This window comes from Nerophis lumbriciformis, linkage group LG10 (genome assembly GCF_033978685.3).
Source record: "Nerophis lumbriciformis linkage group LG10, RoL_Nlum_v2.1, whole genome shotgun sequence".
NCBI lineage: Eukaryota > Metazoa > Chordata > Actinopteri > Syngnathiformes > Syngnathidae > Nerophis > Nerophis lumbriciformis.
Genome location: NC_084557.2, coordinates 24,922,327 through 24,990,937, shown reverse-complemented (window position 1 = coordinate 24,990,937; position 68,611 = coordinate 24,922,327). Strand labels below are relative to the sequence as shown.

At 38.4% G+C, this 68,611-nt stretch overlaps 1 protein-coding gene across 1 annotated transcript; it reads left to right on the top strand.

Moving 5' to 3' along the window:
• Positions 1-10,786: 10,786 nt before the first annotated feature.
• pdhx (pyruvate dehydrogenase complex component X) lies at positions 10,787-54,171 on the top strand. Its single transcript, XM_061969965.1, has 11 exons — positions 10,787-10,993; positions 17,247-17,330; positions 21,797-21,897; positions 29,825-30,009; positions 32,544-32,642; positions 39,321-39,486; positions 40,016-40,163; positions 43,653-43,711; positions 43,788-43,946; positions 52,081-52,145; positions 53,855-54,171. The coding sequence occupies exons 1-11, from the start codon at positions 10,858-10,860 to the stop codon at positions 54,108-54,110; spliced, it is 1,458 nt and encodes a 485-aa protein (XP_061825949.1). The 5' UTR covers positions 10,787-10,857; the 3' UTR covers positions 54,111-54,171.
• The last annotated feature ends 14,440 nt before the right edge of the window (positions 54,172-68,611 follow it).

Below are 68,611 nucleotides of genomic sequence, written 5' to 3'. Positions count from 1 at the left end.
TGTCGGCATGTATTTGTAAAAAAAAAAAAAAAATTGTCCCCAAATTATTTAGGGGGGCTTAAGAATATTTTAAGGGGGCTTGAGCCCCCCTAAAACAGGCCTAACAACGCTAATGAGGCATAAGGAACCTTTTTTGAGCAAAAAAAAAAGGATATTTAATATGTTTATGTGAAATTGATTGAATATTCCAATTAATATATTTGTGTGCAGAGAAGTTCCATGAATCCAGAGGTTGTTTATTCTGTCCTTGTTGAAATGGTCACGCAGCTGTGTGGTGACTCTGAAATAAGAATGTAACAATCAGATCACATGAAAACAGCCAAGACAATATAAGTCATACAGGGAAATGCATTTTTAGACAATATGATTTGCCTGAGCGGCTAGGGGACACCAAAAAATGGATTAGAAAAGACAGATTGAAAATAATAATACAACTCTTTTTTTTTCCAGCAGACCAGATGTTGGACTTTGGTGGACCGTAACCGGCCCGCGGGCCGTAGTTTGGGGACCCCTTATCAAGTCGATAGAAAAACGCTAAATAATTGTAATCCATTATCATTAGTATTTGATTAGCTACTGACGTACCACGACGTGACTCACATTACGACATGTTACCATTGTAGCGCACTACAATGCCATGTCGCCTTACATTTCGAGGGATTCAACAATCATTTAGAAATAAATAATGTCTAATTACCTTTTCCTCCTCTTGCTTCGATGTCCATGAACTGAAACGTTGCACTTGATGATGCTGCAGTGTAAACTCGCAAGGTAACATTTGCTCCAGGCTGCTTGGCTGTCGGGAGGAGAAAGGCACCTGTGTGGCCGCTCAGGTGCCGCGTCCTGCAGGGGCGACAAACGGCGGCAGCCCGACCCTTGTTGCATTGAAAGTGTTCTTATATTCTCCGCTGAAGCCCTCAAATTGTGAAGTGGAGCTCCCGCCTCGGTTAAGCTACTTGTCGGCAGACATTTTTTCAACAACTTGGCTTTAAAAAAATAAAAAATAAAATAAAAAAACTTGTCTGAAAAGGGGCGGGGATTATTGGTGACCGGAACCGGAATGCAACATCGCTCACACACACTAGTAAGATGCTCTTACACACACTGGTAAAATGCTTGCATACACACTGGTAAGATGCGCTCATACACATAACTGAAATCTTTGCACACATACTACTGAAATTGTTGTCTCTCACACGGACGTGTAAAAAGCACACACACACACACAGGTGAAATCCGTTTATACATACTAGTGAAAAATAATTCCAGGTGTGTGTGCGTGTGTGTGTGTGCGTGAGACAAAAACATTTCAGTAGTGTTTATAAGAGTGTTTCAGTAGTGTATGTAAGAATGTTTCAGTAGTGTTTATAAGAGTGTTTCAGTAGTGTATGTAAGAATGTTTCAGTAGTGTTTATAAGAGTGTTTCAGTAGTGTTTATAAGAGTGTTTCAGTAGTGTATGTAAGAGCATTTCAGTAGTGTTTATAAGAGTGTTTCAGTAGTGTATGTAAGAGCATTTCAGTAGTGTTTATAAGAGTGTTTCAGTAGTGTATGTAAGAGCATTTCAGTAGTGTTTATAAGAGTGTTTCAGTAGTGTATGTAAGAGCATTTCAGTAGTGTTTATAAGAGTGTTTCAGTAGTGTATGTAAGAGCATTTCAGTAGTGTTTATAAGAGTGTTTCAGTAGTGTATGTAAGAGCATTTCAGTAGTGTTTATAAGAGTGTTTCAGTAGTGTATGTAAGAGTGTTTCAGTAGTGTTTATAAGAGTGTTTCAGTAGTATTTATAAGAGCATTTCAGTAGTGTATGTAAGAGCATTTCAGTAGTGTTTATAAGAGTGTTTCAGTAGTGTGTATAAAAGAAAAACATTTCAGTTGTTTATGTGAGAGCATTTCAGTAGTGTATGTAAGAGCATTTCAGTAGTGTTTATAAGAGTGTTTCAGTAGTGTGTATAAAAGAAAAACATTTCAGTTGTTTGTGTGAGAGCATTTCAGTAGTGTATGTAAGAGCATTTCAGTAGTGTTTATAAGAGTGTTTCAGTAGTGTGTATAAAAGAAAAACATTTCAGTTGTTTGTGTGAGAGCATTTCAGTAGTGTATGTAAGAGCATTTCAGTAGTGTTTATAAGAGTGTTTCAGTAGTGTGTTTAAAAGAAAAAGATTTCAGTTGTTTGTGTGAGAGCATTTCAGTAGTGTATGTAAGAGCATTTCAGTAGTGTTTATAAGAGTGTTTCAGTAGTGTGTATAAAAGAAAAAGATTTCAGTTGTTTGTGTGAGAGCATTTCAGTAGTGTATGTAAGAGCATTTCAGTAGTGTTTATAAGAGTGTTTCAGTAGTGTGTATAAAAGAAAAATATTTCAGTTGTTTGTGTGAGAGCATTTCAGTAGTGTATGTAAGAGGTAATTCTGAATAATGTCCTTAATGGCCCCTCATAACAAACCGCCAGTCTTGTTATTCACCCTCAGCTGTAAAGACCCACTGCCGGGTAAAGTGAAGGTTGTTAGCGCCGAAGACGTACATAGGCCCTGGAGGAACGTCTCCCCTGCGCTCCTCAACTACGGTATGGGAGTCCCCCCTGCCCCCACCCACACAAAGCACGCCTTTTCTTTTCCACCGCTGCAATAAAACACACTCAGATCTTCTGTTTCTAGCCGATACTACATGAAAAATAACGTAAAATAACGCAGTAACGCATCATGTAGTAACGGTAACTGAGTTACTGAATATAAAAAATAACGCGTTAGATTACTAGTTACCGCCGAAACTAACGGCGTTACAGTAACGCGTTACTTTGTAACGCGTTAGTTCCAACACTGAGAAAGAGTGACAATAACAAACAGCAGGTAGGCAGAATACAACACATTTCCTTTAACAGCACTATTTTTTTTTGACGCACAACAATTTGTTTTGTCATCAGTAATCTATGGATTAGTTTGTTCGATTAATCGAGTAATCTATTAAAGCACTTTGTAAAGCCTCAGTGCGTATTTTAGGGAACATTGTTTTTTTAGTAAGTAATATTGTACATGTTAATATAATAGATGCACATCAACAACCTTTTAACATGAATGCATTGAAATTAGGGCAGTAACAATTTGTTTTAACAACAGATCAAATTGATTCGATATTTGTGGTTGCCCATACTTTTCAGGAACAATCTAATTGTTTTTAGATTGATACGATCCTAAATGATTTAGTGAGTTAAAGTCAATACAGTAACTTTTTTAGAAAAAAAAATTGAAATAAACAGTGCATACCGGACACTGCAGGTGAAGTATCCTACATTCCTGTTATATCTTTTAAGGGAATTAGGTATAAATTAATTATTGATACAAACAAGTAAGTAAACAACAATAATGGCCAATGGATTCACATCTTATTTGAATAAAGTGCAACCAACACTTTAGGTTGAATTAACAAAAGGAAATCTTCTATTCAAGAAATTTTCTATCAAAGTACACTAACCAACATTTCAACAATAGAATTACCTGCTATATAAAGTTCTCCGACCTGGCCATTCAGTATCTGTTCTCCGACCTGGCGGACATAGCGTCCCAGGTGCACAGAAACATGTATGCACCCTCATCTCTGTTGATGGTGTTGGCCCCTCGCTTCCTAATTTCCATAGCCTCCTTCATCCATCTCTTGGATTTCTTTCTTTCTACTTGTGTTACGGAAGTAGGTGCGTCGACGTAACTTGCTCCGCTGTCACTTACGTTGTGTTGGTCGCGTCTTTTGTGGCTTAAAGTTGTGTTGCGGCTTTATATTTTTGTGTTGTTGTTTGTCTTTGTTTTAGATTTTTTTAGCTGTAGCTGCAAGAGTGTTGTAATTTATGATATTGTCTTGAGGCGTTTGTTATGACCATTCTCGACCAACGCAGGTGTCCACCATTTTTGTTGTGATGACGCCACAGTAGACTGACAATAGACTTAAGGTTTAAGGTTTTAAAAATGCTAAACTTCATATAAAGTCTGCCATTCTTAAATCCAATGATTTATTTTTTCTAGTTCTAGTTTTATAGTTAGATGTTGGATCGACACCTATTTTTCAGAAGACCAACTTGCCGAGCACAGATCGATATACTCTACTTGAAATTTTAGGAATATATATATCGATCTATCGATATATCGATCAATTGATTTACTCCTAATTGAAAACAATGTCCAAGTATTTAAAGTTCCGATCACCCCATACTGTCTGGATTCGATACATTTTTATTAGTTACACAAATGAAATGATTACCGTATTTTTCGGACTATAAGTCGCAGTTTTTTTCATAGTTTGGCCGGGCTCTAGTGTGATTTATATATGTTTTTTCCTTCTTTATTATGCATTTTCGGCAGGTGCGACTTATACTCCGGTGCGACTTATACTCCGAAAAATACGGTAATTGAAACAACAGAATATAAATCAAAGCTTTTTGTACTTTAATTAATCAATTAATCATTGCAGCCTTAGTACAAACCATAACACGAGAAAAGCAGCTGCATTTCAGCTGATGTTGAGCCATGAATAGCGAGCAAAAATGGACAAAGAAAAGTGAATATTTGACAGCAAGTTTAGCTTCAAACCCTCTGGAAAGTGACTTTCTCGACAAGACCAAAGTTATTTCCGTCTACTGTTGCAAATTAAGTTACTACTGAAACAACACAACTACACAACCAACATACTTTAAACAACAATTGCTAAATAGGTCTCAACAGCTTTGATTTTGTGACCTATGAATATTGTATTTGTCACCGATTCTGTTCATAACTTTTATGGACAGAATTTCTAGGCACAGTCAAGGCGTTGAGGGGATCCGGTTTGGTGGCTGCAGGATTAGTTCTCTGCTTTTTGCAGATGATGTGGTCCTGATGGCTTCATCTGGCCAGGATCTTCAGCTCTCACTGGATCGGTTCGCAGCCGAGTGTGAAGTGACTGGGATGAGAATCAGCACCTCCAAGTCCGAGTCCATGGTTCTCGCCCGGAAAAGGGTGGAGTGCCATCTCCAGGTTGGGGAGAAAACCCTGCCTCAAGTGGAGGAGTTCAAGTACCTAGGAGTCTTGTTCACGAGTGAGGGAAAAGTGGATCGTGGGATCGACAGGCGGATCGGTGCGGCATCTTCAGTAATGCGGACGCTGTATCGATCCATTGTGGTGAAGAAGGAGCTGAGCCGGAAGGCAAAGCTCTCAATTTACCGGTCGATCTACGTTCCCATCCTCACCTATGGTCATGAGCTTTGGGTTATGACCGAAAGGACAAGATCACGGGTACAGGCGGCCGAAATGAGTTTCCTCCGCCGGGTGGCGTGGCTCTCCCTTAGAGATAGGGTGAGAAGCTCTGCAATCCGGGGGGAGCTCAAAGTAAAGCCACTGCTCCTCCACATCGAGAGGAGCCAGATGAGCCAGATGAGGTGGTTCGGGCATCTGGTCAGGATGCCACCCGAACGCCTCCCTTGGGAGGTGTTTAGGACACGTCCAACCGGTAGGAGACCACGGGGAAGACCCAGGACACGTTGGGAAGACTATGTCTCCCGGCTGGCCTGGAAACGCCTCGGGATCCTCCGGGAGGAGCTGGACGAAGTGGCTGGGGAGAGGAAAGTCTGGGCTTCCCTGCTTAGGCTGCTGCCCCCGCGACCTGACCTTGGATGGAATATTGTAGAAGACTAAGGCCGAAGACACGCTTTGCTAAGGCGGTTACACTCTCAGCTGAACTGAAGACGATACAGGCGCACTGCAGATATTTTTTTTATTGTCATTATTAATAAATTAAAATCATAAACAATTATAATAGGTTTGTTTTTTAAAGTGAGTTTGTGTGTCGAGCTTACAGCATGTGTAAAATAGTACGTTTGTTTGTGTGAAAGTGTTTTTATGTGTATGTATGTATGGAAGTGTGTGTGTGTGTCTGTAAAATATTTATTGTGTCCATTTTTTGTTGAGCTGGTTAAAAAAGCATAATGTATAATTAACACAATTTTGTATAAGGCCAACACTTTGTCTAATCCCATGTTGCTAGCATTAAAAAAAACAATTTGTGACTAACAACAACAAACTACAGACACAAAGCAATTAAATATTTGAATCGTTTGAGAGCCCTACATAAAACATGACCGAGACAACTTAATATGTGTGGTTGACATCATTCCTGTTTACTCAAAAGTTTAAATCTGAAGACCAATCAAGAAATTAAACTGCAAACATTATTGTATTGCACTGTACAACGTTACAGTTTTCGAAAATGTCCGGTTATTGGTGATCTAATGTGAATTTAAAAAAAAAGTGCACACACTATTTAGATAATCATACTTAATCTGTCATATTTACACAGGGCATCCACAATCAAACATTGAAAGTTTTTTTCTTCATGTTAACAAAGTCACCGCGCTCCAACACTAAACTGGCAAAGCCAGATTCTAGGCGAGGGGAAAAACAAACATGTATGATGAAGTAATTGGGCATGATTAAGTTACCTTGAAATATGTTGAAATGCCAGTACAGTAACTCACATGCGTGGCACAGGTGAGGCAAGCATAAACTCAAACCGGTTGTAACGTTCCTGCTATCTTTCCAAGGAACATAGTCATGCACTAACTGGCTCTGTAGCATTGATGCCTAATGGTGAGAAGGATTGGTAGCAAATACATGAATGCAGTTTTGTAGTCGAAGTGATCCATGTACAAAACCAAAAACCAGTGAAGTTGGCACGTTGTGTAAATGGTAAATAAAAACAGAATACAATGATTTGCAAATCATTTTCAACCTATGTTCAATTGAATATACTGCAAAGACAAGATATTTAATGTTCGAACTGAGAAACTTATTTTGTTTTTGTAAATAATCATTAACTTAGAATTTAATGGCAGCAACATATTACAAAAACGTTGGCATTTTTACCACTGTGTTACATGGCCTTTCCTTTTAACAACACCCGTTTAACAATATTTGGGAACTGAGGAGACCAATTTTTAAAGCTTTTCAGGTGGAATTATTTCCCATTTTTGCTAAGTTGTTTAACAGTCCGGGGTCTCCGTTGTGGTATTTTAGGCTTCGTAATGCGCCACACATTTTCAATGGGAGACAGGTCTGGACTACAGTCAGGCCAGTCTAGTACCCGCACTCTTATACTATGAAGCCACGCTGTTGTAACACGTGGCTTGGCATTGTCTTGCTGAAATAAGCAGGGGCGTCCATGATAACGTTGCTTGGATGGCAACATATGTTGCTCCAAAACCTGTATGTACTTTTCAGAATTAATGGTACCTTCACAGATGTGTACGTTACTAATGCCTTGGGCACTAATACACCCCCATACCATCACAGATGCTGGCTTTTGAATTATGCGCCTAGAACAATCCGGATGGTTCTTTTCCTCTTTGGTCCGGAGGACACGACGCCCACAGTTTCCAAAACAATTTGAAATGTGGACTTATCAGACCACAGAACACCTTTCCACTTTACATCAGTCCATCTTAGATGAGCTCAGGCTCAGCAAAGCCGGCAGCGTTTCTGGGTGTTGTTGATACATGGCTTTTGCTTTGCATAGTAGAGTTTCAACAGATGTAGCGACGAACTGTAGTTACTGACAGTGGTTTTCTGAAGTGTTCCTGAGCCCTTGTGGTGATATCCTTTACACACTGATGTCGCTTTTTGATGCAGTACCGCCTGAGGTATCGAAGGTCCGTAATATAATTGCTTACGTGCAGTGATTTCTCCGAATTCTCTGAACCCTTTTGATGGTATTACCGACCCTAGATGGTGAAATCCCTAAATTCCTTGCAATAGCTCGTTGAGAAAAAATGTTCTTAAACTGTTCGACAATTTGCTCATGCATTTGTTCACAAAGTGGTGACCCTTGCCCCATCCTTAATTCTGAATGACTGAGCATTTAATTGAAGCTGCTTTTGTACCCAATCATGGCACCCACCTGTTCCCAATTAGCCGGTTCACCCGTGGGATGTTCCAAATAAGTGTTGATGAGCATTCCTCAACTTTCTCAGTCTTTTTTGCCACTTGTGTCAGCTTTTTTGAAACATGTTGCAGGCATCAAATTCCAAATGAGTCAATATTTTTTTTAAATAACAACATTTTCCAGTTCAAACGTTAAGTATCTTGTTTTTGCAGTCTATTCAATTGAATATAGGTTGAAAAGGATTTGCAAATCATTATATTCTGTTTTTATTTACGATTTACACAACGTGCCAACTTCACTGGTTTTGGGGTTTGTACAGTGGTAATCCGGTCTATTGTTTTGCTGTAGCTTGCGGGCAAAAATTTGGATTATCAATCTCGAATGTGGGGCAGCACGGTAAACTGCAGTCTTTATTTGGTCTTTTGGTCTAAAATGAATTCCTGAAATCAAATAACTTTTGCACCATGTTCTAATTTATTGAGATGCACGTGTACCGTTCTAAAACCGATTCGTAAGATAAAACTCAATTATGAAATACAGTAATTGATTGTATGCACTGGACTCTAAATTATTTTAAACAGGGCTAAATATCATTTTTATATTACGGATTTGGGACTGGAGGCGTGAACAGCAACAGAGCTTGTGGAAAATGGGGAAGTGAAGTCGGACACCCAAATGTAATACAACTTCTGTCTTTGCGTAATTATTCTTTTTTTTTAACTATATATTTATATTAAGATATAGACCAATACATTTTTATAAGTATCATTACAAATGACAGTACATCAGTTACACCTTAGAGATAGGGTGAGAAACTCAAAGTAAAGTTGCTGCTCCTCCATACCCAGATTAGGTGGTTCGGGCATCTGGTCAGGATGCGCCCTGGACGCCTCTCTGGGGAAGTGTTTAGGGCACGTCTGACCGATAGGAACCCACAGGGAAGATCCAGGACACAATGGGGTGACTATGTCTCCCAGCTGGCCTGGGATTGCCTCGAGATCCCCCAGGAGGAGCTGGACAAAGTGGCTGTTGTGAGGGAAGTCTAGGCTTCTCTGCATAGGCTGCTGCCCCCGCGACCCAACCTCGAATAAGCGAAAGAAGATGAATGGATGGATGGATGGATGGATAGACAGTTACATTAATACATCTACCGTATTTTTCGGACTATAAGTCGCAGTTTTTTTCATAGTTTGGCCGGGGGTGCGACTTATACTCAGGAGCGACTTTTGTGTGAAATTATTAACACATTACCATAAAATATCAAATAATATTATTTAGCTCATTCACATAAGAGACTAGACGTATAAGATTTCATGGGATTTAGCGATTAGGAGTGACAGATTGTTTGGTAAACGTATAGCATGTTCTATATGTTATAGTTATTTGAATGACTCTTACCATGATATGTTACGTTAACATACCAGGCACGTTCTCAGTTGGTTATTTATGCCTCATATAACGTACCAGCCTGTTGTTCACTATTCTTTATTTATTTTAAATTGCCTTTCAAATGTCTATTCTTGGTATTGGATTTTATCAAATAAATTTCCTCAAAAAATGCGACTTATACTCCAGTGCGACTTATATATGTTTTTTTCCCTTCTTTATTATGCATTTTTGGCTGGTGCGACTAATACTCCGGAGCGACTTATACTCCGAAAAATACGGTAATCCATACATGTTTTTCTTTTTCTGTTGTTGTTTTACTTTTGTAGCTGTATGTAGAAATGGCTGGTTGCTTCAGCTATGCTCTTTTAATGTCTTTAATGTCTGTTGTGTTCTTTGATGTTTCCCTCTTACACACATGCTTATGTGTACTATGGCTGTGAGGTTGTTTTTCCCCCCCCATGGCCTCAGTCTAGACCCCACCCCCGCCCATTGTTTACCTGTTTCTCACCTTTTTTTGTAAGGGGCGCCGGAAATTGGCAGACCCGTCAGCGAATCTGTTCTGTCTCCCTGTAATGTAAGTCTGCTCTTGAATGGGATTGTTAAAGTATTTCTGATTCTGATTCTGATTCTGATCAAAACCGAAATAAAAGTACACCTCCAGGCAACTTCAACCCTAAACTAACACCCTCCCCGGATTGTTGTTAATAATCAAATGTAAACAATCAAATGCATATATTTTTCTTATACCTTCTGATCTCTCTCTCTATATATATATATATATATGTCCACTACTTGCTGTACATATCCTACCAAGTCAGACCTACACTGTTTCAATATCCATGTGTCTGTTCTCAATTGTTGATGACTGATGATAACAACCAAACCTACCCCCCTCCCCACCCCGAATTGTAAATAATGTAAATAATTCAATGTATACACCCTGATGATTATCTTGTGTGATGACTGTGTTATGATGATAGTATATATGATAGTATATATCTGTATCATGAATCAATTTAAGTGGACCCCGACTTAAACAAGTTAAAAAACGTATTCGGGTGTTACCATTTAGTGGTCAATTGTACGGAATATGTACTTCACTGTGCAACCTACTAATAAAAGTCTCCATCAATCAATCAATCAAAACCATGTACTGCATTGCACACATTTGTTAATGATAATGACCTGTAATAAAGAAAACAAATTAAATCAGGAAAACTTCATGATAAAAAACATTATTTAAAGAATATTTCAAAATTGTTATCATTCAAAATATATCTATCCTATGTACATTTATGTCCAAGTTTGCCTAGTGACAACGCTATAGCACTTTGTCCAGCAGATGGCAGTAACCAAAACAGTTTACCCATTAAAAAACGTCGCAGGTTGAGTAGCCTCAGGTTACATGTCTTAAGCCTGTCCAATTGTATGAATGATGACAACGATGTAAATCCAAACAAAAGCAACAATAAATAAATTAAATACTATCGATATTAATTTCAGTCGACTCGACACTGAAAACGTTCAACATTTTTCGTCAGGCATCTCCACCGGCACTCCTCTCTGTGTGAGGTCGACAACATGGCGGCTTCCTTGCTTTTGGGTCGTCAAGGAATTCTATTTGGCCTTAAATTATCCAACATTAACAAGTCGTTGTGGGCCGCACAGTCGTTACAGGAGCATGCCAGGCAGTTCTTTCAGTCTCCAAGGATCTTCGGTGAGTGACAGGACACGCCAGGATCTTGTAAATGCACACGATGTTTCGGCAGCAAACTAGTCAGTATAGAGGACATTGTTGACATTAAATAGTTTTAGAATAGTGGTAACAAATTAATAGGGAAAGCCGGCTTCAATAAATTAATTCAAAATTGCCTTCACAGACACCTAAAATGTATCATGACGGGGGTGGTATATATTCGGGGTTGTTTATATGGCGACGATCACCATAAACATCACATTATTATTGTTTTTTGTTTTTTACGAAAGTGATTAAGGGACAAGCGGTAGAAAATAGATGGACTGATGGGTTCACCAAAACTGTAAAATTCAGCGATGAAGGAAACGATTTGTGTTGCCTTTTTTCCCTCTGATTATGCTTATTATGGATTGTAACAAGAACAATAGCAATGGCTGTTATTAATTGACCATTTACAAAAATGAGTCATGCACGGGAGAGGCAGCTATTTTATCGATTGGTTTATAAACAATATTGTGACCCGGGAAGATGGCTTTTGTTGCAATTGCAAACAAAATGACTGCTGTCTATAACCGGTGCAGTGTGGTGGTATATCCAGCAGAGGGCAGCAGCACATTACAATAATATTACCAAGGAACTTTGACGTGCCAAAACACAGTAAACCTTGAGCCGTCTGAGCATGTGAAGTACTTTACCCCAGTTTTTGTCTACCTTTTTTGAGTCAAGGGGCACACCACCAGCAGAAAATGTTAAAAATGAAACTCAATAAAATGCATTTCTTTCAATATGCTTAATAACAAAAAGGGTAATATTAAAAAAATGGATAGATGTTGATAGTCCAACTCATACTGACTGGAACACACAAGCTATGGAGATGATATCAGTAGAAAAAAACTGCATTTAGTTTAGATATTGGAATATGGGATCCATTATTTAAATTAGTTTTAACTATTAAATGAACCAAAATATGACTTATTATATCTTTGTGGAACATATTGGACACAATGTGTTGTCAAGTTTATGAGATGCGATGCAAGTGTAAGCCACTGTGATACTATTGTTCATTTTTTATTTTTTTTATTAATATTTGCAATGATAATATCAGTGAGGGATTTTTAATCACGACTTTGTTGAAATTATTACTAATATTGATACTGTTGTTGATAATATTCATTTTTGTCTCACTACTTTTAGATTGTTCCGTGTCATGTCTGTGTGTCCTCAATTGCTCTCAATTGCTCTGTTTATTGCTATTCTGAATGTTGCTGGGTCGGGTTTGGTTTTGGAATTGGATTGCATTATTATGGTATTGAGCCGGAAGGCAAAGCTCTCAATTTACCGGTCGATCTACGTTCCATCCTCACCTATGGTCATGAGCTTTGGGTTATGACCGAAAGGACAAGATCACGGGTACAAGCGGCCCAAATGAGTTTCCTCCGCCGGGTGGCGGGGCTCTCCCTTAAAGATAGGGTGAGAAGCTCTGCCATCCGGGGGGAGCTCAAAGTAAAGCCACTGCTCCTCCACATCGAGAGGAGCCAGAAGAGGTGGTTCGGGCATCTGGTCAGGATGCCACCCGAACTGTACAGTAACCTATTTATTTATTTATATATGTACCTTATTGCTTTTTTATCCTAAGCTTATGTAACAAAATTTCGTTCTTATCTGTGCTGTAAAGTTCAAATTTGAATGACAATAAAAAGGAAGTCTAAGTCTAAGTCTTATTTGCGGATTATAATTATTGGTTTGCAAAATATTAGGGGTGTAACGGTTCGTGTATTTGTATTGAACCGTTTCGGTACGGGGATTCCGGTTCGGTTCGGAGGTGTACCGAACGAGTTTCCACACGGACATATTAAGTAGCGTAACGCACGTTGTGTAAACAATGCACACCGAGGCACAACACACGGCATGCTAGCAGCTAACGGGCTACGATAGACTGACCATACGTCCTCTTTTCACCGGACATGTCCTCTTTTGCGGAGCTGTCAGGGCGGAGTTTCTTAAATGCCTCAAATGTCCGGCATTTTGAGTTAGGGTTGCGTGTATTTTCAATGTACGTTCAGGGTTAAGAAGGGGTTAAAAACAAAACAAATTGTGCGCGCAGTAGCATTCATGAGGGAGGGGCAGAGACAGAGAGAGAGAGAGAGAGTTATGATAAACGCACATGCGTCGCCAGGCTCTGCTTTTTATCCATAGATTTATCAGATTTAGTTTTTTATTATCTATAGCAGGGGTGTCAAAAGTGTGCCCCGGAGGCCATTTGCGGCCCACAGCTAATGTTTTAAAGGCCCACAGCACATTCTAAAAATACTATTAAAATAAACAAAAACATAACAAAAGTGAAATAAAAAAGCTTAAAAGTTAAATGTAATTTAGAAAATGTTGACTAATAAAACAAAGCTGTTTAATGTTATTATGAATTATTGACCTATCCAAGGTTCCGATTACTTCACATCAAATATTTCACTAAGAAAAATATTTTTGGTGGAAGATTTTGCAAATTTTGTAAATAAATAACGAAAAAATTTATATTTTGTTGTTTTCTTACTGTACCGAAAATGAACCAAACTGACCTCTAAACCGAAATTTTTGTGTACCGTTACACCACTACAAAATATATATTTTTTGACCAATTAGGTGGAATTGCATCATTTTGCATGGCACACCAAACAATATCTCGCGGCACAGTGATTGAAAAACACTGCTCTAACCAACACATTTTACACATAAAATAGGCTATTTTCAAGTAGAAGTACATCATGCCTGTGTACAATATCACAACAAATGGCAATCATACGGTTATTGTCAGTACTATCAGAAAATAAAGACTAAAACCGACTACAACCAACTCTAGCAATGGTTATACTGGTGAAAATAAGTAGAGCGTGCTTAGCAGCCTAATGTACGCCCAAAATTAAAGAGAAGACATTTTACCAAGTTATGCCTATAGGCTACTGTTTCAAACCTTTTATTGGTTTGCAAACAATATTTTTTTGACCAATTAGGTAGAATTGCATCATTTCCCACGGCACACCAAACAATATCTCAGGGTGCACTAGTGTGCCGCGGCACAGTGGTTGAAAAACACTGCTTTATCCTAATTGATATACAGTATAATGATGATGGTGATGTTGCAATGGAAAGTGCATGTGATGACATCATTGGTGCAAGTCTGAGTTGCAAATGTATTTGATAGGACTGTCATTTAAAAGGTTTAACCAGTTCACATTTTCCATTTCAACTTTCGTCGAGCATAGTGAAACTTATGTGTCCTTTTATTTGGACCACGCAAAAAGTGGTAAGTGCACCACTTTGCACCACCAACAGCTTTGTGGCTTGCACTTATCTGGATGCTGGAACTGTCATCACAAAGTGTCTGCAGATCTTGCTGTTGCATAATCATATGACAAAACATGATTTTTAGTTTGTTTGTTTTTTTTACCACATTTGAAAGCCCTCTTACTGGATTAAGATTTAGTGATTGCGGAGGCCACTGAAGAATATTGAGGTCAGGTTCATGAGAAAGGTTGAGTAACAAACCGCTTATTGGGCAATAACTTTCTTTCTTTCTTTCTTTAGTTTATTTCAAACATGAACACACTTACAGCATAATACATCACACACTTTCGTATCATTTCTCTTTACATCATGTCCGAAAAGGAGTAGGAAGAAGCAAAGCTTATTTAATCCTACCCCTTTCCCACTTCAGAGCATTTACAAATACATATGTTCATTTACTGTCTTTTTTGTAACACAACGACCTCAGCGAATGATTAATACAGCAGTTATTGTAATATGTAATTAAGTCAGTCACGATAAACATACTGAGATGAAGAATATCCCATTTTCAATAAGGTTGAAGGTGTTTCTCATAATTATTCTTCTTTGTACTTTGTAAGCGCTATTAATTAGAACAACCTCTTAAACTGGGTCATATCTGTACATTGTTTAACTTCTTTACTTATTTCCATTCCATGATTTAATTGCACATACTGATATGCTAAAGGTTTTTAATGTTGTACGGGCATGCACATGTTTTAAATTAGTTTTTCCTCTAAGGTTATATTTCTCCTCTTTAGTTGAGAAGAATTGTTGGACATTCTTTAAAGAGCCACGTGAAGATGGGTAATTTTTGGACATGTTCAGGGTCAGGGATGGTGTTTTGGCACTAGGTGTGTGGATGTTGTTTGAGGTTACAAGATTCGGATGCCTCTTTGTTATGCCAGAAAATGTAATAAGTCACAGCAGTTTGTGTTGCACTGTCCTCAACTGTTCACTATGGGCCAGCCAGTGCTCCGATTTTGTTGTTTTTGCACATAGCCCAGCTGCTTACAATTTCACAGTGATATTAGGTGCTTTTTCTCAGGACTCATTAGAGCTGCAGCTATCGAATACTTTATTCGATTAACTGAGTAATTAGACAAACCATTTTATAGCCTCATTGAATATTTGAGCAAAAATAGTTTTTTATATAAATGCACATCATCAATATTGACATTTCACTTTTAACATGGGAGCATGTATAAGTAAGTATTGTGTATTCAAAAAAACATCAGTTAAATGGCTGGAGAAACTGAGTGTAGCCTAAAACCAGATAATAAATACGTAAGGAATGAATAAAGAACCAAACTAAAAAAAAAGATTCTCTAATAAAATATGTTAATGCATTAGAGCGCATGCATCGGCATTCAACTATGCCATTGCAAAATAAAAATAATATACAACATGAAGTAAGACTAATGCCAAAAGCTGCCTTAGATGTATATTTTTTAGTGTGCTGTTCATATTTGGGCTTTAAAACAAAAACAGTGCTAAGAACATTACTGTTATCGTGCAAACACGGTAAAATTAGCTAATTATTTGTTGTCTTTTCTGTTTCAACACCTTTGTCTGTTTTCTTAGTTGCCAATAGGTGCTGAATTTCTTCACTAATCAGATACCTATTCATTCCTGCCTTGCGCCACACTCTGTCTGGCATTAATGCTCGCTTCATGCGACAGTTTGCGTTTGGTTACTCCTACTTGTTACAAGCCTCTTGCTCGTTCATGTGTTAAGCGTTGCCGCATTTTCCCGTGCCATCAGCACGCCTGCCTTTTTTGTGTTTTTGCATTCGCTTATTGTTAATAAATAGGCATCTTGCCTGCACGCTGCCTTCCTGCCGTCCTTTCTGCATCTTGGGTACACGACCACCGCAACCATGCGACCCAGACGTAACAGGACCTGGGCGTAAGACTCGTCGGCTGCTGATATTCTGGCGGCACTCACGTCCGCCCTCCTCGTCGGCCTCGAAAGTGGCCAGTCCATGGACGCACCCATAAGCAGCCATGCCCAGGACTTGGGAGTGGACCATTATGGCTGCTGAGATGACATGACTGAAGGAACTTCTCCAGTATGAGGCCTATCAACTTAGTTCAAAACGGGTGGACGACGATTAGAGTACAACGAGTGGCAAGGAGGGTGTAAGCAAACGTGGATTTGTTCTAATGTGTGGCAACATTGGACAATAATATGTTATGTTGATTGACAGTCTAGAAGCAACTTGACTTCCTTCACTCGAGCGGTTTTATGCATTTAAATGAATAGAATCTAAAAATCACAAATCAAATCACATTTTACTAGTTTTTTTCCTCAAAATCATGCAGCTCCAGTCTACAGTCTGTAGTGGTTGGGATCCTCCAAATTCTAACACAATCAGTTCAGAGACACTAATCTGTTATCTATTAAATGAAAAGGAGCTTCCACCATTTAAACGTATTTAGATCAAACAAAACAGGAGTATTCCTTTCCTAAACAACCATTAGACATATTTCTGCAGGCAAGGGAGTCCTCTTCGCCTCAGTTGCAAGACTTTTCTGTGTCAGCGTTCAGACTGGGTCTTGCTCAGTGCTGCAAGACAGTGGAACTATATGACCCTTCTGAGTGACTACTGACGTGGTACTGTGTCCCAAAGGCACGTAGAATATGAGTGTCTTCTGGTCTTGTGTCTTCCACGATCAGGATTTACATATCAGACATGGCTGCCCAGTATTCTACTTTTACTGTTATGCTTCATCCGCTTTGCTGTTGGGGTTGAATATGCCAAACCACACTGAAACCACCTTTTCTACTATCAACTGCGTTTATAGTACTATTTTTGTTCATAGGGCAATTTATATTCTAACTTTCTGACCAGATGTTTTCATGGAAATATATATATGGGTTAGCTGTCTTGTGACCTTTGTAATTCAAATGCGGTTATGTCTATGGCTAATATTATTCTGTTATTGTCCTGTAGGTGTCACGCCAGTCAAAGTGGAAATGCCAGCTTTGTCGCCAACCATGGAAGAGGGGAACATTGTCAAATGGCTAAAGAAAGAAGGTACAATAATACACTTACAGCTATTTTTTATTGTAACTATTCACTACCCTAAATTTGTATATTACTTCCAGTTCAGTCATAAGTGCCACAAAATCGCCAACTCGTAAATTTGTCTATATGCCCCAAATGTATTCAGTGAGAATGGACAGCAGTAAGCGCTGATAATTTTCTCTATGGCAACACATTACTCTGTAAGCCAAGATGAGCTTGCACAGTTACACCGATGGACCTCTGGTGGTTAATTGGCTCAAGCAAACGCAGCAGTCACTATTCATTACTGCTTAGTAGCACTGCTCATCCCAGCACTGCATTAGCACTCTCATCTGTCACGTGGCAACCGGCCGAGTTCCGATTGGTTGCTTTGCTATGTTCCCATGTGCTTAGGGTGAGTTGTACATGTGTGCTTGTGTGAGAAAGTGAAGGATGAATTCTCAGTGACAAGAAAGAAAAAAATCTGGCCCCTAGTGTACTTGGTATGACTGAAAAAGCATGGGGTTTTAAAATATGTTGTGTGTGATATCAATGCTAATAATAAATATTTAATAATAGGTGGTATGCATCCTAAACTTTGGCTCAAAGTTTATTTTTTTACTTATTATGTAATTTACCCTTATTATTTTGTCAATCATGAGATTATTTCTGATGTACGTATACATAGGTAACATACATACCTTCATTGCTTTGTAACCATTGCGTATTCTTAGAGAAGAGGTGAAAAATATGGGATACGCCGATCAGTATCAGTAGATTTTAGTGAAAAATGACATGATTGCTCATTGCATATTAATGCCATTTAGTGCCGATCACAAATTTGATCCCATCTGGCTGATACTTTATTTAATTTTGGTCCCTCGGCTGACAGGCAGCTAGGGGTACACAGTGTGGAGCGCTCCCCTAAGTTAATAATCATCACATCCATTGTGGTAAAAAAAATGCATTTGTAGGGATCATAAAAGGGTTATTGGCAACCTTTATGGAGCTGCCCTTTTCAGACTTTGAGCACATAACTAGGCCCCATGTAACACACATAGATTTATGTTTGTTGACAGCTAATAATAGCGATTTGGCAAAGTGTAGCTACTAACGTTGCGATCATTAAATGTAAAGCCAATTGTAACAACAACATGACTGCAAATTGTTAATGACTTCTCTGGAACCGCTTTTGTGTGTGTGAGTGTGCACGGGACAGCGGTGAGTGACAGCAATGAACAGCAGAATAATTCCTCCGGCCAACAATCAATTTCTATTCAATATAATTAGTAATTGTAAAATATGTGGACATTTTAAAACATATATAAATGTTCTGTTAAACTACTAATGGTAACGTCAGGGTTTCCGCAGGGCATTAAAAAGCATTAAAAATCCTTAAATGGATTATGTGAAAATTAAGGCCCTAAATGGTATTAAAAGCATTAAATACCATGTCCAGAGGCATTCAAATTTTTTAAAACAATTGTAGGATTGGGCCGATAGTAAGTCAAGAATCTAACGGTAAATGAAAATGCTATCATCGATACATTGCTACGTCTGTCTGTGTTTCTTTTCTTTGGCTGCGGCTTTCAAACCTTGATCAAAGAGGTCTTGTAAGGTCTGTTTCGAAACGGCTCTGGGGGCCCAAACTTTGCAATTCTTTGGTCACTGTAGGCATGTAGTCTTTAACTGTGACACCAATTCATGTTCATGAGGAAACTAAATTTGTTTCATACACGACTCATTTATTTCAGCCTTCTCCAGTTCAACACTCATTAACTACCGTACTTGGCTAACATTAGCAACTCTTGTGTCGCAGACACCTCACATGACCTACGGTGGCCTAGGATGGACAAACAAGACAATTCTCAACAGACCACAACTCTTCTTTTATGACATTCCCACTGTAAATTAATTACAGTTCTTTCAGCTGCCTAACACTTTATACATAACTTGTTATCTACTGTACCCATTTTAAACAACTGAGAGGGTGTAAAATACTATCTATTCAAAATGTTAAATTGAGTCTGCTTATTTTTAATGCATCTGAAGCAGGGCTATTCAAGTACATAATGAAGAGGGCCACAGTTTCAAATGCCCAGAGGCTCGGGGGCAGGCTCGGGGGCCCGGACATCAAAATGTTTCGTCAGAAAGTGTCTCCCCAGGTTATTATCCTTTGAGACTTAGTTTATTTAATTACCAAGTAAACACATTGGCCTTCGTACTGTCAATAAAATCCTTATTCTGCCCTCACTAATCGATTCCAGCGTGTGCAGCTAGTTAACGGTATGAAGAAACAGAAGCTCCCTAAGTTTTGTTGGGAATGATGTTACTTCTTTTGAATAATTTTTCTTCCTCAGTTTTATTTCTTTGTTTTCTTTTTCATTTAGGATTGTAGGACTGAAAATATAAACATAAAATAAACATTACACAATTATAGCGTTCATTGTGTATTTTACATAATGTCCATTGTGTATTTTACATTATTTATAACAGAAGGATTGGTGTTAATACATTCACACAACTAGATTTGTTTCCACATATGCAAATCAAACAACATCTACAGTGCATCAATCATTGCACACAATGTAATGGTATGTGTCTCATCACAATTAAACCTAAAGTATAGAATTATTGCCCCCTACAGGTCAAATTTAGCACTACATGTGTTAAAAGAGCTCTGATCACCCAGACTTAATCTCAGGCAAAAAACATCATGGCCACGAATACAAAACATATCACAATGTAAGCAATTTCAATACAAAACAAACTAAATATATTTATGCAGAATATCTACTTACAAAGATTTGACCAAGTTTTGTGATGAAGCTTACATGTGTGGATTTCCACCATTGTTGCTTCTTGTATCCTGATTAAAAATGTATCCTCCAGTTTGTGGCTATTATAAGACATATTTTCTGAGGATATACATTTTAACTAGCGGTGTCAAAAAAAAGATTTTTGAATTAATTGCGATTCTTATTTGTAACTTAATCGATTATAAAAAATCAAAAATCGCTTAATTTTTTTTGTTTTCATCTGTATTGTTGATGTAGCTGCCCATATTTGCTGTACAGATAAATAAGTAATACACAAATGTATCAAAGCTATTTGTCTATTTTATGGAGGAATGTAGTTAATCATAGAACTGGCACCCAATGTTATTAAAAAAATATTGGTTATGAATCAAGAATCGTTCTGAATCGAGAATCTATTCTGAATCAAATTGTTACCCCCAAGAATCAAATCGAATCAAATCAGCTGCTTTAAAACACGCCTCCATAAATGTGGCGATCAGTATTACAACCTTTGCTTCAAACTTAGGTAAAAACTTAAATAATAAGCATTCAGATCTGCACAAGGAGTTTAAATAGTGACAAGTGTAATGTAGTTGTTACACCTGTCCTGCTGCTTTCTCTTTACTCGCCTACTCACTCACTGACATCACTCAGCCAACACTTGCCATTCTCACAAACGCACATACGCTACTCTCATAAGTTAACCAGCTCCCCTGTATTAGCGCAGTTAAAACTTCACAATTAGCGGTCAACTAATGCAAGTGAAATGACTGAATTTTGTAACAAATTCCTACAATTTGTGTTTTGTCTTTAATAAATGTGTTTTACCTGCTACAGGCTTATCTGTGTACATTTATTCATAGATTTGTTTTTAATACATATTCATGTTAATTAAGTTTTATGTTAATTAATGTTAATGTTATTAATGTTATTAATTATTATGTTTCTTAAAGCACTGACCAGGAGTGGCAACCATAAATCATTAATAAGTTTATATAATGTCAGTAAAACGCTCTGTTCATTTCTCATCTAATCCTTGATTATGGCATACTATATGCAATATGGATAAATTAAAATTGTTCTTTAAATGCAGCAAGAAAACCCCAATGCCTTTTAATTTATATTTTAACCTTGTAAAATTGTTCTTTGACTGTTAGTGTTTAATGTAATGTAAGATTTTCTGTTAAAATAAAGCTAATATTGAAATTTTTCATAGTCCCATTTATTTGGAAAAGTATCAAAGTATCGATATACATTTCGGTACCGGGACAACCCTAGTATGTATATATGTATATATATATATATATATATATATATATATATATACACAGTATCTATTTTTAAATGACATAACTGATTGGTCAGTGGGTAGGGGTTCCATAGGGTCTGATCTTTTAGGACTGCTATTGGCTCAAATATTGTTTCCTCAAACCTAGCCTGCGCCCTCACAAGTCATCTGTGGCGCATGAGTTACCACAAAGTTAATGAACTTCGTAGAACTGCATATCCGGATTTAAACCTAAATTTTTTCCTGAATAATCCAGAAACCCTACTTTGTAGTACAGACCTCCGTTGGTATATCATCAAAACAAGTATTTTGTTTACAAATACTGACAATGTTGTTTTTAAATTGAGTTCTCAAAACGCCAAAATGTTTTTAATTGTAGTCTTTGTATGTGTACCCTTTCACTTTTGTAGGTGAGGAAGTGACAGTGGGTGATGCCCTTTGCGAAATTGAGACTGACAAAGCTGTTGTTACCATGGAATCTAATGATGACGGAATCTTGGCAAAGATCCTGGTGAGGCAGCAAATACCAATATGTTTAGGACCATCTGTATTGTTTAGATATCACATGTGCAAATATCAGGAATTATAATTTTGTTTTCCTGTGATGAGATGATTTGTGGTTGTTTTTCCACTCCCATATATGTTAAAACCTTTTACTTGAGACTAATTCTACATTGTTTGCAATGCTTTAGTAAGATTAATTCATGACATATTTTCCCTGCACAGTGACATTGTACTTCTTTTTTTTTTAATCATGTGTTATTGGGTTTTTCCAGACACACAATTGACAAAAGTAAACACAAATACATCGAATGCTGTTTTACCCCGCCACAAGTAAAATAAAATAATTTTAAAAAATACCAAAAAAAAAGAGAATATAACAGTTAGAACATTAATAATACATACCGGTACATAAAATAAAGGAACCACAGACAGATGTCAACATAAAACCACAGAGAGCTGCATTCCTGAATGACTTTAGAGAGATATAACAACCAACAAGCACACAAAAGACTAATCAACCATCCACATCCCAGTTGGGTTTCAATATGGCTTAATTTGGAGATTAGTTTCTCCTATATATCTCTGAAAGGCACACCGCAGTTACTGAAACTTTGCAGAACAACCATTCAATGTCAGCCTAATCTTCTCCAGTTTGAGTTAATCCAGAGAGTTTGGCAAGGAGGCACTGTTGCCTTCCAATTTAACACAATAATTCTTCTAGCCAACCAAGTAGTGAATGCTACAAGGTAGGGCTGGACGAAATATCGATATACGCGATATGTCGCGGGTTTGCGATATAGAAAATGACTATATCGTGATATTCGAGTATACGTTCTCACGCAGTTGCTTTTAGCTGCTGGCATTACACTACAGGCTCTCCTCGCTCTTTCCTGTGTCTCCTTCTCACAGACAGACAAGCGCACCTTCTTACACACGTCACATACTGTCACGTCATACGTCACATACGTATACGCCCTCGCGCAGCAAAGAGGTAGCAGCATGGGTAACGTTAGCTGTGATGCTAGCGCAGCCGTGTGAGTGGTAATACGAGAGAGAGAAGGTGCGAATCTGGTAACAAATGAAGGAATAATTAATTCCCCCAAAAAACAGCAGGGGGTCCATCGTCTGGCGGTGGTTTGGCTTCAAATGGGAATATGTCGAACAGACAACCGTAATTTGTCAAGTGTGGGGCAAAAGCGTTGCTATAAAATGTAGCATTACTGCTAATATGTAGCATCATTTGAAAAGTCACCCGCTAGAGAATGAAGAGTGCTTACTCCGCATGTCAACATCTCCGTTCGGTGCCACACGCCCACACCATCAAAATGCAGAGGCAAACATTTCCAGATCAACACCGTATGAAAAAAATAGTGATTTTTTTTAGTTGTGATTTCCTTCTCTGCATGAAAGTTTTAAAGTAGCATATAAAAATGCAGTATGAAGAAGAATGTTTTAATGTAGACACATAGAATTATCATACTGCTGTGATTATATGCATCAAGTGTTCATTCAAGGCTAAGGCAAAATATTGAGATATGTGTATCGCGATATGGCCTTAAAATATTGCGATATTAAAAAAAGGCCATATCGCCCAGCCCTACTACAAGGTTATTGTTGGATTTGCTAAGGGTAGATGACTGAGGTGCTACGCTGAATAGTCCACTTACAGTAGTCAGTTAGTGACATTGTATTCTAAGAAGTTTTCTACTACAGACATCTCTCATCCTTCTGTATATACCCAACTGTGGAGTTAGCTGTTTTGAATTGTTAACAGGCTTCCAAAGATTGAGCAATCAGTTGTCTTTGAAAGCCACCAGATTGCACCACATTTAACCATTATATTATTGATTGAATAGATCATTATTATTAAACACTACACACTAAAATACACCTTTCTCCATGTCAGACATGAGCTGAAGAGACAACATGTTCCAAGGCTAAATTGTACATAATATCAGTGTCGCCAACAAAAAGACTAATTGTCAAAATTACCCTGTGACTTTTTTTCTAAACATTATCCATTTTATTTCTTGATTATATAATTTTTTTCCCACATTCCCTTAGTCTCTTTGTCTAAGCTACTTTGCAGTTGGTAGTTTCCATAGCAACAACTGAAGAATTGGGGGTAGGGGCTTTTGAGCTGAGGCTGGAGAAGAAAGATGGCTTGCATGAAAAAACCCGAGCTTCTTGCACGCTGGGAATGCGTGTGTGTGTGTGTGTGTGTGTGTGTGTGTGTGTGTGTGTGTGTGTGTGTGTGTGTGTGTGTGTGTGTGTGTGTGTGTGTGTGTGTGGTTGATGATAAAACCACCAATGTGCTACCATATTTTGGAACCACAGAGTATACTGTAATAGCTATTATTGTGTTAACTGTGCTATTCTAAGCAGCTTTTTATGTGTTTGTGAGGTTACTGTAATATGTTTGGCCAAATGCCTAGAATGATAACTAAATATACGCCAAAGGAGACAGGATAGGCTTGGTTATCATATGGAAGTCGGGGGGTGGGTCACAAGTACTGTGACCACAGATTACTAAATCTCCTCCTGCTCTGACTGTTTGCTCTACCCTGACCCAAGGTTTTTTAATCATGAATCTGCCATGGGTACAATCAATCACAGACTGTAGAAACTGACAGGTTTGCAATGACAGCAAAACACAAAGCTTCTCAACATATACTGTATCTACGTAAAGATAGTTCTCACTAAAATGCAAATATTTTACTATATTATACTTAATATTACCTTGACTCTAAAAAAATACTTATGTTCAAGTAAAGGTGACCAAAATGTAAGCGCTTCAGCCCAAGCAACACAGTGTGTGAAAGTTGATCACTGGACAGAACTCAGCAGTGAGTTCTGTTACAGAACTTACAGATTGAATCTGATGCAGGTGTTTGGAAATAAAAAAATTCCATTCTTTTTTATTCTCAGTTTTAAGTGATCCAAATTTTCTACTCTGGTTAATCAAAAAATTAAGCAGTTACAGACTTCTTGATTTATTTTAGTGTTTCTCAAAGCCAGAAAGTTGCCATTTGAAATTACTATACCGGTAGTTTTGCGTCATGTCTGTTTTCTGCTTTAAAAAAAAATCACGATCACGAAAACATGGAAAAAAAAAAAAGTATTAATATGACATCAGTGACACCCCCACCTAGAGAGTGACCAAGACAGGCACACTTTTTTACCCGTGAACACGCCGCACGCCTCTGCCTCTCTCTCCTCAGCCTCACATCAGCTGCTCTCGAGACTGCAGCCACACCCTCAATCACGGCAGCACACTACACCCGCTCGTCTCGCAAACGCGCTTTGCATGACGTGCACAAAAATCATTGAGTTGCAACAATGCATAAAGGCTGACTCTTGCAACGCGTCAGACATTTTCTGGCGTCCAGCATCAAACAACTCTTCTCTCAATCACGGCCATTAGCGCTCGCCAGTGGCGGGAAGCTAACAAGCCAAATACTAGAGTCTAAGTTGTGTAAATGGTAAATAAAAACAGAATACAATGATTTGCAAATCCTTTTCAACTTATATTCAATTGAATAGACTGCAAAGACAAGATATTTAATGTTCGAACTGAGAAACTTATTTTGTTTTGCAAATAATCATTAACTTAGAATTTAATGGCAGTAACACATTGCAAAAAAGTTGGCACAGGGGTCTTTTTACCACTGTGTTACATGGCCTTTCCTTTTAACAACACTCAGTAAATGTTTGGGAACTGAGGAGACCGATTTTTTTAAGCTTTTCAGGTGGAATTATTTCCCATTTTTGCTTAAGTTGTTCAACTGTCCGGGGTCTCCATTCTCGTATGTAACGCTTCATAATGCACCACACATTTTCAACATTTTGAACTACAGGCAGGCCAGTCTAGTACCCACACTCTTTTACAAAGTCCACCGTTTTCAAAAACAATTTAAAATGTGAACTCATCAGACAGACACAGAACACTTATTCCACTTTGCATCAGTCTATCTTAGTTGAGCTCAGGCCCAGCGAAGTTGGCGGAATTTCTGGGTGTTGATAAATGGCTTTCACTTTGCATAGTAGAGTTTTAACTTGCACTTACAGATGTAGCGACGAACTGTAGTTACTGACAGTCGATTTCTGAAAAGTTTCTGAGCCGATGTGGTGATATCCTTTACACACTGATGTCGGTTTTTGATGTAGTACCGCCTGAGGAATCAAAGGTCACGGGCATTGCCGCTTACGTGCAGTGATTTCTCTAGATTTTCTCAACTTTTTGATGACATTACGGACTGTAGATGGTGAAATCTCTAAATTCCTTGCAATAGCTCGTTGAGAAATGTTGTTCTTAAACTGTTCGACAATTTGCTTATGCATTTGTTCACAAAGTGGTGACCCTCGCCTCATCCTTGTTTGTGAATGACTGAGCATTTCATGGAAGCTGCTTATATACCCAATCATGGCACCCACCTGTTCCCAATTAGCCTGTTCACCTGTGGGATGTTTCAAAAAAGTGTTTAATGCGCATTCCTCAACTTTCTCAGTCTTTTTTGCCACTAATATTTGCAAAAAATAACAAGAATTTACCAGTTCGAACGTTAAGTAAGTCTTTGCAGTGTATTCAATTGAGGGTTGGTTGAAAAGGATTTGGAAATCAATGTATTCTGTTTTTATTTACGATTTACACAACATGCCAACTTCACTGGTTTTGGGTTTTGTATACGTATAGCATGGTCTGCGGTGGAGGTGGTCTCTCTGCATCGGCGGGCAGGTGGAATTTGAAACTCAACTTGCCACGGTGATGACTCGCCTCACAGTGACAGTGGTTGGAAATAGCTTTGGTCTTGTCCGGAGATTGAACTGCCTGTGTTCTGTGGAATTTGGCGGTTTCCTCGAAAAGTATTAGTAGATTTCTCACGCTGTAATTGTCTACATGCATAACATTATGTCCATTAATATACAATGTGATCTTTCTCACGCTGTAATTATCTACATGCTTACTGGTCAGAAAATACAATTAAATAAACATAATTTAAAATCACTATTTACTTGCACACGAGACGAGGCACACGAGGTAGCTGGCAGGAACCAAAACTGAACATTAACTTGATGTGTGTGCAGAGCGCGCACACATTCTCCCCTACTAACCCCTTAGGTTGTGACTTCATAACACCATTAAGTTTAGATGTGTGTTACAGTGGGTACATAACTCACTAAACAGGGTGAGCTTATTATGTGTGTATCTCTTTTAGCAGAAGGAGGGCCAATTCTAAAGTGTGCTATTCTGCTCAAAGGTGGAAAATATTACTCTTAACAGTTCAGTGTTTCAGTTTTCCTCTGTGGCGTTTCTGTGTCGCAGACTGGATGGGACATTGTTACTTGGCTGCTGCTACTTCTAGTGGAGTGCTTTGCACGCTTCCACACCTGGCCTTTTACGGCTTTGGTTATGCACACTTGTGGTGGTGCTCTGCATGTCTGGATCTTCTAGAAAATATCATGCCTGGAATGAACTTTGCCTTTTGTGACTGAATGTATTTAATAACTGAGTACCGTATTTTCCGCACCATTAGCCGCACCTAAAAACCACAAATTTACTCAAAAGCTGACAGTGCGGCTTTTAACCCGGTGCGCTTTATATATGGATAAATATTAAGATTCATTTTCATAAAGTTTCGGTCTTGCAACTTCGGTAAACAGCCGCCATCTTTTTTCCCGGTAGAACAGGAAGCGCTTCTTCTTCTACGCAAGCAACCGCCAAGGTAAGCACCCGCCCCCATAGAACAGGAAGCGCTTCTTCTTCTACTGTAAGCAACCACCCGCCCCCGGAAGAAGAAGAAGCGCGCGGATTTTCGTTTCATTTCCTTTGTGTGTTTACATCTGTAAAGACTTTCCAGCCGGCGTCATCATAAAAGCTAACTCGAAGGGATGGATGGATGAAGAAAAGATGAGCGAGTGGTTAAGGGAAGTTTACGCGAAGAGGCCGGGTGGCTTTTTTCACACAGCTCCGTCCATGTTGATATACGACTCTATGCGCGCCCACATCACAGATGGTGTCAAAAAACAAGTGAAGCACACAAATACAACACTCGCCGTCATTCCGGGTGGATTAACCAAAGAACTCCAACCGCTGGATATTGGTGTCAACAGGGCATTCAAATCACGACTGCGAACGGCGTGGGAACAATGGATGACCGAAGGCGAACACACCTTCACTAAGACAGGCAGACAGCGCCGGACGACATACGCCAACATCTGCCAGTGGATCGTAAATGCCTGGGCAGATATTTCGGTCACAACTGTGGTCCGAGCTTTCCGGAAGGCAGGATTCACAGAACTGCTGGACAACAGTGACACTGACTCCGATGACTTCGACGAGACGGAACCGGCCATTTTGGATCCCACATTTGCCCAACTTTTCAATTCGGACACCGAAGACGAAGAATTCGAAGGATTTACGAATGAAGAATAACTTCAGAAAGTGAGCGCTATGTTTATTTTGTGTGTTGTGACATTAACGTTCAAGCAACATTATGTTGCTATTGCTCTGCACTATTTTGAATTTTACTATGTTTGTGATTGCACATTTGCGTACATTTTGGGACAGAGTTGTTAGAACGCTGGTTTTTAATATATTATTAAAGTTTGACTGACCTATCTGACTGTTTTTTTGACATTCCCTTTAGCGCAGCGTAGGCGCGGCTTATAGTCCGGGGCGGCTTATAGGTGGACAAAGTTTTGAAATATGCCATTCATTGAAGGTGCGGCTAATAACCCGGGGCGGCTTATAGTGCGGAAAATACGGTAATTGATGACGCAATAAACTTTTAAAGCGTACCGCATAGAAATTCAGTAAGACTGCATCAAAAGTATGCAAATATGAACACATTAACTTTTACATCCTTGTGTGGTCTGAATACTCTGCAAGTATTACGAGTATGTAGCCTACCAGATAATGCCAAATCTGTTTGTCACATTTTTACCACTTTGTTTTGCTTTTTTTTTTTTTGCAAATCACCTGATGTGTTGACTGGCAACAATACTCAACGAAGACATTTTGAAAACAAATGAAGTGCAGCAGCCACTGAATTAGACATGGCCTTTAAGTTAGAATGACAACTATTGATCAATTGACAACGTCTAGTAGACCGTGGAGAGACTAATAAAAGGCACACAGTGGATCTTGATCAGTGGTGACAGCAAGCATAAAAACTCATTCATTTTACAAACCCCGTTTCCATATGAGTTGGGAAATTGTGTTGGATGTAAATATAAATGGAATACAATGATTTGCAAATCATTTTCAACCCATATTCAGTTGAATGCACTACAAAGACAAGATATTTGATGTAAATTCCTTGCAATAGCTGCTTGAGAAAGGTTTTTCTTAAACTGATCAACAATTTGCTCACGCATTTGTTGACAAAGTGGTGACCCTCGCCCCATCCTTGTTTGTGAATGACTGAGCATTTCATGGAATCTACTTTTATACCCAATCATGGCACCTACCTGTTCCCAATTTGCCTGTTCATCTGTGGGATGTTCCAAATAAGTGTTTGATGAGCATTCCTCAACTTTATCAGTATTTATTGCCACCTTTCCCGACTTCTTTGTCACGTGTTGCTGGCATGAAATTCTAAAGTTAATGATTATTTGCAACAAAAAAAAAGTTTATTAGTTTGAACATCAAATATGTTGTCTTTGTAGCATATTCAACTGAATATGGGTTGAAAATGATTTGCAAATCATTGTATTCCGTTTATATTTACATTTAGCACAATTTCACAACTCATATGGCAACGGGGTTTGTACTACACAAGAACATAGTATTTTTTGGCCAGGTGGTCAGTGAGCTATAACACAACCATGTGTTAATTATGTTAGTCTTTATTTTATTCATCATTGCGATGATCATATTTTGCTAATGTTTTTTCCCCTCTAATTGAAAATGACTTTTCTCACCATCATTGCAGATAGAGGAGGGAAGCCGCAACGTGCGCCTGGGAACTCTCATTGCTGTTATGGTGGAGGAAGGACAAGACTGGAAACAAGTTGAGATTCCTCCACCAGATGCTGTAACAACTCCATCTGCAGCTCCATCTGAAACTGTTGTGCCCCCTGCCTTTCCTTCGCCACCAAAAACAGTCACCTCAGGACCGTAAGTGTTGCTTTGTGATATCTTCTTGTCCTTTCTTGTACCGGTACTTGTAATTTCTTGTCTTATCCTTCATGACCAGTGTACTCCAGCAGTCAAAACAAAAGTAAAAACGTCATATTCATGGAGTAATTTTATATGGGAAACTGTGTATACACACACACTCCCAATCAAAATTTTGAAGTACCAGCAAAGTGGAAAAACAAGTTGACTTTATACACTTAATTGTGTTTCATTCTATCTATTACACCATTTCCAATTGTATTTACGATCTACAAAGTATGTGAAAATACAGTCTAAACATCACAAAATGCCACAAATTCAGTCGGCTGTTTGGAATATTCAACTCCGAATATCTTCTGCAATTTGTAGATTCTACGTCACTGTAGAAACGCTTCTGCACTCTGACCATATTATCAGATCAGTCATCCTGGAAATATGCAAAAATTGTAAAGCGATGTGCTGCTTATTATTCACAATACTTATGTAAGACAAAAACACATATATTGGCTTTTTTAATGCATTCAAAATTGTAAATAAATAGCTAACAACTGAGTCAAAAGATAGAGGGTCCTCCATTTCACCCATTATATCCGCTCTAAAAACGTCCAGTAACCGCCAAAAATACTCCATTTACATGCCGTGACCTGAAAATTAACCAAATATGAGCAATATTGTTATTATAAGTGCCAACGCATTGTTAGCCGTGAACTAATGCTAGTTTACGCTGCTATTGTTGTTACACTAAGCCGGCGGCTGCTTCTGCTTCGTCTCACACTTGCTAAAAGTTCAATCTAGATTATAATTCATGCATCTTTCACCTGGTAGTAGAAAAATGTGGCCATGGACCAAGAGGCTGGTCGACTTTCACATAATCTGAGATGGTGAAAAAAACGCAAGTTGCTGCAACTTTTTTTTAAGCCTTAGTGATTATTGCGATTGAATCTTCTTCTAAAAGGAATTATGCGAACGTCCCGTCGGTCGGCATCCCAGCAACAGTGGAAATATTAAAGTGTTTGTTTCATAATTTTTTATTATGGTTAGTTTGTATGTTTAGCACCTAGCAATGCTGCTGATGCTGTAGTGTAACAATAAAGCTGCATCCGTTTAGCACTTGACTTCTAAAATGTATTGCTCATCTCCCTTGTGTTCGGGCTCAAAAATATAAGGTTCTGAATCATAATTTTTCCCAAAGTAATCGCTGTTGGCTCTCACAATGGCTTATTTATTAGCATTGTTGTTGATGGAGAAGGGATCTGTGGTTCCTACTTGTACGTCACGGATCATGTAACTGGCTTGCTGATTAAATCTCTAAAGGGCTCGGGAATCTCCGTGAGATTGATACTGTTTTTGATCATATCTATTTATTCGCAAACTTTGAAAGTATTTTGATGTCTTAAATCAGATATATATGATAATAGCTTCAATATAGAGGCAACTTGTTTTCCCACTCTACTGGTATTTTAAGACTAGTTGAAAGATTGCAAGAATGTGCATTTTGCAACATTTCATCCTATGAAGATTTTAGGTAAAGCGTCAAAATGGCAAAAAAATAAAATAAAAAAGCGATTGGAGAAAGACTTAGACAAACTTTATTGCTCCACAAGGGAAATTGTTCCACACAGTAGCTCAGTTACAAAGGATGGAAAGGGTAAGAACGGAAAGGATAATGCAGGTATAAAGTAGACAAAAAATGTAACATAGTAGCAGTATAAAATATAACATATATGTAATATTTTATATATATATATATATATATATATATATATATATATATATATATATATATTATTATTATATTATATTATAAATATGGTATATACTCTATACTGATATATTATAGAGAAACACAAATATAAAGTATAAAGATATAATATAAAGGGAAACACATTTTGAGCAGGCAATTCATTGATAGCAATTTAACTGGAATATGCTGTCCGTCAGCTGATGAACAGTTTCAGACTAAAGCCTTTATAAGCCAAAGCCAAAATGTTATTTTTTTTCTAACTGGTGTTAACATTTTGATTAGCAGTGTATTATTGTTTTCATATGAGCCAAAACTGTGCAACCTTAATTTTTGGTTTGACTAAATACAGTCATATCAGTGTGTGAAGACCTGTTATTGTATGACATTACTATTGTAATTAGAAGACTATGATGTCCTCCATACCAGAATAACAATTGTCATGTTGAAAACACCTTGTGTGTCCAGAACAAAAATGCTGATTTTTCAAAATTACTGTCTACTCCTGTTTACACAATAGATACCTTCAGGGAAGGACTTACACCAGAACAAATGAGTATATTTGTTATGCAAACATTTTGGGCTGAGCATGTTGTCAGATCCAGAGTTGTAATTTGGCATTAACTTATTATGGTTGCAAGCGAGGAAAAATACCTCTGCTGCGCTATTATAGATATGTACTGTATCTACAGGTATGTACTTATCAGATTGCAAATCTCTGTAATAGGTTTAAAATAAAAGTGGAATTAGACAACATATAAAAGGCCATAAGAAATATGTATTTGTTTTCCAGGTTACGGCTTAGCCCGGCAGCAAGACACATCCTGGATACCCATGGCATTGATCCAAAATTGGCCACTCCCACTGGACCAAGAGGACTAATCACTAAGGAGTAATTGAATTATTGTCAAATAACTAGTTAGATTATTATCTTAAAGGATGAGAGGTGACTAGAACTGAAGTTTAACAATGTATTCTATAAAACAGGAGTAAGTGCAAACAACAGAAACACCTGGCCTGGAGAGATGGTGTAGCGCTAGCAAGAAGTAGAAGCAATCTCTAAAATGGTTATCTGTTTTTGCATGTATTTGACCACATAATTTGCCTTAACAGCAGGAATCGAAACCGAAACAAAAAATTTGACATATGTGCCTAGCGCACGGAAAAGCAACACATTAATCCATACTAAAAAGAAATAAGCGCCCCCCACTGTATGGGAGATATGACTAACCACATGTAGGTGTCAAAATACAAAAAAGTAATTATTTGAGAAATCTGACACCAAATAATTCTCAATGAGTACCGGTAGTAGATAGTTGTATTACAATTCTCTGAAATTAATGATATAAGGAAGTAGTTTGAATGTAGTGTTGATTCTGTTACAATGTCAATCACACTCACCATAAATACATTTTTTTTAAAGTTTTATTGGCCAATCTCAATCATGGATGATTGTATCGGAATTAGCAGCATAACATCTGGATCAAACACTTCTGCCATCAGTAAAATGCACCTGTTGTTGCTTTCCATACCATACCATTACCCCACTACCACAATTGGCCACTTAAAACTTTGTTGACATCAGCAAACCACTTCACACACACAACACCATATACACAGTCTGCTATATGCTCTGAACAGTAAAAACAGGTTTAATTTGTGAAGAGAACATCTCTCCAAAGTACCAGACCGCATCAAATGTGGCATTTGCCCAATCAATTTGGGTATGACAGCGAACTATAATCAGGTTTAAACCCCGGATTAGGACGACAAACATCCAGAGCGCTACTGAAACATTTTCTGACAGTTTGTGTAGACATTATTGTGATACAAACCGAGCAGCTGTCCGGACAGGGTTGTCTCAGACGATCTTGGAGGTGAAGATGTTAAATATGGAGGTCCTGGTCTGGTTTTGTTACAAGTGGTTGTGAGGCTGGTTGGATGTACCATCAAATTATATAGAACACTTTTTGAGACAGTCATTTATAGACATTCAATTCACAGCATTTCTATTCTTACATCTGTGGCATTGTGCTGTGACAAAACTCCACAATTTGGAGTGGCCTCTTGTCATAGCCTGCCTAAAGCACACTTGTGCAGTAATGATGTTTAAGCAACATCTTGATATGTATCACAGATTTGATTTTGATTTTTATTAAGGATCCCCATTAGCTGGTTGCCTCAACAACCCACTAGTCTTCCTGGGGTCCACAATTCAATACAATTACAAGTAAAAGCATATAATTATAACTACACAATACAGAAAAAATAATAATAATAAAAATAAAAGCATCAATAAGAAAACAAGCAAACAATTTACAGTCACAGAATAATAATTACCATATAAATATAACTACACAATATAAAACCAAACAAATCATCAACGAGCAGACTAATTTAAAGACTCAGATAAAATATTACTCTCTTTTTAAAAATCTGTTTACTTTCAATGCCAGTGAGAATTTGAGGCAGGTTATTCCAGAGCGATAAAGATCTATAAATAAAAGATTTCCGCAAAGCATTCTTCCTGGGACGAGGGAGTATAAAATGCCCCTCACTGGACGCCCTGGTATTGTGATTGTGCATAGTGCTACTGTGAACTATTTGGGCCATGACAAAAGCAGGAGTTTTACTACTGGCCACTGATTTGAACAATATTAGAGTATTAGCTGACAACCTGTTCTGCACTGTTAGCCAGGAAAGAGAAGCATGCATTTGGTTCACATTGGTTCTTAGTGAACAACCAAGAACCAGCCTTGCTGCCCTATTCTGGACAATCTGGAGCTTACTGGTGGATGGATTATCTTGGCAAAGGAGTAGTGCTCACTCAAACAGACGTAGACAGACTTGTCATCAATATTTGAGAGGAATAGGCCTTTTGTTTACAAATTTGGTAAAATACAGCTAAAGGCTCCAATGCATAAACCCTTAAATAGGGAAACGATAGAATTATACAGAGCAGAGTCCTGCTTGGGTCTAATCTTATACTGTCCTACCTGTCAGTATTTTATTCCATATCCGACAAATTACCCAGGATTATCTAAAACATAAATCCAGACCTGCCATCGGTAATCAGATGCTCAATTATTATATTGTACATGAACACTAGCCTTTTGTCACTCACAATGTTTGTTATGAACTCTGTTACAGCTTGTTACCGCAGTGTGAATACACAAGCAAGCCAGACTTTTTTTCCAAACGGCTCTGTTTCCTACGATTTTCTACTCGCTATCTTACAAACCCCGTTTCCATATGAGTTGGGAAATTGTGTTAGATGTAAATATAAACGGAAAACAATGATTTGCAAATCCTTTTCAACCCATATTCAATTGAATGCACTACAAAGACAAGATATTTGAAGTTCAAACTCATAAACTTAATTTTTTTTTGCAAATAATAATTAACTTAGAATTTCATGGCTGCAACACGTGTCAAAGTAGTTGGGAAAGGGCATGTTCACCACTGTTTAACGTTTAACAACACTCAGTAAACGTTTGGGAACTGAGGAGACACATTTTTTTAGCTTCTCAGGTGGAATTCTTTCCCATTTTTGCTTGATGTACAGCTCAAGTTGTTCAACAGTCCGGGGGTTTCCGTTGTAGTATTTTAGCCTTCATAATGCGCCACACATTTTCAATGGGAGACAGGTCTGGACTACAGGCAGGCCAGTCTAGTACCCGCACTCTTTTACTATGAAGCCACGTTGATGTAACACGTGGCTTGGCATTGTCTTGCTGAAATAAGCAGGGGCGTCCATGGTAACGTTGCTTGGATGGCAACATATGTTGCTCCAAAACCTGTATGTACATTTCAGCATTAATGGCGCCTTCACAGATGTGTAAGTTACCCATGTCTTGAGCACTAATACACCCCCATACCATCACAGATGCTGGCTTTTCAACTTTGTGCCTATAACAATCCGGATGGTTCTTTTCCTCTTTGGTCCGGAGGACACGACGTAGACAGTTTCCAAAAACAATTTGAAATGTGGTCTCGTCAGACCACAGAACACTTTTCCACTTTGTATCAGTCCATCTTAGATGAACTCAGGCCCAGCGAAGCCGACGCCGTTTCTGGGTGTTGTTGATAAACGGTTTTCGCCTTGCATAGGAGAGTTTAAACTTGCACTTACAGATGTAGCGACCAACTGTAGTTACTGACAGTGGGTTTCTGAAGTGTTCCTGAGCCCATGTGGTGATATCCTTTACACACTGATGTCGCTTGTTGATGCAGTACAGCCTGAGGGATTGAAGGTCACGGGCTTAGTTGCTTACGTGCAGTGATTTCTCCAGATTCTCTTAACCTTTTGAGGATATTACGGAGCGTAGATGGTGAAATCCCTAAATTCCTTGCAATAGCTGGTTGAGAATGGTTGTTCTTAAACTGTTCAACACTTTGCTCACGCATTTGTTGACAAAGTGGTGACCCTCGCCCCATCCTTGTTTGTGAATGACTGAGCATTTTATGGAATCTACTTTTATACCCAATCATGGCACCCACCTGTTCCCAATTTGCCTGTTCACCTGTGGGATGTTCCAAATAAGTGTTTGATGATCATTCCTCAACTTTATCAGTATGTATTGCCACTTTTCCCAACTTCTTTGTCACGTGTTGCTGACATCAAATTCTAAAGTTAATGATTATTTGCAAAAAAAAAATGTTTATCAGTTTGAACATCAAATATTGTCTTTGTAGCATATTCGTCTAAATATGGGTTGAAAATGATTTGCAAATCATTGTATTCAGTTTATATTTACATCTAACACAATTTCCCAACTCATATGGAAACGGGGTTTGTACATTTATTCTCCATAACCCTTTTGCGCATTGCAAAGCAATTTAAGTGAAGTTAAAGGAAGTCAGCGCTGTTGTCTCTGATGTCCACAATAACATGACTCACACAGAAAGTTTAGTGTCACCTGTACTCATATTTTACAGAAGTATATCATTCTCATATCCCCTTATTACCCAGCCTGTTGAGTCAATAGCCCAAATTGTCAGTTCAGGCTAAATCAAACTAAAATGAACCTATGTTTAAGCAAATCTTCACCACAATGAAAGCTTGAAGATACAAATATAATAGGAAAATAGTTGTCAATAATTGTAATGCATGTCCATTACATGGACATATATACTGTATGTTAAGCAAGATGTAACCCACTTGAGTAATTTAGTAGTTTTTTTTACTGTGCTGGCATGATATTGTTTAACTTCATTATGGACATGTTCAGGTTTTTTTTCGCATGTTCTGCAATTACAGTACCGTATTTTTCGGAGTATAAGTCGCACCGGAGTATAAGTCGCACCTGCCGAAAATGCATAATAAAGAAGGAAAAAAACATATAAGTCGCACTGCGGCCAAACTATGAAAAAAACTGCGACTTATAGTCCGAAAAATACGGTATTTGATATGGGTCACCGATGGATAAGCATAGAAAACTTTTAAGCACACAAATGTATATTGTAAACTTGTTTCATTTACAAAACAAAGATACTTACATGTTTTCAAACTATCACAGTCAATTGTTGCAAATAACAAATGTGAATTGCACAAATTAATTAACTGAATTAGCAGTGCTTCTCAAATATATTCTGTTGCGCCCCCCAGGAAGAAGAAAATATTTTGCACCCCCCTTTTTTCACCGTGACTATAAGTAGTACAATTTTTTAAAATAAAATTATTGTAACTATATCCCTGCATAACATCGTAAGCTTATTATCATTAAAGGAAACAACACACTGGTCTTTCCTCGTCTCCCACCGTGGTTACAGTGAAGGAATATGCTTCATAATATCCTAGTACGGCAAAAAAAGCATCTTCCCCGAGGTCATACGGGCCCGCCTGGCTTCCCACCGTGCCCCCCCAGGGTGGCCAGCCCCACTATTTGTGAAGGACTGCCTTAAAGGAAGGATGTCATTGCTGAGATCCATTCCTCTACTTATTGTAGGCTATTGCAGTTTGAACAGAAGGTGGCCAGAGAATTGGGGTTAAAAAAATGTGGCAAGCTTTCTTAATCTCAAGAGATGAGTTGATGAACTGAAAAAACAATGTGTATGAAGCTTCAGAGCCAGGGAAACTTTGCAAAAATATTACAAGCAAGTGTTTGCAGTTTTCTAGAAGTGCTGTCATGTTCCCTTTTTTCCCTTTTTATATTTTACTTACCATCAGAAAGTTTTTCATACACCCTCTTTTCTTCAACTGTCTGTACGAATGTGTGTCAGTGTTTAGCTATTTTTTAAAGCTAAAATATTGTTATACCTATTTTTCCAAGGGGGGACTTCCATGTTTCCAAAATGCCTTTACAAACAAAAATGTCTATCAGTACGGAAGCAAGGAGATTGTGTGCTGCAGGAAATGTAAGGATGCGGGAACAAGGGAGGGGAAAAAAGGCCAAGGACTGACACCATGGTTAGGTCAGAGGCAGCTGGTCAAGACAGAAGATTGGATGCATGTTTGTACATTGACCCTAGTGCACAGGATTGAAACTGAAATTTTACACACAGGTGCACTAGATACAAAAATGGCCATACTTTTGTTTACCTTTCTTTTATTTAAAAAATCACCAATGCTTGACTTAACACTATTTTTGTGTCACTTATCTCTCACTTATTTGTGCAGCAATTTGAAAGGAGTCAAATCTGCAATCTGACAAGAAATTGATTGTACTTAGTCCTAATAAATAAGTACTAATGGTTGTAGTGTTACACATTCTCACAGCAGTCTTGCATGGTTACAGTCATCAAAGATGGCTAACTTTCTCTGAGTCAAATATTCACGGAAGAAAAGGAACAGACCACATCTCCTCAGTGGCGTGTCCACACTTTTTTTTCACGGTTGGCCCAGTCAGTCTACCCCAGGAGCAACTGTAGCTACTATAGTAGTTTGCAATGGTTACCACCACCTAGTACAGAGTGCATCTTCGTGTAAGACAATTGCTGACTAGTACCACTAGAGTGGGAAAAACAAGTTGACTTTATATGATTGTGTTTAATTGTATCCATTAAACCTTTGCCAATTGTATTTACAATCTGCAATGTATGTAGAAATACTGTCTAAACATCACAAAATGCCACAAATTCAGTCGGCCATTTTTAATATTGCACTTCAAATATCATATAGCAATTTCTGTAGATTCTACGTCACAGTAGTAACACTTTGCACTCCGACCATATGATCAGATGAGTCATATTGGAAATACGCAAAACTCATAAAGCTTTTGCTGTTTATCATTTACAATCCTTATGTAAGACAAGAAAACAGATGCTTGGCTTTATTTAATTTATCGTAAATAAATAGCTAACACTTGTGTCAACAGATCTAGGGTCCTCTATTGCACTCATTATACCCTCTAAAAACATCCAGAAACTGCCAACTCCATTTACAAGTCGGAAACTGAAAATTAACCAAATATGAGTGATATTGTTACAATAAGTGCCAACGCAGACATACTTTTTTTAGCGGTGCATAGATAGCAGTGTGCTTTGCAACTCATAAAAGCCAACAATGGTAATAATTACTTCATTTGTGCATAACCAGAGTTTCCAATCTTTTTCTATTTTGTTACAACAGGGATGCATTAAATCTTATGAAGATGTCTCCTGAGCCAAAAAAAATGCCCATCCTGACTGTTCCACCTGTCCCGAGTCCTGCTCAGATGCCAGCAGCTGTTCCTCCACCACCAAGCAGCAGACCCAACATACCACCTCTATCTGTACCAGGGAAACCTGGAGCACCGGTTGGTTTTATATTGTCTAACACAGAATATATACACACATCTACCACTTTTAAAGGCCAAAGGTCACTGTCGCCCTCATTCACTTTCTGGCTCTCGCTAATGAATAAAACATGTATGCACGTCATTTTAATTATACATTGTCAAAAGTCATTCAGTTAGTTCTGGTTTAATCATTTTATGGTCCAGTATTTGTAATCTGGAAATCAATTTGTCATCCGATTTTAACTTGGTTTCCTGATTTAAATGTTATTTATAACAATTTTGTGTTATTTTGTTTCACATCATAATAATTGTCTTCCTGTAAAAAATGACCATTTAATATCTGGTGGTTTTGAGTAAATACATTTTCCCGGTAGATAATTCTTACCTACAACCAATTAACTGTAACAAGCTTGTAAATTTTTTTTCAACCTGATCCAAGTTTATGATTCATTTGAATTACATTGCACATCATTCGTGTTCCTGTCTGCTGATTTACCATTTGACTTATAGAAAACACTCTCTTCACTCTTTTATTCTAATTCCTCAGGGCACTTTCACAGAGCTCCCAGCCTCAAATGTCCGCCGCGTGATTGCTCAACGACTAACTCAGTCGAAAACCACCATCCCCCATGCTTATGCCTCTGTTGACTGTAACATGGCAGCTGTCATGGCGCTACGTAAAGACTTAGCCAAAGGTAAACAAGACGTTTGTGTGTACACTTAAGTAGGAACGACACTTGTTCATGCTCACTATGTTTAAATTTTACTGAATTTTCAACATTTTATTTGAAGATGAGAATTTAATATTTTTCACATGACTGCTCATTTGACGAGTGCAGTATGTAACATTGATAGAAACATTGGTACATATCTGCTCAGTCATCTTACTTAGTACACTCATCCCAAGCAGTACAAACAAACCTGTTTTACCCATGGTAAAGATTAATGCCGATTAGCGTGTCTTTTTTCATGGAGATCAATTTAGATCAGGGATATTAAAAAAAATTGTTTGGGGCCCAAATTTCCAGAAAACTAAGGACTGCATGGAGGCCAAACTTCTTCTTTCACTATTACCAGTAGTCCTACGGAAGCGCTTTGCTATTTTTAAAATCCTTCTGCGAAAAGTTAGTCCAAGATTATCTCTATGACAGCCCTCTAGTGGTTTTAAGAATCTGCTGCAAAAATACCACCATAGCTATTGCCCAAATGATTAAAGAGAACTTTGAGGATCACTACTAGTATAACTAAATAAGTTGAACAAATGATTACTGACTGCATCCAAAGTGTATAAGTTACAGCAACACAATAGTTAAATAAATCACATTATGAAAAATAATTGTAAGTGCCTAAAATTTGAGGACTTAAAGGGATGCCTTGGGGAACGCCTTAGTTATGTAAAGCACAATTTTGGACCTTATTCAACATGTACCGTGATGCATACAACCTTTACTCTGAAGTTACACCTGCATCGGGACAATAATGATTTAAGTCTTGAGTTAGACCTGACTTTTGCTCTAGTCTCCCTTCATGAATTTAGATTATTTACCGGTAACTCAAAACTAGGACAAGTCTGAGTTTATTTTATTTAGAGAAAGCCATTTTAATAAATCCTGGTATAAGATTTGAATTAGTCTCGAATTTGGGCTTAATCCCTGTATGGAAAACCGGGCCTATGTGTCAAAGCACACTACAAGTTACAGTGTGTGAATGTGTGTGTGAATGGGTGAATGTGGAAATACTGTCAAAGCGCTTTGAGTACCTTGAAGGTAGAAAAGCGCTATACAAGTATAACCCATAACCCATTGATCTAATTGTGCTACATTTTGCAGTGCACACAATAAACACAACTTACTGTCAACCTTTTAATAAATACTTCCTTAAAAATCAAAGTTGAACAACTGCTATTAATTATTTTTGAAGGTTTGCATTTGTTGAACAAAACTTTGGGATACAGCCATGCGAAGTTTACCTTCACAATGTTATGATGTATTCTTAGGGACAGGAGTACATACTGTAAATGAAAGTTGCATATAACTTTTAGTAGTCTGTGTACAGCTTAGATAGTAGCATTGATTTGCTGTCCTCTAGAAAGACCTTTACCCACAGTGTCTAAACAGTTGGCAACACAAGTCCGTACACCTCACGGTGAACATGTCCAAGGAGACATTCTGGGCTGCTACCTTCGCCGTCAGCTTGGAAAACTACCACGTGGTCCAGTTTCTGAAAAGAGTTGATCATGGTTAGTTCCAGAAGGTCACAATAAATATTCAAATCCATGTTACCCTCAATGAACCGTAGTTCCCAAGTGCCAGGCATTACTCATGCAGCCTCAAACCAATACTGTACACCACCATGTAAGTCTGTAGGTAAAACAGTTATCTTGGTCCTGACTTGTGTTACCAGCTATTTAGACATTAATTTTGTAAAGTCTTTCCTAAAATGCAATGAAGTTTATCACTCGAGACTCACTTCTTCCGCTATATTGTGTTGCAATTGTCTCTGTTAGTATCTAATATGTCACTCCAGATGATGGTGTTGACATTATCATGAATCTAATTAACTCTGCAAAGGCATGTTGCTGTGTAAATGCACACCGATTACACACAGGATCTGTTAGAAAGGCACAGGCGAATAAATGCCGGATATGCTGATGGTTCTGGCGAATCTCTGAATGAAAGATCATTTTTAAAATTGGTTTTGGAGCGTGGAAATAGTTTGCACACTGTCGCGTGGCGAATGATGCTCTCAAGATAACCAAAAATATTAGTATTGAAAAATCATCATGAGACTACAGATCAATTCAAACATAAATTACTGACAGCAAAAAAGTGTGGCAGTGTTGTACAGTATTTATATTCTTAATACGTGGAACCTTTCCTAAAATAACAACAGAGAAGTTTTTCTTCAGGACTTAGAGAAATGTATTCTTTCTCACCGATGTCACAAACACAGTTTAGGAATACTCCAAAACAAGTAGGTACAAATCAAATAGTGAATCTTTTAAAGTCATAAAGTAGATGCACAACAGCAGATAGTGAACAGAAATACAGGGAATAAACCCAACACTTTTAATTTATGATACTGCCACCAGAAGAACAATCCTTACGCTTAGGATACATAATTAAGAAACAAAAGTTAATTAATAAAACAACATGATCCTTCCTCAGAGAGCTGTAGCAGTGGTGGCGGAAGAAAACAGTGTGTTCCTCTGCCCTCACGCGATGAACACACTGTTTTCTTCCGTTTATGGATCTAAATTAATTTTTTAATTCATATATGGTGACACATTCATAACCACGGAACGTCATAAACTGGGGACCAACTGCATCTATTGTGATCCACATCATCAAAATACTTGGGGGACAATAGGACAGGATTTGTCTTTTATTTCAATAATAGTTATCATTACATAATTACAAATTTTACACAATCCTCACACTAGTGAAACTATATCAACTTGATCATTTTGGTTTCACTAAGTAATGCCTGAATTAGAAAACATTGGTCCCTGCCAAAACTTTCATACAAATCCTGTAAACATGCTTGAAGACAGCTGGTGAATAAATGAAGCCCATTATTCACATTATTCATAAACATGTGATAACTTCGAACCAGTAAAGATTTGTCACAGTTGTATTTCCAACAAAGCTAGAACATATACTGCCATTGTGCTGTTTTAGAAATTGAGCATTGCGATGTACTGACAAATGAAAAAAATAAATATTTACGTTTTGCCAAACAAGTAAGTTATCTCTATTTCTCCCCTTCCTGTCAATGAAAAAAGTGCATGGCCCTTTCAGACCGATTACTAAGGTTTGTATGTACTGAGGGATTCGCTCTCCGGTTGTTTTTACAGACACTCTTTGTTCAGGATCTCACAATTTCACGCTTAGTCCAGTCATCATGCTGCTCACAATAGCAGCACTCATAACAGTCTGCTCTTACACTAATGGACACCAGAATAAAGAGACAGTAGATGCAGACCAAATTCTGGCCTGGTGGTATCATATATTCACGTGTATCGAGGAGATTATTGAGAGTTTACGTCATGATTGTGTTTTAGTTGTCTTTTTGACAAAAGACTGAGTTGAACTTGTGCAGCTTAGACAGCCCATTACCAGCTGTCTGGCTATCTTTGTGACGCACCAAATGACTCACAGTTTGTTGTTTCTTTGTCTTTTCAGAAAATGTCAAAGTTTCTGTTAATGATTTCATTATCAAGGCAGCTGCTGTTACTCTTAAAGTAAGTATTGTTTAAAATACTCTAATTGTTGTGACACTGTGTTAATATATATATATTTTTGGTGTGTAAAAACTAGGAGCTACCAGAAGTGAACGTGAACTGGTCAGGGGATGGACCCCAAGCACTTGATTCTATTCACATTTCAATTGCTGTGGCAACCGACAAAGGACTCATTACCCCCATCATCCGAGATGCTGCAATCAAAGGAGTTCAGGAGATCTCAGCGAATGCAAAGGTAGACATCTTAAGAGTGAGGATTAACGCATTAATTTATTGTGCAAACACCAACAGGTTGTTTTAGTGGCTCTTCAAATCTAAAATTGCGTACATTTGACCTATTGTGCAGTTGTATTTATCTTGACTGCCTCTGAGTTTTCTTACCAGTATGACATCTGACCATGTGCAGGTAAAAAATGCATTTCCGATTGTCCATTCAGATTTGTAGATAATCAGTTCGCTATTATTATTTTTGGGGCTGTCCTAGTTTTGGCTTCAGATGGACAGCTTATTAGTAGCGATCGCTTCTTTGCCCTAGTTCCATGTGTAAATATGGATAAATAATTAAAAATATAAACAACTTAAGGTCAAATAAAATATTCACTAGCATTTGAAGAAGGATCTATGGCAGAATCATGATAGCGGACCACATTCGATAGCATGCAAATTAGGCGCAATACGTGTTTGGTTCTTGGAGCAGTTTAAGAACGCAGAAGTCTCACAATAATTTGCTTCGCAAGTCATAATGACAAACAAAGTGGTGTTGACTAAGTAGGGGATGTGGAGTATTCATAAAACGTTGTTTTATTTGTGTATTGATTATAGTCCAATCTGTATAATATCTGCATGCTGGCTTGCATGTGCACACACAAGGTAATTTCAACAAAAGAACTTTAAAGTACAAACACAACTTGAACATACATATTACACCAAGGGACCTGTAACAAACCTCTGCCGTTATACTTCATTGTATGTGACCAAGACATCTGTTTGTTGTTATGCTTTTCCCGTCTTCTTTAATAGCTCTATTAAACATAGTCTTATATTAATGATTGGCAGAGGGAGACTAGAAGAGTGTGTTTTGGAGCAATGTTTCTTATTCTTTACTTGAATTTAACAGTATTATTTTTTTTAATTAACTGCAGCGCATCATACTGTTTATTCTAGTTGTTTATATGCTTACATATTTCGGTTACCTCATTTAAATACATACTATTGAAAATTATTAGAAACAGCCCAGAGTATGATTTAGTAAGGCTCTATACCACTGCAAACTAGAATCGCAATAATAAACATTGGTATATTACCGCAATACCTCTCTAACACTGTCGATCAAAATGTATATATTTTGTAGAGGCAGAACTCCTAAAAAATTTTTCTTCAGCATTGTCCACACGTTTGGGAAGGCCATTCTAAAACCTTCATTCTAGCCTGATTTAGCCATTCCTTTACCACTTTCGAAGTGTGTTTGGGGTCAATGTCCTGTTGGAACACCCAACTGCGCCCAAGACCCAACCTCCGGGCTGATGATTTTAGGTTGTCCTGAAGAATTTGGAGGTAATCCTCCTTTTTCATTGTCCCATTTACTCTCTGTAAAGCAGTTCCATTGGCAGCAAAACAGGCCCAGAGCATAATACTACCACCACCATGCTTGACAGTAGACATGATGTTCCTGGGATTAAAGGCCTCACTTTTTCTCCTCCAAACATATTGCTGGGTATTGTGAACAAACAACTCAATTTTTGTTTCATCTGACATCACATGGACAAAGATAAGACCTTCTGGAGGAAAGTTCTGTGGTCAGATGAAACAAAAATTGAGCTGTTTGGCACCAGAAAATAACCCGTGTTGTATGCCCAGTAGTGTGTAAATGTGTTCCTGTATATTATTTATCCAGCAATGGTCATGTGGTGACATAAATTATGGTATTTTGAGCAGTAACCATTGAAGTCGGACATCACTGAGGGCCTAGGTGGGAAACACACTACCCTCCACTGACGCCCACTAATATAGTACATGCAATTTCATAGTTTGCACACACTATTTAGCACGTCTTATTTGGATCTGAGTAGACCAGGCCCTTAGTCTTTGTCTGCTAAAGAGCGACCGCAAGCAATACCTCTCTAACACTGTCGATCAAAATGTATATATTTTGTAGAGGCAGAACTTCTAAAAAATATAACATTTTGCAGGTGGTCATAAAGTTGTGGCCAGTCAGGGCATAAGAAGAAAACAATCAGTTTTGCTGAACAACTATTATGGTAGAAATGCCAAAGGCACAAGTGGTAGAAAATAGAGGGATGGATGTTTTGAATACAGTATATATATTTGGACTGCAACAACTGGAGGATTCAATATGGTCATCTGTGAACACATTTCTTGTTTTTGTCAATCAATCAATCAATCAATGTTTATTTATATAGCCCTAAATCACAAGATGGGACTTAAATGCTTCTACTGAGGTAGCATCTCTAATTGTTACCGGGAGGGCATTCCATAGTACTGGAGCCCGAATAGAAAACGCTCTATAGCCCGCAGACTTTTTTTGGGCTCTGGGAATCACTAATAAGCCGGAGTGCTTTGAACGCAAATTTCTTGCCGGGACATATGGTACAATGCAATCGACAAGATAGGACGGAGCTAGACCGTGTAGTATTTTATACGTAAGTAGTAAAACCTTAAAGTCACATCTTAAGTGCACAGGAAGCCAGTGCAGGTGAGCCAGTATAGGCGTAATATGATCAAACTTTCTTGTTCTTGTCAAAAGTCTAGCAGCCGCATTTTGTACCAATTGTAGTCTTTTAATGCTAGACATAGGGAGACCCGAAAATAATACGTTACAGTAGTCGAGACGAGACGTAACGAACGCATGAATAATGATCTCAGCGTCGCTAGTGGATAAAATAGAACGAATTTTAGCGATATTACGGAGATGAAAGAAGGCCGTTTTAGTAACACTCTTAATGTGTGATTCAAACGAGAGAGTTGGGTCGAAGATAATACCCAGATTCTTTACTGATTCGCCTTGTGTCATTGTTTGGTTGTCAAATGTTAAGGTGGTATTATTAAATAAATGTCGGTGTTTAGCAGGACCAATAATCAGCATTTCCGTTTTCTTGGCGTTGAGTTGCAAGAAGTTAGCGGACATCCATTGTTTAATTTCATTAAGACACGCCTCCAGCTGACTACAATCCGGCGTGTTGGTCAGCTTTAGGGGCATGTAGAGTTGGGTGTCATCAGCATAACAATGAAAGCTAACACCGTATTTGCGTATGATGTCGCCTAGCGGCAGCATGTAAATACTAAAGAGTGCAGGGCCAAGAACCGAACCCTGAGGAACTCCGCACGTTACCTTAACATAGTCCGAGGTCACATTATTATGGGAGACGCATTGCATCCTGTCAGTAAGATAAGAGTTAAACCACGACAAAGCTAAGTCTGACATACCAATACGTGTTTTGATACGCTCTAATAAAATATTATGATCGACGGTATCGAAAGCAGCGCTAAGATCAAGAAGCAGCAACATAGATGACGCATCAGAATGCATCGTTAGCAGTAGATCATTAGTCATTTTTGCGAGGGCCGTCTCCGTAGAGTGATTTGCCCTGAAACCGGATTGAAAAGGTTCACAGAGATTGTTAGACACTAAGTGTTCATTTAGCTGCTGTGCGACAATTTTTTCGAGGATTTTCGAAATAAAGGGAAGGTGGGACACCGGTCGGTAGTTTACCATGAGGTCAGGATCAAGGTTAGGTCTTTTGAGCAGAGGATGAATAACCGCTTTCTTGAATGCTAGGGGAACAGTGCCAGAGGAAAGTGATAAGTTTATAATATTTAGCACTGATGGACCTAATAATACAAAAAGCTCCTTGATAAGTTTCCCAGGAAGTGGGTCAAGTAAACATGTTTTGTTTTATCCCACTTACACGCCGTAATAGTTCCTCTAATGTTATTTCATCAAAAAAAGAGAGACTATTTTGTATTGCAGTATCCGTCGTAGATACAGTTGTATCTGTGTTAATAGAACCCAGTTGTAGCTGGGTTCCTTGTCTTTAATCTCTTTTCTAATGAGTTCAATTTTCTTATTAAAGAAATTCATAAAGTCATCTGCCGAGTGGGTGGAGCTATTGGGAGGAGTCCCTTGTTGGGTTAGCGATGCTACTGTACTAAACAAAAATGTAGGGTCGTTTTTGTTGAGGCGGATGAGATTTGAGTAATATTTAGCTTTAGCTAAGGTAAGCATGCGTTTATACGATATTAAACTATCACTCCATGCTTGATGGAAAACCTCAAGCTTGGTCGCGCGCCATTTGCGTTCCAATTTTCTACATGATAATTTATGAGCTCTGGTTTCTTCTGTAAACCATGGGGTGCGCCTTTTAGGGGCCCTTTTTTGTTTTAGCGGTGCTATACTATCAATGGTTTTGCGCAGTGCATTGTCAAAGTTGTTAGTTAGGTTATCAATAGAGCCGACATAATTTGGGAATGGTGCCATTACCGAAGGCAGTAGGTCAGCAAGAGTCATCGTTGTGGCAGCATTAATGTTGCGGCTGCTATAGCAGTTATTAAAACTAGTTATTATTATTATTAGTTTGTTGACAATGAGTCAGAACTTTGAATTTTATAAGGTAATGATCGGACATTACTTTAGTATACGGGAGTACCATAACTTTGGAGGTGGTGACACCCCTGACCAGCACTAGATCTATCGTATTACCGTTGCGATGCGTAGGTTCATTTATTATTTGTGTAAGACCACAGCTATCAATTATAGTCTGGAGCGCCACGCACTGAGAGTCCGATGGGGTATTCATATGGATATTAAAGTCCCCCATTATGATTATATTGTCTGCGTGAGTCACTAGATCAGCAACGAACTCTGAGAATTCATTGATAAAGTCCGAGTAGGGCCCTGGGGGGCGGTAGATAACAGCCATATCGAGAGGCAGCGGTGCGACAGACCTCATAGTAAGCACCTCAAACGATTTGTATTTATTATTTAGGTTAGGGGTAAGGTTAAAGTTTTCATTGTATATTAGTGCGACCCCCCCACCCCTTTTAAGGGGACGGGCAATATGCGCGTTCGTATAGTTAGGAGGAGATGCCTCATTTAGCGCAAAAAAATTGTCTGGTTTGAGCCAGGTTTCGCTAAGACCAATGACGTTAAGATTGTTGTCTCTAATGACCTCATTAACTAATAACGTCTTGGGAGACAATGATCTTATGTTTAAAAAGCCCATATTATAAGTATTGGGCTGTTTTGACGAGTTTTTGTTTAAATTATCCGTAGTAGCAATATTAATAATGTCGCGTTTATTATACGTAGTGCACTTTAAATAGTTTCGACCATATCTAGGAATTGATACGACGGGAATTTTCAGATTGTTTGCTTGATGCTGCGATCGACTGAACGCATCATGATTTGCCACCTCAGTAGAATGCATATCTACCCCTAACACATTCACAACAGAAAACACATTATGTGAGTTGTGTGTTATTCTAAGAAAATTGCTATGCGTACAGGAATTATCCAGCCTGGCGCTGGCTAGTTCTAGCCTAACTGACTCCTCACCCGGACTAGCAGGCTCTGTAATTGCCTGTGACCGGGCTTGCTCTAGTGTAGTTAGTCAAGTGTGACTTAAACAGTAGTCTATGTTTTTAGACAGGATGATGGCGCCTTCCTGGTTAGGGTGAAGGCCGTCTCTCATCAGCAAGCCTGGTTTGCCCCAGAAAGAGGGCCAATTATCAATAAACGTTAGTCCCTGTTGTCTACAGAAGCTAGCCAGCCACTTGTTAAGCGAGACTAATCTGCTATATCTCTCATCATTGCCTCTCGCAGGCAGGGGGCCAGAGACAATTACTCGATGCCTGGGCATCTTTCTAGCGAGATCACAAGTCCTGGCTATGTTTCTCTTTGTAATCTCTGACTGTCTCATTCTAGTGTCATTGGAGCCAACGTGTACAACTATATTCGCATAACTAGTGGTGCGATTAGCCTGTCGTACGTGTTTACTAGGCCTGTTGCGAGTTAGCTCCCTAAGATTAGCCTCAATGTCAGGTGCTCTGGCCCCAGGGATGCACTTAATTGTGGCTGGTTTGCTAAGCTTTATGTTTCGGGTGATGGAGTCCCCTATGACTAAGGTGTGGTGCCCGGTAGACTGGGGTGTAGGACTAGCTAAAGAGCTAAATCTATTATGCGTCTCAACCGGTACACCGTAGCTTGTAGGCCGCTTAGGACTACTACAGGCTGGGCTAGTTAGCTCGCTACAGCTAACGCTAGCAGATGTGTCCGCAACATCTAAAGTTACGAGATTACTCTGCTCTAACTGGCGGACACGGCCCTCTAGCAGAGCCAGCCTCTCCGTGAGTAAGGTGCAAGACGCGCAGGAAGCCATACACACGGTGTTTTCTGTCACCGAGTGAAGTTCCTGCTGTCTTCCGAGAAGTCCTGGTCACGGTGTGCAGGAGTAGATTCCTTCTGACCGGCGACCGGCGCCGCCTTTCTCCGCGCTAGCTTCGTTAGCTTAGCAGCTAGCTGCTAGCTAGCTGCGGGAGGGGTGGTGAGACAGAGATCGGGTGATTTGCAAGTTAAATAGTACTACTAAATATGTTAAGAAAGTAATAAAGAAAGCTGCAGAACAATTAAAAGCACACAAATAGAACGATACTTAGCTTTTTCGAAACAGCGAGCAGTCACGCACGGTGAACCGGAACCGGAAGTTCAGAAAAAAAACATTATACATTCTGTATAAAAACATATGTATAATTTACTTCTAGATATCAGGGGGTCCCTGTAATATGTTCAGTTTAGGGATGTAACGGTATGAAATGTTTGCATCATGGTTAGTTTTACTAAAATTATCTTGGTTATCAATGTTATCACGGTATGGTTGAATGGGCTCAAAAAGTATTTAAACACACACTGAATACACTAAACACTAATTAAGTTTCATTGAGTAAACAACAGACACAAAATATACTTTCCTTGGCAAAAGAAACATTAAATAATGTTCTGGCTTCTTAAGAGCCATATTTTTGTTATTTGAGTCTTCAAATATGTTGATCCTCTTTTGTTTTGATTTGTAAAGGTTTTGGAGTGTTTTTTTATTAAACTGAAAAGGCAAAACGGCAGTTGCTTGCTTCACTTCCTGACTTTTGTGACGTCACGTGGGTTCCTGTTAACACCTCTGTGTATGGATTGTCACATCTAAAAAAGTTAAAGTTAAAAGTTAAAGTACCACTGATTATCACACACACACTACGTGTGGCGAAATTACTCTCTGCATTTGACCCATCACCCTTGATCACCCCCTGGGAGGTGAGGGGAGCAGTGGGCAGCAGCGGTGGCTGCGCCCGGGAATCATTTTTGGTGATTTAACCCCCAATTCCAACCCTTAATGCTGAGTGCCAAGCAGGGAGTTAATGGGTCCCATTTTTATAGTCTTTGGTATGACTCGGCCGGGGTTTGAACTCACAACCTACCGATCTCAGGGCAGACACTCTAACCACTAGGCCACTGAGTTGGCCTAGCGGCCTGTCTTAAAAGAGAGCACAGACTGTAGGTTAAATGTGCTCAGTTGAATAGCCTAGTTGCTCACACAGCAATGTGTCTTGTATTAATGTTAACATTTAAGTTAGCTCGTGATTAGTTTGCTAGCTGCTTCTCTTGGAAATGAGCAGTACCTCAGCGAGTTTTTCAAAGTACGGTAACAATTACTATTTTTAAAACGTATTATCACTAATCTTTGGGAGTTCTACCGTTGTTTATCATTATACTAACCGGTTCATCCCCCGCGCAGTTTTAGGTAAGAAAAACCCCACATGCATCTGAAAAGCAACATCATAAAATATTCCTAACAAAACAAAATGGCTTGTACACATTGTTTCACTAGAAACAATCCCATAGCCAAACTTGTATTCCTTTTGTTTTCTCTAAGGTCACTACAAACAATCACGCTGTGCCACAAAAACCTGACTACAATAGTGGGTTGTTTTGTTTGCCAGATGCCTCATCTTCCCTTCTGGGTCTTGTCAGTTCTTTCGTCATTTTAGCAAGGCAAACTGATGGTTTCTATTTGTCTCAAATGCTGCTATTGGACACCATGTTCCACTTTCAGTGTTTATATGTATTGTTATTTGTTTTGTATGGCTAGCTTGAACAAATCAGTTATATTTTTCCCATGACTTTTTTAATAATCATTGTTGTGGTGTGGTCATATAACAGAAGCAACATATAGCCTTTCTGTGTTTGAGCTTTTAAATTAAATTTAGGTTCTTAGTTATTTGTTTTGTGTTTTACATTTTATACATATACTACTTCGATCAAAATATTTTAGGATGAGGTTTTAATGATTTCAAATCTGTGACAGGCATTGGCCCGAAAGGCTCGAGATGGAAAACTTCTACCTGAGGAGTACCAGGGCGGCTCATTCAGGTAAAACAAAGAAAAAGAAAATGTGTGACATAATCAAAATAAATGTCAGTCTACCATCATGCATTATTTAGTCATCATGTTGTGCATTCTTGATTGTGTGTGAGTGAGTTCTTGGTCTACATAGGACATCAGCTCAGTTGCCATCAATTGCTGAAAATGTTCGAGTCATTAGAATTAATGTTGTTGTTTGGACATAAATGGGGGTTCTTTGTCACCCAGGAGCAATGAATTCAGCACTCTTTGCACCTGTGCAAGCATCCTTGATCATTATGTACAGTATATTTTCACAATATTGTTTACTGGTGAAGACTGTATGTTGTTCATACTTACAGGTAGATGTTTTTTTTTCGTGCATGCATTGCATATGTTATGTGCATGTGTATGTCTGCAAGGCAGATAACCATAAATATCAATACAATATGTTTTTCAAAATGTAGAGACGGAGATAAAGATAGATAAATATACAATTCTAGTCAGAAGATGACATACAGGCTTTGGCTTGAATTTTGGTCCTGATTTATTTGAACCATTTTTTCAAGGGTGGAAGGATTATACTGTGTACATCTTCAAGGATTTTAAAAGGCATTGGGTATACAGTTTTAAATTTGTTTTTGGTGTAACCTTGAATTGCACCGAGTCAGAATTCTGCATACAGGCTCAATATAGACTAATAGTCACTCAAATCTAATAGTAAGTAATGCTGAAGGTTCCAGAATGGCAGAATGAAAGGGACGGTATAGCTCGGTTGGTAGAGTGGCCGTGCCAGCAACTTGAGGGTTCCAGGTTCGATCCCAGCTTCTGCCATCCTAGTCACTGCCGTTGTGTCCTTGGGCAAGACACTTTACCCACCTGCTCCCAGTGCCACCCACATTGGTTTAAATGTAACTTAGATATTGGGTTTCACTATGTAAAGCGCTTTGAGTCACTAGAGAAAAGTGCTATATAAATATAATTCACTTCACTTCACTTCACATTTTATCTTGACAAAGCCAAGATGTGATCATGACTGAATGTAGCTAAAAGTGTCTCTTTAGCACCTTAAAATACGTTTATTCGACAACACTCTTTGATCGACCAGGACTATAATGGAAAAGTCCAAATAACTATGAAAAGCTAAGAAGGCAAATTGTTGATCAACACAAAGTATTTTTGGAGTTATTTTGAACGACTTCTAAGATTCAAACAGCTTAAAGGTGAACTGCACTTTTTTTAAATTGTGCCTATCATTCACAATCTTCACAATCCTATGCAAGACAAGCACACGTGTTTTAATTGTTTTAATGCATTCTAAGTCGTTTAATACGGCAAGTATGAGGTGGCTAACGATTTAGCTAATGGGAGTACACTATTGCGCCCATAAAGCCTTTTAAAAAAACATCCAAAAATTGCCGACAATGCTCCATTTACATCTCGTGATTTGAATATTAACAATGTATTAGCGATATTGTTGTTATAAGTGCTAAAGCAGATTAACTATTTTCAGCGGTACCGTGACCAGAGAGCTGACTAGATTATGCTGCTATATTGACTTGTGAGCTGCTGCGTGTATCATAAACAGTGAAAGGACATCATGTGTACATGATGGAACTCCACATCTATACATGTCTACTTTACGGGATTTATTTTGTTCCAACTATTATGCCATTTCTATATATTGTTGTCTTGTTCTTCTGGTGCTATTTATCCACATCCAACTCTTTCTCCCTTAGTATATCCAATCTTGGGATGTTTGGCATCAGTGGCTTCAGCGCTGTGATCAACCCACCACAGGCGTGCATCCTCGCGGTCGGGACTTCCAGGGAAGAATTACGCCTCTGTGAGGATAACCAGACCCTGCGTACCCAACAGCTGATGACTGTTACCTTGTCTAGCGACGGGCGGCTTGTCGATGACGAACTGGCCTCGCGATTTCTTGACAGGTTTCGTGATAACCTAGAGGAACCTCAGCGCATGGCTTTAGCCTGAAATATGATGACCGCAAATTGGAAATAAAGCAGCCATGCGTGAGAGAGTTTTGAAAAAAACATTTCCTGTCATGTTTGGTTCATGGCTCGGTGTGTGGAAATACAGTTGCACTCAAAATTATCCAACCACCATTGTAAATAACATCCATCTATTTTCTGTACCGCGTGTCATCATTAAGGTCACAGCTGAGCGAGAGCCCATCCAAGCTGACTTCGGGCAAGTGGGGTACACCCCGGACTGGTCGCCAGCCTTACAGGGCACATGTGGAGAGACAGGTATTCACACCTGTGGACAGTTAAAGGAGAACATTATCACCAGACCTATGTAAGCGTCAATATATACCTTGATGTTGCAGAAAAAAAGAGCATATATTTTTTTAACCGATTTCCGAACTCTAAATGGGTGAATTTTGGCGAATTAAACGTCTTTCTAATATTCGCTCTCGGAGCGATGACGTCATAACGTGACGTCACATCGGGAAGCAATCCGCCATTTTCTCAAACATCGGGTCAAAACAGCTCTGTTATTTTCCGTTTTTTCGACTGTTTTCCGTACCTTGGAGACATCATGCCTCGTCGGTGTGTTGTCGGAGGGTGTAACAACATGAACAGGGACGGATTCAAGTTGCACCAGTGGCCCAAAGATGCGAAAGTGGCAAGAAATTGGACGTTTGTTCCGCACACTTAACCGACAAAAGCTATGTTACGACAGAGATGGCAAGAATGTGTGGATATCCTGCGACACTCAAAGCATATGCATTTCCAACGATAAAGTCAAAGAAATCTGCCGCCAGACCCCCATTGAATTTGCCGGAGTGTGTGAGCAATTCAGGGACAAAGGACCTCGGTAGCACAGCAAGCAATGGCGGCAGTTTGTTCCCGCAGACGAGCGAGCTAAACCCCCCTGGATGTCTTGGCTCACACCGTCCCAAGATGATCAAGAGAAGAATATCGACCCTATGTTCCCTGGCCTGCTGACATGAGGGTATGTCTGCAGAATATATTAATTGATGAAAATTGGGCTGTCCGCACTCTCAAAGTGCATGTTGTTGCCAAATGTATTTCATATGCTGTAAACCTAGTTCATAGTTGTTAGTTTCCTTTAATGCCAAACAAACACATACCAATCGTTGGTTAGAAGGCGATCGCCGAATTCGTCCTCGCTTTCTCCCGTGTCGCTGGCTGTCGTGTCGTTTTCGTCGGTTTCGCTTGCATACAGTTCAAACCGATATGGCTCAATAGCTTCAGTTTCTTCTTCAATTTCGTTTTCGCTACCTGCCTCCACACTACAACCATCCGTTTCAATACATTCGTAATCTGTTGAATCGCTTAAGCCACTGAAATCCGAGTCTGAATCCGAGCTAATGTCGCTATAGCTTGCTGTTCTTTCCGCCATGTTTGTTTGTGTTGGCTTCACTATGTGACGTCACAGGAAAATGGACGGGTGGTTAAAATCAGGCACTTTGAAGCTTTTTTTAGGGATATTGCGTGATGGGTACAATTTTGAAAAAAACTTCGAAAAATATAATAAGCCACTGGGAACTGATTTTTAATGGTTTTAACAATTCTGAAATTGTGATAATGTTCCCCTTTAAGTTTCTCCAATTAAAAATAATATGCATGTTTTTGCAATGCTGGAGGAAAGCCTGAGTACCCAGCGAAAACCCATGCACACACCAGAAGAAGATGACAATTCCACACAGATGTTCGGATATTTTAATTTATTTTTGTTTTGTTGCAAGTTTATAAACTTCGCAAAGAAATATAATTCAGAATGAGGATCGAATCGTTTTGAGTGCAGCTTAGCAGGCTTTGGAATGAAATAGTCTCGCTCAGCTTCTTTTCTGGTTAAGGCGTACTCCCAACTTGTAATTTACATAGCAGGGGGCATCTTACATTAACCCTTCTTTCATCCTACTACTACGGTAGTTTTGGTATGCAAATATGTAATTATGTTGTGTTTGTACAGTGTGAAAATCAATATTAGTATTGCACTTTAACCATATTGAAAAGTGCATTTGTTGTGATATTTATTGCAGACAGGTGAGTCAATTCTTATTACATTCAGCATTCAATACATTAACATAATGTTAGAAAACTAAAAAATAAATGTCAGGTTGCCTGTTGGTGTCCCTTATGTACAAAAAACGTCAAAATGATTGTATCTGTTTAACGTGCAAAATAAAAAATGCTAGTATTTATTGATGACGGATTATTATTGAACTGTACTTTGAAACTCATTCAATCATTCCGTCCAGCAACCCAGTGTAGCAGAGAAAAACCACAGATGTGTTTGTGTGTGTTTAATTAAAATATAAATAGATTGAGTAATAAAAAATAAAAAAAATCTTATGTCAATTAGGATAATTTCCTCTGGCAAACATATTGGTCATCTGATGCTGACAGATGTTCTTATTTGCCCCAAGTGTGTACCAAGCAGCTGTTTATGTACAGTTCCGCGTTAGTAGGTGGAGCCAATGCATTTGTTAAGACACTCCAAAAATGGACAATGCTGTGATCTCAGACTAGTGCTTGTTCTGGTTGCCAGTTCCACAAGACAACATAATGGATAGTTCATACCGCCACTTCTTGAGATAAAATCACTGTTCGATCTCCACCCATGTACCCTCTTGACGCAAGAAGTCTTCAAGTAATGCATGGACATTGTATGTCGTTATTGTGACCAGAGCTGAAAGATGTGTCTCTTATGGTTAGTTAATAGCGGAATATACTCCTCGGTTTGATATTTAGGATGGACACAGTAGATAACGTTTAAGTCAACTGATTTTATTTTCTATATTGACTGTTTTTTTTAGTTACTCAGTGTTTATTAACAAAAACCTCCCGTCCTTGTAACTGCTTCCCATTAGCTGTTGGCGTAATGTACAGTACTTACACTAATTATATTTTACCACGCAAACACTTTTAACAGCGTAATGGCTGCAGATTCACCCGAAAATATCCAAAGAAAACTAGCTACAAACGTTGGAGGTTCCACGGTGAGAGATGCATTGATCATTTTTCTCCTTGTGTGTACTGTATGTGCATAGAGCAGTGTTTCTCAAATATTTTCTGTTATGCCCCCCTTGGAAGAATAACACTTTTTTGTGACCCCCTCCCCCCACTCTCTGCTACGACTATAAATAGTATAATTTGTCTATGAAATGTTTATAAGTACACCTCAGCATAACACTGTATCCTTAACGTTTAAGAAAAAAAAAAGAAATTTACTTACAGCAAAGAATAACTTTACTAACATTGTTTTTTTTGTCTGCAACAGAAAAAATTTAAAGTGCATAAATTTGTCTTGAAATAAAAAAAAAAAATTCACCTACTTCAACCATATTATACTGAAAAATACAATTAAATAGATAACTCATTCAAATTGATCGGCAACATTTAAAAAAAATATGTTACCTACAAAACCAAAATAAATGCAACAATTTGTGCTGTTTTTTATAATCAAAATGAGAAAGTCAGGATTGATGGCTACAATGAGCACACTTTGAAGAACACAGTTTTTTGAAGCATGATACTGATGAAGCAAGTTCCCTAGGGTCACATGCCCCGTACCCTCCACACACAAACACATTATTTGAGAAGAACTAGTATAGACTGTTTTATTTATAAAATTATATTCGATGTTGTTTAATCATTGCCGTTTGTTTGTTTGACTGTAAATTAGCAAAATAACAAAAAACATTATTGATGGATGTTTATATAAGTTTCAGGAAATGTAGGGAATGGGATAAGAAACCACTGATTTGGCCTGATCTCGTTAATTTTTACCATATTACCTTATGTTTTCTGTGTTTACTTACGGCTGCGCTTCACCCACAGAGACAAAGATAGTGGATGACTGACAAGGTTTCTTTCATTTTGCTAAATTTAGCTTAAAAAGTTTTGAGCATATTTTTATCTACCTTTCAGAAAATATCAGAAATCACCATCTGGATTCAGGACACGGTCTGGTGGAGGTCAGAGCTGTGAATTTCTAGTGAATGTTAGTTTTTACTAATGGTGATTTGCAGCTTTTTTTTCTTATATTTTGGTAATCTTATTTATTTTACACTATAGATAAAAAGTGGTTCTATGATCCTGCAAACTCGTACATTACAGTTTGTGTTGATATTTGTATTGACATGATGCTATGCTTTAAGGACAACACATTAAAACAATCTGCAGGCTGTGGCAGCAGTTTGCTTTTTTTTTTTTAAAGTCTGAACTGTCTCATGTTCTGCATTTTTGAAATAATGAGATGTTTGTAAACCCTCATTCTGTGTGAAACATTTACACTATCACAATTTTCACAACAAATACATGATTTTAAAAGTAGATAACATGGGAAATGTGTCCCCTTACACTTTTTTGCCTCTTTAGCTGTACTGGTGCATCCAAGCAAGACACCTACTAATGACAGCAATTCTGACATTTTCCAATCATATAAAGGATATGTTAATTTTCTGATTATCAACTAAATACAACCACAGAGTGACCAGGTTTGTACCTGCTGAGAATTTTTAATAAAGCATGCACGCAGTTGTAACGACTCAGTCAGGAGTGTAGGTCACACTCTCGGTTACACAGCATGTTGCGGTGTGGTGGGGGCTGTTGCCATGGCAACTTTAGTGGTTAAACCTGCAGTTCTGTTGTGCCAATATCATTTGAAGGTAGGGACATCTGAACGGTGCTGTCGTTTGGTGGATTGCTGCACATCCATTACCTGCCAAGAAAAAGCACAAACACAGACACAAAAATGATGCGCCGTTAAAATTCAAATGTACTATTTGCGCCCCGTGGAAATAAAATAGAAAAATGCACGATGTAATAATTTTTTCAATTAGGGAACATGTCCTGCACATTGACCTATTTAAATATTTAATAAATACAATTAAAACTATTTATTTTAACTACTTTGAACACTGGAAATGTGATGCCTGTCCCCAATTTAAGTTAGACTTCATCATGTAAAATATTTATACATGTAAATAATACATTCGAAAACAATTTTTTATTTTTTTTTACATATTTGTGTTGCACCTCATCTCAACTATACTTTAAGTAAATTTTCTGTCAATTTTCTGACAAAAAACGATGTATTTAAAATTCGCACCCAAGTCTTGTCCCTGGGTTTTCACATCAGCCATCAGAAAATGTGAAATATTACACAAGTCACATGGTCCACAGCAAGTTGCATCATTCAACAGTAAGGCCAAAAGTAATTGGTTGACTCATTTATATACATCCTTCTGTATATTCGATGATATTTCAACCATGAAAGAAAAAATATCAACACAGTCTGTGATGTTGTTGATGCATTTATTATGGGCTACGGTATGTGTCAATATTCCATCAACATAAGGCCATGTCGCTATACAGTATGTCATGTGTTGATTACTACGGAAAAACCCCAATAACATTCCTGTTTGTTAAGTCCGGTTACTCAAATGAGTCATCTTTAGCTCAGGAACCTTGGCAAGAAAACAAATGATGTTGCCTGTGATACACATTTTGAGTAATCAAGGATTTTTGGATCCAAAAAACATTGTTATACCAGCGCACAAAGTACATGAGATGGCACAAAATGTAGTGTATATATCTATTTGGTGGAATGGCCTTGATACTGAAATACAATACAAGCAAAATATTGCATCTGTAAAGGTAATTTCCTCCCTGCTTGGCACTCAGAATCAAGGGTTGGAATTGGGGGTTAAATCACCAAAATGATTCCCGAGCGTGGCCACCGCTGCTGCTCACTTCTCCCCTCACCTCCCAGGAGGTGGAACAAGGGGATGGGTCAAATGCAGAGGGTAATTTCACCACACCTAGTGTGTGTGTGTGTGTGTGTGTCTATCAGTGGTACTTTAACTTTGAATACAGCTCAGTTTTGATGTAACTGCAGTTTCATGGCAGGAATTTGGCCTGGCTAATAGGGTAACTAAAATATTTGAAACACTTCTCAGTACAATGCAGCACAACTTTTTTGATAATGCTGTTGTACTGGATTCATTAGAACACGAGTCTCCAACAGGTCACCTTATTATGTTTTAGCTCACCAAAGGGATTTTTTTTTTTTTTTAAACACTGGGTCTGATCTACTAAACGTTTTCGTTTGTGAAACGCAAAGCTGATCTACTCAACTTGTGCGGAAAGGATTGTGTTTCTTAATTGAGGAAATAAGGAGTGCAATCCGTTTAGCGTGACTATTTTCAAGAATATTAAAAATATATGCTGGTCATCAGAAGGGGGAGAAGATGCAAATACAACTATTCAGCACACGCAGTGGAATTTATCAAGGATAAAACTGTTCTGGACCGCTGTTTTGTTACTATAAATAGTATGTCTAGAAGGGATGTGCAAACATTTAGTATGTCTAGAAGGTTAGGTGTGAACTGGCAGTTGCGCAGACATGGCTGTGAGAAAGTAGGCAATCGCGGCACAGCTATGTTCTACGTGTGCTTGTCAACATATACGGACTGTCGAAAATACAAATATTTAACGTGTCTATTCAGCAATATCATTTTCTAATTTTATAGTTGCTGAATGACTTAATGGCCTGATAAAAAAAAAAAAAATGTATTTGTTTTTTGTCTGCTGGCGTTTTTTTTTAATGACGTTTTGTTTTTTCATACATATGAATAAACTTCTTGCAATATGCATTTTGTTGTAACTGGAACATTCCAACACATGCTTGCAATTAGTGCCATCCTCTCACAGGGTGCACCTTTATTGCACAAAAAAAGTGTGTTTCAATGCAGATACACTGCAAGATAACCTCTAAAATGCCCATAAAAAGTGGTACATATCTGCTGCATGTTTCAAAACACAGCAAAACACTCCAGGTAGCAGCATGATACCATGGATGTGCAGTAAATGGTAAATAGGGCGGTCTGCATCAGTTGTTAATTGTACACAATGACTTCGTAGATCACATGCAACATGCCCATGCAATTTTATAGTTTGCACATGCTGTTTGGCGCGTGGTATTTGGATATTAGTAGATCAGGCGTGGGACGGCGTGGCAAAGTTGGTAGAGTGGCCTTGCCAGCAATCGGAGGGTTGCTGGTTACTGGGGTTCAATCCCCACCTTCTACCATCCTAGTCACGTCCGTTGTGTCCTTGGGCAAGACACTTCACCCCTTGCTCCTGATGGCTGCTGGTTAGCGCCTTGCATGGCAGCTCCCTCCATCAGTGTGTGAATGTGTGTGTGAATGGGTGAATTTGGAAATACTGTCAAAGCGCTTTGAGTACCTTGAAGGTAGAAAAGCGCTATACAAGTATAACCCATTTATCATTATTTATTATAATGTTTTTAGAACAATTCAGCAACAATTTAAATGTTGGCATTCACCGCTCTTTTTTTGTTAAATATGCTTTAGCACAGAACCGTGCGTCTCAAACTCTTTTCACCAAGTACCACCGCAGAATACTCTTTGCTCCAAGTACCACCATAATGACCAACATTAAAATACAGTAGCGTAGTAGGCCTAAGTATTCATTTAAAACAAGGCAGTGGTTTTATTCAACAAGTATATTTAATAGTTTTGGACACTAACATTACACACAGTTTGAAGAGTAACACTGTGTTTGAATATTTAATTGATTCTTTGACGTACCGCTAGATCAGGCCTGGGCAATTATTTTGACTCGGGGGCCACATTTAGAGAAAAAAACCTCACAATAATGTCTGATTGAATGCTAAAAACGTTATGACAGACCGCCTTAAAAAACGTAATTGAATTTAAAATGTTTCTATGAACGATAAAACACTGAATATTGACGAAATATGAATGTCACACCCCCCTTTGATCGACATATTTTACAATCAAGTGAAACGCAACAAAAATGCAACAAACGGTGAAATTTGAACGCGAAGGGTACAAAATAAACCCACCTACAATCTGATATATCTGATATATCACTAAGCTTTAGAACGTTGTTGTGAAAATCTCCTCCCGCTTCTGTGGAAACGCTTCCCGCCCACACTGTTTGGTGCCTCGTCTGAGCTGCTGTGACGTAGATGACCATAGTAACTAATTAGATGACCATAGTAACTAATTAGATTACCATAGTAACTAATTAGATTACCATAGTAACTGGTATATCATCCATAAGCGCAGATTCCAAGCATTGAAAGACTTAGTATAGTTGAAGACTTTCGGTCATTAGAAAACATCACTGCACATCATAATGGCAGCTACACTTTCCATCTTAAAGATCGAAAAAATTATTTGGGACTGTCCGGCGGGCCAGATTGAATAGCTTAACGGGCCGCATGTTCCCCCCAGGCCTTAATTTGCCCAGGTCTGCACTAGATGGAACCACTGTTTGAGAATCCCTGACATAGAACTAAGAGAGCAGAGTCTACCAGGTCAAATTCATTGCGTGTTAAACATACTTGTCCAATAAAGCTGATTTGATTGCTTAGAGCAGTGATTTTTAAACTGGTGTACGTGTACCACTGGTGGTACACCAAATAATCACTTACTTAAGTGTTTAGTATCTTGTTTTCCTATATTCAAACACAGTGTTACTGTTCAAACTGTGTGTAATGTTACAGTGGCCAAAAATATTAAATATGCTTGTTAAACGAAACCTCTTCCTTGTTTTTAACGAAAACTTAGGCCAAATACGCTACTGTATTTTAATGTTGGTCATTATGGTGGTACTTAGATAGCCAAGTGTCTTCTGAGGTGGTACTCTGTGGAATAAAAAGTTTGCGAAACCACCGGATTAGAGTGTTTAGGTGTACCTAATGTGGTCATGTACAAGGACTGGTGAAAGGATTTCCTTCAGCCACGTGATCTCACGCTTAACGTTTGTTCAACCGTTGTTAACAGGATTTCCTCCACTCAGCCCATTTGCCTCACTGCTAGCACACTCATTTTCTTAAATGTCCACACTTTTCAACTTTAAGTATGAATGCAACTTAAACACATCTTGCAAACATTTTATTCAAGGACACATCAAGGTTTATCACGCATGTGCGAATTTAGATCAAAGATTGGTGGGACTTATGACAAAGAGCATTCCAGTTATACAGTATGTACGGTACCCGATGACTTGTTTGAACATGGCGGGTCAAACCCACACTGCAAAAACTGAAATCTAAGTAGGATTAAATAACTCAAATAAAGGTGATATTTGCTTATTTTCTGTCTGATAAGATAATTCTTCTCACTAAGCAGATTTTTTGTTAGAGTCTTTTACTTGTTTTAAGTGTGTTGGTCCTAAATGATCTCAGTAAGATATTACAGCTTGTTGCTGAGATTTGATGACCTATAATGAGTAAAACATGCTTGAAACTAAAATATCAACTGTTGCAAAGCTGTGTCATTAACACTCACAAGTATAAAACTACTTTTTCAAAGTAAACATGTCTTATTTCAAGCATGAAATAAAAAATCATGACTTTGACACAATTGTGTCTCATAATTAAAACAGATGACAGCCAAATGGACTTTTGCTGTTTTATTTTCACTGAAACAATAGAAAACCCGTACTCATATAGTTGGCACAGTACAGTAAACTGACAGTTAATATTTAACATGTGACATTTCAAACAATTAGAACAGAAATAGTTCATGCACAAATATGTATATAAATATATATATGTATATATATGTGCACTAATGACTGAAAGAGCACGCACTTGGCACGATGATGTCATGTTATCGATGGAAAAATGCATTTTTAGACCATATGATTTGCCTGAGCGGCTAGGAGACCCCGAAAGTAACAAGCGGTTGCCTTGTTGCCTTTCCATTAACAAAAATAAACTAGTTTTTAGTATAAGTTTGCTGGTTTCAAGAAATGTAATGCCGAGTGCATGTCATTATGTCAAGATTATGGCACTAGCATTTACTTCATTCAAAAGTATTTTTCAACATATTGAGAAAAAAGGTCTCATATTAGTTTTTTCTATCAAGAAAAGTGCACTTGTTATTAGTGAGAATATACTTATTTTAAAGGCCTACTGAAATGCGATTTTCTTATTTAAACGGAGATAGCAGGTCCATTCTATGTGTCATACTTGATCATTTCGCGATGTTGCCATATTTTTGCTGAAAGGATTTAGTAGAGAGCATCGACGATAAAGTTTGCAACTTTTGGTCGCTGATAAAAAAGCCCTGCCTGTACCGGAAGTAGCAGACGATATGCGCGTGACGTCACAGGTTGTGGAGCTCCTCACATCTGCACATTGTTTACAATCATGGCCACCAGCAGCGAGAGCGATTCGGAGAAAGAGAGCGACGATTTTCCCATTAATTTGAGCGAGGATGAAAGATTTGTGGATGAGGAAAGTGAGAGTGAAGGACTAGAGGGCAGTGGGAGCGATTCAGATAGGGAAGATGCTGTGAGAGGCGGGTGGGACCTGATATTCAGCTGGGAATGACTAAAACAGTAAATAAACACAAGACATATATATACTCTATTAGCCACAACACAACCAGGCTTATATTTAATATGCCACAAATTAATCCTGCATAACAAACACCTCCCCCTCCCGTCCATATAACCCACCAATACAACTCAAACACCTGCACAACACACACAATCCCACAGCCCAAAGTACCGTTCACCTTCCCAAAGTTCATACAGCACATATATTTCCCCAAAGTCCCCAAAGTTACGTACGTGACATGCACATAGCGGCACGCACGTACGGGCAAGCGATCAAATGTTTGGAAGCGTACTCACGGTACCGTGTCTGCGTATCCAACTCAAAGTCCTCCTGGTAAGAGTCTCTGTTGTCCCAGTTCTCCACAGGCCAATGGTAAAGCTTGACTGACATCTTTCGGGAATGTAAACAATGAAACACCGGCTGTGTTTTTGTTGCTGCATGCCAGCCGCAATACACCGCTTCCCACTTACAGCTGTCTTCTTTGCTGTCTCCATTGTTCATTGAACAAATTGCAAAAGATTCACCAACACAGATGTCCAGAATACTATGGAATTTTGCGATGAAAACCGACAACTTAATAGCTGGCCACCATGCTGTCCCAAAATGTCCTCTACAATTCGTGACGTCACGCGCAGGCGTCATCATACCGAGACGTTTTCAGTAGGATATTTCGCGCAAAACTTAAAATTGCACTTTAGTAAGCTAACCCCGCCGTATTGGCATGTGTTGCAATGTTAAGATTTCATCATTGATATATAAACTATCAGACTGTGTGGTCAGTAGTAGTGGGTTTCAGTAGGCCTTTAAGTTATTTTGGGGTTTATTGAGGTTAGCTAATTTTACTTGTTTTAGAAAGTCTTGACAAGCCAAATTTTCTTGTTCTATTGGCAGATAATTTTGCTTACTTCAAATAAAATACCCCTAATTTTTGTATTTTTTTTCTTGTTTTTGAACACTGACTTTTCGCAGTGCAAGCAAGGTTCTTGATTTGTTGATTAAAAAGTCTCGCCTTTACCATGAATTGATTAACGTGGACCCTGACTTAAACAAGTTGAAAAACGTATTCAGGTGTTACATGTTAGCGGTCAATTGCACGGAATATGTACTGTACTGTGCAATCTACTAATAAAAGTTTCAATCAATCAATCAAACAATCAAAGCCTTCAGAGGCAGTCCAGTCATGCTCAGTCAGGTCATTGCTGCATGTTAGAGTGAGACATAGCATCGAGAAGGAGCAACATCCATCCCTTTCGGGGGGTGCTGGAGCCCATTAGAAACTCTAAATTGTGTGAATGTAAGTGTAAACAGTTGTTTGTCCATATACGCCCTGTGATTGGCTGGCGACTAGTCCACACTTTTCTCTGTCAGCGACAGTAGGTTCCAGCTCACCTGGGATCGTAATTCAGACAAGCGGCATAGAAAATGGATTTGCATCTGTGTTTTAGTGTTGATGAATTATTTTCTGTTAAAGGGGAACTGCACTTTTTTTTGGAAATTTGCCTATTGTTCACAATCATTATGAAAGACATGACGACTGATGGATTTTAAAAAAATGCATTCTAACTTGTAAATAAAAGTCCATTTACAGCTGAGCCAATAGGAGCTCCTCTATTTCGCCCATAAAATCCAATAAATAACCATTCAAAAACCTCCGACAATACTCCATTTACATTTCGTGACTTGAATTTTAACCAAGTGTTACTGATATTGTTATTATAAGTGCTAACGCAGATAAACTATTTTTAGCGGTGCCGTGATCACTACCGTGTGTCCCTATGTTTACATCATCGAGTTGTCTGCTGCTTCCTCGCTTCCCTGCTCCGTGGAAGTTTATTGTAGGTCATAAATCATGCCTTTCACCTCAACAGAAGAAGTCTGAGTAGGTATTCTGACAAGTTGGGACAGTTTGACAGCTAAGTAGGACCTGGAACTGGTGAGGACCGCCCCCCACCTCGTTTCTTTGCGAGGATTATGAGGCATTTTTCATCTAAACGAGATTATATGAACATCCCAGCAGTCGGCATCCTAATGACAGCAGACGTTGCACAGTAAGTGATGTTGTATCATGTTTGCTGGCTCTCAAAGTCTGCAGTAAGTAATAATCAGTGATGTTGTTAAAAAGTCAAACTGTCAGGGACTCGCATGGAGACAGGAGGACGACGTGCAGGTAAGATTATTTTAATTATATTTAACACAAGAGGTGCAGCAGGGAAGTGCACGAAAACGTAGCAGCCTACAGCAAACTGAGTAAGTAACATTTCAGAAAGAAACACTCCGAGAGCCCTGACTGGAGGGCGAGGCAGGCATAAATCGCAGCCTGATTGGCAACTGCAACCAGGTGTGCCAGACTGCCAATCAGGGACAGGTGAGGGAACAAGCGCTCAGGGAGACATGTAGGAAGTGGAACTAAAATAAGAGCGCTGACAGGGAATTACTAAGGAAAGATATAGACGTGAAGTGACAGATCGTCACACAAACATTGTGATGCTTTATCTTAATTAATGCGTATGCTTAAAATGATCAAAATACATAAATATTAAATTGTATTAAAAATGTTACTACATTGCATATACAATATACTTACATCATGTATATAAAACCTCAATGGAGGTACCGGTAGTTGGATGTGTTTTTTAAGGGCAAGTTTGTAAGCAAACTTTTGATCACATTTAATATTTAGAATGCAACAAAAATAACTATTGTGAACGATAGGCAACATTCCAAAATAAAGTGCAGTTTCCCTTTAAATACACCCCCAGAAATGAATACTCCTCAAGAAAAGGCGACCTACAGTATGAAGGGGATTCATATGCACCCATTCGTCGCGGTTTACCTGACACATGAAACGTGACGAATTGGGTTGGTGCACTTTTCACTTTAATGTCGAATACCTTAAAATGTTTAATATGGTTTTTTTTGGCAATTCCAACTTTGACCACTGCATCAGTTGCTATGTAGAATGGCACTTTCCATCATTTTCAGCAGACTGCATTGCAAAATGATTCACCCCTTCCCCACCTTCCTCTCACGTGAGATCTACCCAGGAATGGGGCGATATGAATCCCTTCCCTTCTGTACAGTATGAATCATGGTTTACTGGGATCTTCACCTGGGTCGCTATTATCGCTGTCCCACTCAAGCATGCAATGACTTGTGTACAGGTGGACACACGGGTTGATTTTGTACTTTCTGCCATCTAGTGAAATGGCTTTTACTGTAATTGCTCTGCCTGTCACTACATGGTATATCCTTCAAAACACAAGTAAAATGTATTGTGGCCCAAAACTGATATCATGACTTTCTCTGTAAGTATAGAGCAGGTGTCGGCAACCCAAAACGTTGAAGGAGCCATATTGGACCAAAAATACAAAAAACAAATCTGTCTGGAGCCGCAAAAAAACAAAAATCTGACATGATGTAAGTGTCTATATTAGCTATAATAGCTTACTATCAAAATGTGTCGCAGGCTGAAGCACATCTTCGTTGACAGAAATGTTGAAATGTAATATTTGTTCTACACATTTTTACAACATTAGAAACCATTAGTAAATCAGAGGCTACTCAGAAGGTGAGATAACTCCTGGAAATTACTGGCTTTTAATGATCAAAGGTATAGATGTGTGTGTTCAAGTTAAGGCTGTCTTCTTTTATTAGATTTATTACAATCTTTTGCAAGCTAGGTAATGTTTTCTGTGGTCTGGAACAACAAGGCATACTTGCCAACCCTCCCGAATTTTCCGGGAGACTCCCGAAATTCAACGCCTCTCCCGAAAACCTCCCGGGACAAATATTCTCCCGAAAATCTCCCGATTTTCACGACGGTAGGACAACAGGGTGACAAGAAATAAATCATCCAGACTAGAGATAAATTGTATTATTATGTTTATCTTACCAAAAAATAAATATATTTATTAATAAAAAAACAAAAAAAACTAAATAAATGTTTACTATATCTTGCTAAAAACATCAAAATGAATTGTATTTTTATTTGTATTTTTTCTGACTCCTTATTACATCCAGCCATAGAATTATACATAAAAATAAACATATTTGAAATAATTAATTTTAAATTATCATAATAATTCATTTAAAATGAC

Coding starts and splice junctions, on each gene's coding strand:
- pdhx (XM_061969965.1), top strand. CDS start 10,858: ATGGCGGCTTCCTTGCTTTTGGGTCGTCAAGGAATTCTATTTGGCCTT. Junction 30,010..32,543: donor AAAACAGTCACCTCAGGACC/GTAAGTGTTGCT, acceptor TTTGTTTTCCAG/GTTACGGCTTAGCCCGGCAG. Junction 39,487..40,015: donor CAGGGAAACCTGGAGCACCG/GTTGGTTTTATA, acceptor CTAATTCCTCAG/GGCACTTTCACAGAGCTCCC.